Consider the following 72,089-nt stretch of genomic DNA (forward strand, 5'->3'; position numbering starts at 1 on the left):
TGAGTTGTAAATAGTAGTCATGAACTCTAGTCTATATAGTTATGTATAGTCAAGAGCTGCTAACTCTATTAATTACATGAGAGATAGAAATAGAGGTAAAGAATTTATAAAAAGCAGAATTTCTTACATACTTCTTCCTCTCTAAGACTTCATCTGAGAAGTCTTTTACTGAGTGATTTCATAGAATCAGACTCAGTACTGCAGTAATACTCACTAAAAATTCTTTACATCTATAAAAAATCTCAGTGAGGAAAAATTCCTTGTTATTATAAAAAGAAAAGAGTCTGTCACTTAGTTTCTTATTCTGTGAGATTCTTTGTAATCTGCAGATCTTTCTCTGACTATTATACAGATTTATCTCATATCATTCATATAGAAGAGTTTCAGTTGACTCTCAATCATTTTTATAAAATTCTTATATAATCATCACACAGATTCATTCTGTATCTTTTAATTTAAAAAGTTTCAGTTGATCTTCAATCATTTTTCTGTGAGATTCTTATATAGTTATCATACAGATTCATTCTGCAGATGAATCACTTTCTGTAAGATCACTCTTATCAAAGAGAAGTATTTATAAGTTAATCTTTCACTTATTCTTATAAATTATTATTCTTTGACACTGTAGAGTTGCAAGGAATTTTTCATTCTTTCATTAACTCTGTAGAATTATAGAATTAAGATGTCTGCAGTCTGCAATCATTCTTTATAGTTATATAGAAAGATTCAGATCTGTGATTCATAATCACTCTTTATTTACTAGAGTGATCTGACTGTTTCACAGAATCACTTATAGTATAAATAAACTCTTTTAGAGTAGTATAAATATCTCAGATCTGTTCATGAAATCTCATCTTCTTTTCTCTTTTTCTATAACAGCTCTTATTCTTATAAACTGTGAGTATCTTTATTTATTCATGAAGTGTTTTCACTCAGATAACAGACAGAGAGTATTTCTGACAATGTTTATATATTAATTCAAGAACTTCTTAAGAATAAAAATTTTTCAATTTTAATATCTTTATAAATAATGTCTGACTACTACTGAGCTTCTTATAAGTATCTCTGTAATATATCTGATCACTTTCTATCAGCTGATAAAGTAGAAGTATTATTATCTGTAACAGTGTCTTTATCTCTCTTAGCTCTGTTATCATATCTGATTTTCAGATCAGCAGTCAACTCTGTGCTTTTCTCAGATCAGCTTCTAACTCTTAGCAGTGCAGTTCTGCTCTTTACTATAAGTCTCTTTATAAGTAATTTCTTACAGACTCTAGCTAATAGTTTCTACAAAGCTCTCAGTGCTATTAGTACTCTCTACAGTCTTACAGATCTATAATCATCTCTTCTCTACTCATACAATCTCTGATCAGATATATGTAAATATATTTAAATTCTCTATCAACAGTTCTCACACTGCAGTGTATTTTCACAATCTCATTATTAATAAGAGATAAGTTCTCAGATACCTGTAAAATCCAGGTAATTAAGATAATATAAATGTTATGAATTTGTGATAAGAGTTAATCTGAATAGATAAGCTCTCTCTTTATATCTTAATTATTTCTGAGCTGAATACTTCAGCATAACTGAGAAAGTGAACACAGCTTTGTAAGAGATATCTGATTATATATATAGATAATCAGTTCTCAAGACTCTGCTACAACTGTATATACTCTGATATTCAGCTCTCTTGAAGTCTGTGTATTTCTGATAATCTTTATATTAAATGCAACAATTGTCTGTACTGCAGATATAATACTCTCTGCTTCTTTGAAGAGAAGAATTAATAGTTATGAAGAGATTGAGTATCATAGATATTAAGAATATAAGTATGAATTTTCTTTATTTTTTCTTTAGTAATCTCTAAATTGTATTCACAGTTCTGTTTTTATTTTCTTTATTTTTTAGCTTTTAATAAGAATATAATTTTCTCTTTTCTTTGTATACACTGCAGACTGTTCATCTCAGTAGAAACTTATTATCTTTATAGACTAGAATTTATAAATGACAGTGTTAATATCTTTATTACAATCAGATTCTTAGTGAAGATTATATTATTCTAACTTATCAGAATTCACAGTATAAAAGTCATATCTCAGCTTTCACAGATATCTTATCTATCTGAATAATTCTTAAGTGAACTTATTCATCTTATCAGAATACTCTTATCACTGAATCTTGAATCAGAGCTTATAATTTCACTTCTCTGAGTTAATAATTTCTTTAATCTGATATTCTTCTTCACTCTCTAATATTTCTTAAATAGAGTGATGAGTCACAGAATTCTCTTCTGAGAATTTCTTATATTCATAGAGTAAAGAGATATAAAAAACACTATATATTTATAACTCAGATGATAGTTTCAATCTATAGAACTATGAGCTAACTTTCTTTATACTCTTATAAGACTCTGTCTGTAAGAGATTCAGCTTCTTACTAAATCTCTATATAATAATATTTTTCAGACTCAGTCAGACTCTATTATCTTTCTTAAAACTCTTTATAATATGCTTAAAGTCATAGTATCTTTTCTAATACTCTTAAATCTTTCTCAAGAATTCACAGACTTTCTTCTGAATATTCTAAATTCTCTCAGCTTATTCACAGATATTATTACACTCTATAGTATACTTTAACAGATTCATCAAGATTATTTATAGATAAGTCTTAATAAGTATCTCAAAGAGAGTTTTATCTATACTGATATATTTTAAGTTATTATATATAAACTCTATAAGTAATAATCAATACACTCAGTTATTCTAATTATAATTGATAAAGTAATGCAGATACTGTTTTAATATACTTATTAGATATTCTATCTGATTATCTGTCTATTGATGAAAAGTCATACTTAGATCTTATAAGATCTTTAGTATAGTTATCAGATCAGATTAGAACTTCTTTATAAAGATTAATTCTCTATCTGAGATAATATTTATAGATAACTTATACAACTGAATCACATTGCAGATAAAGATATAAGTTAAATTCTTTGACTTTAAGTTCTTATAAGTGAGTATAAAGTGTGCTATCTTGATAAAGCAGTCTACTATTATCAGCATACTGTTAAAACAGGTATTATATATATTCTTACTTTCAGAGAGACTTATAAGAGTGTTTATTTCTACCTGTTCTCAAGATTTCTGCAGAATGAGTAGAGAAGTAAGTTTGTTATATAATCTGAATCACACTACTCATGAACTCTGATAAATAGTATAAGAATTCACTATCTTCTTTATAAGCTCTTATATCTTCAGTCAGAAGTACTTTCTTATAAGTAACTTATAAGTTCTAGTATCTATAAAATAACTTATTAGAGAAGAGTAATGATATCTTTTAATAAGTTCTATATATAGAAACTCATTTATAGATACATAAATTCAGCTCTCTCTTTATAAGAGATTATTTAAGTTTCTTTAATTCTTTATTTCTGCAGAGTTAATCTCTGCTGTGAGCAGTTTCTGAATATACTGAGTATATTCATTCTTTAGTTATAGTTCAGATAATCTGAATAAAAGATCTTATAAAAACTTATACTCTGTTTCTTCTTATATCAGATCTTTCATAATACTTCTCAAAGTCTATAAATTCTTCAGATTATAGATACTCTCTTCAAGAATTCTTACAGAGATTCTCAGAGTGTTAACTCTTAGTATTATAGAGAGTAGTTATATAGACTTCTTTTCTCTCTTCTTCTTCTTCTCTTATAAGAGATTGAGAGACTCTTCAGTCAATCTCTTTATAACACTCAGTTTAAGTATTCTGTAAAGCTTTTCTATCTTCTCTAATCTCTCTATATCTGTCACTCTGATCTTCTTGATATAGTCAGATCTGTGAGAGAATTCATTCACTGAGTTCTTAGTTCTCTTAATATACTCTATCTTGAATTAAAACTTACTCAGTCTCTGAGCTCAGTGAATCTGCTACTGTGAGAGTTTCTTAATTAAAGTAAACTATTATAAGCTATTATAATCAGTTTTAATAGTAATCACTGTTATAAGATTCTTAAAGTAGTAATATTAGTAATAGAAGAATTTCACTATTATAAAAAGCTTCTGATTATGAATATTATAGTTAATCTCTATGAGTTATATCTTTTATAAGAAAAAGATCACTGAAACTCAGTTCTTATTTAACTGTAGTTATAAGACTATTTCTGAAATTATAAAGAAGAAGATATCTATCTTCAATCTGATTAAGAGTAAGAAATCAAAGTGAAACAGTATCACTGTGTCTGTAAATATCTATTTCAATCTTATAAAGACTCTGTAAGCTTCTAAGATAAGAAAGTTCTTACAGTTCTCTCTTCTTAATAATCTTTTCATTCTTTATTTATAGAATGACTTCTTCTTATTTTCACTCTTCAGTATGTCTATAAGAGTCAAGAAGATTCTTATAAATACAAAGATAAACTATCTATAGAAATTCACAAAGCTCAGAAAGATCTGAATTTTATAAATATTAGTTAACTCTGATTATAATATAATAGTCTTAACTTATAAAAATTTCATCTGAATATCATTTATAATAATTACATATTCTAGAAAATTAATCTGATAGATACTGAAGTTATACTTTATAAACTTAATATACAGTTCTATCTTATTTAAGATCTTTAACACAGTTTATATATACTCAGTGTGTTCTTTCTTCTTTACAGAGTATATTATCACATTATTCAGATATATTATTATAAAGATATTCAGATATACATGAAGTATTTTATTAATAAAAGACTGAAATACTATAGAGATATTAGTCAAATTAAAAGATATTACTAGATATTTAAATAATCTCAGTACAGTTCTAAAGACAGTTTTTCATTTATTCTCAGATTATATTCACAGCTGTGTATATATATTAATTACATTCAGTTGTATAAATATAACAGTTTCTGTGAGACAGTTAATTATATTCTCAATCAGAGATAGAAAATAGTAACTCTTTATTATCTTGAAGTTCAGATTACAGTAGTTTATATATAATCTGAAATTTTTATTCTTCTTTTTTATAAATATCACAGAGGCTTCTATAGAGATCTGTAAAGATTAGATAAAGTTATTCTTCAGATTCTTCTTTATATAAGTCTGTAAAATCTCTGTCTTATAGTGAAAGAGCTTATAGATTAGTTCTTAGAAGAGTTTCTACTCTTCTATTAAATCTATTATTAGATTCTTCTTATAATAAGATAAAAGCTCAGCTGTCTTAGCTGAACTAAATATCTCTGTGAGATCTCAGTATTTCTCTGATATCTGAAGCTTAGTTTTCAAAACTGTGAAGTTCTCAGATATTTACAAAGTTATTATATAGATGAGCTTGTCTTCTTTAATTAACTCTATAATATTAACTGATTCTATCTCTGTAAGTAAGTCTATCAACACTGATTGAAAGTATAAACTCAACTTATAGACAGCTATGTATGAATTATATCTTTGAAGTTATATAAGTCTTAAGTATATATTATCTGTGATGTTCATAATAATTATAGTTTTTATAAATTTTCTTCAAGTTTCAGAGAGATCTTATAATTCAAAGATAATTCTTATAAGTCTCTCAGCTCTCAGATCTGAGTTCTCATATTCTGCTTATTATAAGAGCAGATTCTCAGTTTTCATTACTCAGTTTATTTACTTTGTAAGCTTTAGAAACACTACAGTGATCTGAGATTCTGAGTTTATTAATACTTTTCATACTTATAGAGTAATAGTACTGCAGTATAATCTCTCTCTATAAGTATATATTTTCATTAAGAGAGTAACAGATTCAGATATCAGCTTCAAGATTCTTAAGAAGACTGTTACTGACTCTGTTTATAACTTCTTAAATTTCTATTTTAATTTATTCAGACAGTTTATGCAGAGATATTCTGATTTAGAATAGATAAAGTAGAGACTCTTTTTCTTAATCTCTTTATTATACACTCTATTTATAGAAGCTTATAAAGCTCTTTCTCTCTGCTTAGTAGTCAGATATAAATCTCTCTATATCTTATTATCTTTTCTCAGTAAATCTATTCTCTATTATTCTAACTCTTATAGAGTCAGTTAATAATTTACTCTTTACAGATCTGTGACTCTCACAGTGATCTGTAAGTAATGAATAAGAGTTATCAGTTTCTTCAAAGTCAAGAATTTAGAGTTTTACTCAATGAGCTTGTTCTATATATCTTTATTCAGTCTCTTTATAAATATTATTATTCAGATCTTGTTTCAAAGCTCTGTTTTCACAGATTTTAATTCATATTATAATTTTATAAAGTGCTGTGAGTAGTCTTTATCAGATTTCTCATCTCTTTTTCTAATATTGATAATTACAGCTCAGATATTCTCTATTCAGTTTATAGAGTCTTTTAACTTATTCTCTAGATAGATTTTAAGAACAGATCAGTAGAATCTCTTATAATCATTCTTTAAATAATTTAGTCAGTTCTTGACTTCAGTGTAATAGAGATCTGTTATTATATAGATAACAGCTTCTTCATCTTTCATAATATACAGTCAGACTTGTAAGTTAATTTTAAATACAAACTTATAAAAGCTTTTATAGATTGTAGTTTGATAAATAATCTTAAGTAGTTACAGCTTAAGAAAGTTTCTTTTCAGTTTGTAGATGTTTCTGAAGATTATGTTTAAAGACTCAGTTTAAGAGTGTTTACAGATAGTAAGTATTTCTTATAGAAAAATAACTTAATTCTGTGAAAGATACTTAAGAATATTCTTTACTAAGATTGATTTATTCATAAGTTCAGAGAGTTTCTCTGTTACAGATATAGAGAATAATATTCTATAAGTAATTAATAAGTTCTTCAAAACTTCTTTTATAGAGATTATTCATAATTCAGATAACTGCTTCTAAGTGTCTACAGTAGAGTTCATAGAGATTGAAGTATATAAGTTTCTAGTTCTTTCAGTTATAATAGATAATTGCTGACTGATAAAGCTTGAAATGTAAGAATAAGTACTCACAGATAATTATTCAGATATTTGCAGCTTGATATAATATATACTATTAACTACTAGAAGTATTCACAGTAGAAAGATAAAATGTAGAAGTTAAATATATAATAGTATTCAAGCTGAGTTATGAATAGTAGTCGCAAACTCCAGTCTATATAGTTATGTGTAGTCAAGAGCTGCTAACTCTATTAATTATGTGAGAGATAGAAATAGAGGTAAAGAATCTGTGAGAAGCGGGATTTCTTACACAGAGTCACTGTGACACTGTATTTATACTTATATTTAAGAGTTCTTTCATATTATTATTAGACATGATTATATTATTTATCAGATATAATATAATTATATGAATATCTCATATATTTAAAATGTCAGAACTCTCAGATCTTTCACTGATATTCTCTTATAAGATCTTGTTGCAGAGTCAGAGTAACTAATAAGTAAGCTTCTATTTAGAAACTCAGTGTTCACTTAACTGATTATTTATTTCTCTATTTCTTACATGTTATTATACATTCAGATATCTTCTCAATAAGTAATCATTTCTAATGAGAAGATAGTAAATGTGAATAATTATTTCTAATGAGAAGACAATGAACATTTTTCAAGTATAAGAGGTCTACACTGAATAGATCAGTATTATATTTATAGATCTTATATAACAAAGTGAAAAACATTAGAAAAGAAAAAGAAAGAGAAAGTATAGAAATCAGCAATCAGAGTGTATATTTATATGCATACACAGTGATATACACAGTGCAGCTTCGGGGCGGAAGAATAGAAATTTCATAGGTTTTCAGCTGAGAATCAGTGACTGAGAATCGGAGCTTTCAGCAGGAATCTATGAAGTATAATGAAATAGTCTATATAATTAATCAGGCGCAGCCTGTCATAGTTAAATATTATTAGCAGAGAGATATTAATAAACATCTTCTTTATTCATATAAATACAGCTTTGATATCTGTTAATTATTGAAATACTGAGTTCTTCTTAGTAAGTTCTATAAGTGATCTAGTAATATCTGAGAAGTTCTGTATAAATTATTAATAGAAGTTAGTAAATTCAATGAAGCTTTATACATTTTTCACAGTGTATAAAGCTTCTAATTCAAGAATAGCAGAGATCTTCTCAGAATTCATTCAGATTCTCTTATCAGCTTCTATGATAAAATCTAGATATTTCATACTCTTGACTTTGAAATTATACTTGTCTATATCTATCAGTAGTTCTGCTTCTTATAGTTATTATAATACTCTTTATATATGTTCTAAATATTCTTTTCTGAACTCATTAGTAAAGATGAGAATATTATTAAGATAAGCAGATACAAACTTATCAAGAAAATCTCAGAGTACTCAGTTAATATACTTCTGAAATATACTGAGAGTATTGATTAATGAAAAAGATATGACTATTTATTTAAAGAGACTATATTATGTTCAGAATACTGTAAATCACTTATCTTCTTCAGTGATACAGATCTTATAAAAAGCAGTAATGATATCTAACTTTGTAAATTATTAAGCTTATCTAATATATACTAGAATTTTATTGATAAGAGATAAAAAATAACAGTTCTTCTTTATTAATCTGTTCAGTTCTTAATAGTTTACACAGAATCAGAGTTCTCTGTCTGATTTCTTTGCAAAGAGAATAGAAGCTATAGCAGAAGAGTTACTAACATATATAAATTCTTTATTCAATAGATCATTGAGTATCTTTCAAAGAAGAAGTTTGTCTCAGAACATATTATAAAGAAGATCTTATAATAATTCAGAGTCTTTATCATTCTTCTTTTTCAGCTTGATACTGTGATCTACTTCTGAGTCTTGTAAAAGAGATAGATTCATAACATTGTCTTATTGAAAGATATCTAGATATTCATGATATTATTGAGAAAGTTTTGTATAAGAATCTATTACTATAACACAGAATAACTTTTCTAGAGCTTTTTTAATATTGATTAGACTGATAGAGTAGATTACTATATAATTCTGCTATCAGTGATATTATCAGAAGTTCTTTTAAAGTATTTTATAAGTATTAACAGAGATCTGTGTCAGATTCATTGTCTTATAAACATCATTCTCATGAACTCAATCATTATTAGAGAATATTAGACTTCTGTCTCAAGTGTTTAATAAGATATTTTATTCAGATAGTCAGACAAGTTCTAATATAAGATTATAGTCAAGATTATCAACTATATATATATAAGTATCTTCATATTGATGTTCTTCAATATCTATGTTTAGTTTCACTATATAACAGATGCAAATGTCTTTTAAGTTATTAAATTCTATAAGAAGTTGAGATTTTAGTAAGAAAATATGCTGAAGGTTACAGTGTCTTACAACTGAAGATTTAATCATTACATAGTAATATAGACTACTGTCTATCATAGCTTTCATATTATACATGTGGTTCGGAAGAACGTACGACCGCCGGATAATAACGCGGCCGCTTCCGAACTTGCTTATGAATGTAAAGGGGCCATAGCGACCACCAATTAATTTAGTGTACAGTATATAAGAAGCCAGCGTACGCCTGTAATTGTACACTGGCTCAAGCAACCTTTGAATCACATCTGATAGCATGTCTAAAAACTGGTGAGAAGTGCAGGCTTCTTCAGGACATGATAATTTCATCTACAAAGTGATTCATAGTTATCATGCCAGTGTGATCCTAGAACATCTCAAAAGATAGTATATGAAGAGCAGTGAGTGAAAGAGCATTCAATTAATACTGCTTCACTTGTTGAAGGAAAACTCCATGCCCAGGTAAATGCCACATATGATACATAAACAGATGAGATATGAGAAAGAAGATGAGAGCAGTGAATGAGATTCAAAGAAGTCTGCTCTCTATCTAAAAGAAGAATAAAAAGAAAGAGAGATAGTCATCACTGAAGTCATACAATGACAACAGAAATTATATAATGATATAGTGATATAATGATATAGCAATATAATGATATAGCAATATAACAATAGATATTATACAATTAACAAGAAATCACTGAAATGAATATCTCTTCTAGTCAATACAAATAACACCCTTCTCTGCTATCTGAATTGAAAGATATGCAGAACCTTTCAGAGAGTTTACTTAAAGCAGTAAGAAAAGTAACTGAGACTGCTGAATCAGAATCAAAGCTTCATACATGTACAAGAATTCTAAATGAAATCAAGGTCTTGTGTACACAGTGACAGGCTGAGACAGAAGTCAAACAACAATTGATATTCACTGCAGATCAAGTATTCACTATGAAGAGCTTCACTGATGCAATTATCATCATCAATAAGAATAGAGAAAACCAGGTCTTAAATCTGCAGTGAAAGATCAAATATTTACACAGATAGATAACTACACTGAATCTGAAGATCTCATCACAATCATTCACAATCTCTTCAGAAGTGTACATATTGTCAGAGACTGCTGTGCAGAATGAGAATCTGAGTATGAAATATATTAAGTCAGAAGATCTGTCAGAGCTATTAAGCTTTAATAATGACTAAAAAAATGATGCTGCAATCAGCTGGCTAAGTCAGATATAATTATATTATTAGATTGAATATGAACTTACAGATAGACAGTTAACAGAATTTTAACAAGTCTTAAGATCTGCTGTGTTTCTATATGAAAAAGTGAAGTTATTATAAATGACTGATAAAAAGATGAATCTCACAGACTCAGAGTAATATTCATTCTCACAAACATGAAATGAGTTTTTCAAATGAATCTTGCACAACTTTGAGAAAGTGAATGTATAAGACAAGTATTACAAACACTTCACTGAGTGTAAATAAGTAGATAATCTTACATCATACTTCATATACTTCAGTTTACACTATCTCATATTGAATGAAGAGCTTTCAACATCTTTCTGTTTATAGATCTTCATTCATGATCTTACACTTGAGTTGAGAGTGGAATGAAAATGCTTAATCTCACAGTCAGATACAGTGAAGAAAGTATACAATATTCTCATTGTACAGAAACAAGTGAGTCAATTGTAACAGAAAATACTACAATTGAGTATACTTCAGCAGAGAATGAGTAATCAGACTTCTATAACACAAGTCACACACTCAGATATAATAAATCTAGATCTGAATGTCATTACTAAAGCACTGAATTCTCTGAAAAAGAAATTCTCTGAGTGAAAATCTTGATATTATAAGCATTGAGCTTGCTTCAACTGCAGATATCAGAATCATGATGCAAAGAATTACACACAGTGTGCACAGTCAAGAGAAGTAAGAGAGTTAAAAAACTAGCAGAATCAGTGAGCTCAGAGACACTTACTGATATTCTGTGAAAAGTCTTCAAAGTGAAAGAGATGCCTGTGTTAGATGATTCTCTGAATTCTGTGAATATTAAGAGAAAGCAGACTTCTGAATGAGATGTGAATAAGAATGATGAAGTGAACATTTATCTCAATACCTTGAGACCTGAAATGTTAATATATAAGAGACACTTGAGTAAGAATTGAGAGATAGCTGTAAAAGTGTTAGTGAACACAGAAGCTTCTATACAATATATTGATGATTATATGATTCAAAGACTGAAAGAAATCTGTCAAGTGAAGAATCTCTGATATATAAGATTATCTGATAACTGATATTTAATATTATCTGCAAGAGTAAGAGTTCTCTTGCACTTCAGAGAATAATCTTACTATATTTAAGTGTGAGAGCTGCAAAACATGAAATACAACCTTATTCTCAGACTTGATTGATTTCAAAGGTTCAATTCACAGATTCAATGATGTACATGTCATATGTAATTAACTGATAAGAAGAGAATGATTCATACAATTCTATCAACTGATATAAGAAGAACATTTCACATCTCTGATATAGAAGAGTTAAATCTGCTTATACATTAACAAGTAAAGAGAACAATTCACAAGATCTCATCTGAAAGTATTCTGTATATCATACAGGACTCAGAAGTGAAGAAAACCAAGATAAAGAATATACAGAAGGACAAGTATATAAAGAAGCTTCTGAAGAAGTATAAAAAGATCTTTCAAACAGATCTTTCACTGAAATTACTGCTGAAATGAGAATTTGTACATGAGATTGACACAGAGGACATAAAATCAGTCAATCAGAATGCATACTCTCTGTCATAAATGCATCTTGAAGAACAGAAGTATCAGATCACAGACCTTCTAGAATGTGATCTTATATAATTCTCATCAAGCATGTGAGGCTTCTCAGTTCTATTTATGAAAAAGGCAGATGAGAAGTGATGAATGTGTATTAATTATTAAGTGCTCAATAAACTTATGATTAAGAATGAATATTCACTGTCATGAATTCAACAACAGTTGAATATGATTGAAAACACCTGATATCTATCAAAGATTGATCTTCTCTCAGAATACTGACAGATCTGTATGAGCAAACTGTCAGTTTCATGAACCACATTTAATACACAATAAAGAAAGTTCAAATTCCTGATAATGTTATTCAGTCTGATAAATACACTTATCATCTTTCAAATAATGATGAATACAATTCTTTATAAACAGAATGAAATCTCATGTCTCATATATCTCAATAACATTCTAGTCTTTTCAAACTCATACAATGAATATCTGAAGCATCTTGATAAAGTGCTTATAACTCTGACAGAGTATAAGCTCTATATTAAATCAACAAAGTGTGTGTTTAAAACAGAAGAGTTAAAGTTTGTAGAATATGTAATGAGTGATGACTGTATACATCTCATCTCAAAGAAATTAAATGTTATAGTGAATTGACTGCAGCTGAGAAATGTACATCATGTATAACAGTTTCTTAGATTGATCTTATATTATCACAGATTCATCAAGGATTTCACATGAATATCTGCATCACTCTCAGATCTCTTAAAAGAAATGAATACAAATCTGTGAAAGAAGAAGTTTTATTCAATTATCTGAAATATCATGTACAAAGAGGCTTTTCTCACACTGAGAGAATGTATAATAATATTCTCAGTGCTTATTCAATCAGATTGTAATAAATCTTTCTACATTGAAACAGATACATCTGAATGAGCTATTAAAGACACTCTTCTACAGATGAGCAAGAACAGCAAGCTGCACTCAGTGATGTATGATAATAGAAAACTATCTGATACTGAGCTCAATTATTCAGTGTATGAAAAGAAATTGCTAGTAATCAAGCATACACTGATATTATAAGATAGATATATTGACAACAGACATATGATAACAGTGATCACAGATTATGAAAGCCTCATCTATCTATAATTAATAATAAAACCTTCAAAATACTTAGCACATTGAATCTCAGAGTTTCAAGTGTACAATCTTTATATCAAATACTGAAAGAGATCAGACACTGTGATGTCTGATGCAATCAGTCACAGACCTGATTTCATGAGTGAGAGTTCTGTAAACCAGATATAAGAGAAGTTCATATTAAACACACTGAGAGAGTGTAAGAAATCAGAATGAATGAACACAATGATCTCTTGCTTAAAGAATGACAAGATGTCAGATGACAAGTGTCTTGTGAAAGTAGTAGAAGAGATGCTTCTGAACTTCAAGCTGAGAAAATTGAAAAATGATATTATGCTTTACTGTGATCTAGAATATGCAGAAGCTCCCTATCTAGAACATCTATTTAGATACAACTTAATGACTCACATGCACAAGGAATTCAGTCACTTAGAAAGCTCTGAACTTATGAGCATACTTAAATCAAGAGCATACTGGCCAAGCATGGCCAAGAACATTCAGACATACACTCATGAGTGCTCAAATTGCCAGGTTGTGAAAGAATCTAAGAAAGGGTTAGAATATGAGAAAGCACAACATCAGATGAAGTGTACAATATAATCATTTGAACAATGAGAGATGAATCTCATAGACATATTATCATGAACATTAAATGAAAATCAATGAATAATCACTGCTATTGATTATGCTACTGACTGACCAGTCATGAAAGCAGTTTCAGAGATAATAGAGAAGATGATAACAAAGTTTCTACATGATGAGATCTATGTTAACTATGAAATGCTGTGTGAGATTCTAACTGATAATGATGTGAACCTTGTAGAAGAAGCAGTGAAGCATTTTATAAGCCAGTTACAGATAAGACATTATAGAACAATATCATATTATTCACAGATGAACAGAAAGATGAAACACTTGAATAAAATCTTAGGCAACATGCTGATGAAATATCTAGTGAACAAGCCTATGAGATTATAAGATGAATATCTCAGACAGGCACTATTAGTTATGTGAATTCAACAGCATGCAGTCTTCAAGCATTCATCATTCTACCTGTTGTATGAATTGCATCCGCGCATTCTGAAAGATGCTTTGAAAAAGGTGAGGAAGAGAACAGCAGTTGTGAACACACTGGTTGCAGATGCATCAGTTGCAGATGCAGCAGAAACAGCTGTTGCAGATGCAACAGTCACAGACACAGAATCAAGATTGAAAGAGATCAGTCACACACATGCAAAAGCTAACAAGTTACTTCTGAACTGAGCAATTCAATTGAAAAGAATATGAGACTCACTAGTTAAGAAATCAAGTCTCAAGATGAAAATGTAAGTTCTCATACATAATGAGAGTTCTGAGAAGTTTCAATCTAGGTGATTTAAGCTCTATAAAATACTCAAATCACATTCTCTGAAAACTTATGTATTGAAGGAATCAGAGGAACAGATCTTACACAACTTAATAAATAATTCATAACTTATGAAAGTAAAGATGTAAGATCTGAGTGAATTATAATTATCTACAGCACTATTATCAGTGTTGAAAAAGAAGAGACTTATAATTAAAAAGTCTCACAAAGTAAGAGAAATTATAGATGCTTATAAATCAGATGATCTCACTTATTTCAATCTTTTCATAATTATAAGAAAAGAATGAAAATAAATGAAGAAATCAGATGAATATCACACTTTAATAAGTGATAAGACTGTAGCTGATTGTATGATAACATGCTGCAGATAGTGAGCATAATGTAGCAAAGAGCAGTCTCAAAGTGACAGACTTGCATGTGAGTCAGATCACAGAAGAAAAAGAAATTCAGAGTTGAATTTAACTGTTTACACCAGTTCAATTGTGAAGACAATAGAGAATGAATCATCTGAAACATTCATGAATACATGAGACTAAGTCATCTCAATCTCTGAGAATACTCAGAGGTCAGGTGAGATTAGTTTTAATAAGTTATTCACTGTAGTGATCTGAGCAGGTGAAGAGAGACAGTATAATACATGAGACAGAATCACAAAAGATGAAAGCTGCTGAACCTAGTCATTAAACACTGTATTATATAGAGATTGTATAAGAGTAGTGACTAGTAGACAAAGAAAAAGTATAAGAAAAGAGAAATGAATTGATCATTAACTATAAGAGTCAGCTGTAAAAGACAAATATTATCATATACATCTCATTCATTTTTATACATCACACATTTAATCTATTTCCAACATCACATTACTTAAAAAACACTAAAAACAAAGGAAATCTCAAAACTTGAGATCTGTAAGAAATTTAAGAGTTACAAGTCACTCTTGTAATAACACTGTACATGTCTCTGATTTCTCTATCACTCTGTGTATGACATTAATGTCATTTATTGCAAGATTGGCTGGAATGCTAATATAGAAATGTGTACATGTACATGTAGAAAAATTGAAGAAGAGCACAGAACCTGCAGAATCAGAAGTCAGAATAGAGAAGATAGAGACAGAAGAAACAGAAGAAGAAGAAGATACAGAACTGAATGAATGACAGTGAGAGTTATCTGAGACTGAATGCTTATAATCTGATGTGCACATCATCTTTCTCACAGAGAAGGAAGAGAAAGTGATGAAAGAAGCTTGAAGATGAGAGAGAATAGTCTTAGCAGTGTTATCATCTTTGATTAAAATAACCTCTAGCACCAGAGCAACTAAGAACTATTATTAGTATATAAAACTGTAAAAGCAGAGATAATAATTACTGAATAAACATCTGCTAATCTTAGAATTGTATGTACAATTATAACACACATGAGGCTTCTCAGAAAGAGAGAGAGAGACATGAGAAAATACAGAAAGCAGAATACAGTGTGTGAACAGCTCATTTTCACAATGATATCTCAGACAAGATGTACAAGTCTCACACTCATGAGTGTAAAAGAGTATAATATCTGTGTTTCTGTTTCTGAAAACACAGATATTCTTCACCTGCATTACAAAGTCAGACAACAAATGCTAGAGAATAGGCTGATACAGATTGATCATTTCAAAAGTATTTATTAGAGCAGATGTACTCACAATATTAAATTTAACAGTTATAAAAAGTTTCTTGATATCTGTGAATATCATGACTTTGTGTATAATAAAACTCATAATAATTTCTCCTAAGAACAGAAAAATCAGTGTCAGAAAGAGAAGAGAAAAAAAGAAAGACTTACAATCTTAACACTGTTGAGAGAAGAAATGATTCTTCAGTATAAATGAACAATTACTTCATTATAAATATTTAAAATGAATATAATAATCAGTGTCTGTGATCAAGCTTCAGATAGTTATATTATATACAGTCTTCATACAATAAATTGTTCTAGGAATTGATAAGAAGAGTGAGAGTATTCATGCTGAGAAACATAGTTTATTAAGTCTATACAACATCTTCTTGAAACAGGGAGAGCTAGTAATGAAAGCAGAGACAGCAGAATCAGAAGGAGCAGAAGTAGTAGAAGTGAAAGTCACAGAAACAGAGATAGCAGAAGTGAGAGAATCAGACACAGAAGCAGGTGTAGAAGATTAAGAGAAAGTGGCAGAGAAAGAAACAGAGAGAGCAGAGAAGAACACAGAAGACTTAGTCACATATAATATAAGCAATTTCTTCATTATCACATTCTTCAAGTTCTCAATCAATAATTCAACATTGAAATCACAATCATCAGTGAATGCAGATCTGTCAACATGTGAAGATTCTATGTGAATTAAAATAAATATATCAGTATCTGCAGCTATGCAAAACAATTAGAAAATATAATCAGAAAAACATGATCAGATGCCTGCTGAAAAAAAAAAGAGAATCAGAGATATACAGAGAGATGAAGAAGATGTGTCATTCATGATAGTATATTCTGATAATTGTTAGAAGATAAACAAGTCTCAGTCACATTCTACAATATGTTATACTTACTACTAATAAACTGCTCAGTATGAGTACTACAATGACACTTGTTGTGAAAATGAGAAGTCATTGTCAGAAACATGTACAATGTGATAGATAAACAGATAGAAAGTATTGAACAGAAGAAGAGATAGAAATCTTGAATGAGATGATGATATTCAATGATGATGATGATGAAGAAGATAATTGAAGAATGAGAAAAGTTAGTGAATAAGTGATGTAATATAGTGAAAGTTTCTTTGTAAGAGTGTACACAGAATGCTAGCTGAATCAGAAATAGGTCACATGATTATGAACACTAGTGACGCGCTAATCCGCATGAAGCTAGAGTGTATGTCATGATCACATGAGCGTAACTGAATCTGATGAGGGAGGATGTAGTTCAGAAGAATGTATGACTGCCGGATAATAACACAGCTGCTTCCAAACTTGCTTATAAATGTAAAGGGGCCATAGCGACCACCAATTAATTTAGCGTACAGTATATAAGAAGCCGGCGTACGCCTGTAATCGTACGCTGGCTCAAGCAATCTTTGAATCACATACATGTTATCTATCACAGTAGATATAAGAATTGCATTCATTATTATTTTCTCTTTAAATTATTATTATTCAATCTCTTCAAGCTTCTGCTTATGAGTTTGAGCAAAAGCTAATCTTTTCTCTATTTTATTAAGATATTCTTATAGTTATCTTCTGAATTCTTCTCTTATATAATATAATTGACATGAACTATCAGTATTAATCTTTCTTTTGAATAAGAAGATATATAGACTGATCAGCAGTTGAAAGTAATATATTCTGATCAGTTATAATTAATGCATACTTCTTATTAACATTGATTGATAGCTTCTTCAGAATTGATCTCAGAAACTCAGAAGACTATTCAAACAGCAGAGACTCTTGTTTATATATAGATATTCAAGTCTACTCAATTCATAACATCTGCATTATTATTCTTTGATACAGATGTATAAGTGTAATATCTTCTGCTATTATTCTATATACTTTTAAGCTTGATAAGACAGTTATTCAATGTTCAGAGTTGTATACAGAAGTCTTTATAAGTCAGATCTTCATCTACACTTATAAGAACTTATAAGAGTTCAAAAGTTAGCATCTTCTTAAGCATGTTAATCTTCATTTAATTCTCTCAAGATTAACTGTCTGCTTCTAGAATCTTGATGTCAAAGTCAGAGATAAATATTGTGAGAGAAGTATTTCTCTGTCAGATACTCTGTAATCAATTTAATATCTTCTGCTGCATAGCAGTGTCTCTGAACAGAATATCAAGATATCTGATAACATTGTCAGATATATGTAACACTGATTCATATATCTTCATTCATAAATAGAATCTCTGTTGTATATAATTCTTCAATCAATCATTGATATATCAATCTTGATTAGTTAATAAATCAATGACATCTTTATTTACACTTAGTTTCATAAGTATGATCAATCTTCATGATAAGTAAAGAGTGAGATCAGAAGTATTAAAATATACAGAAGTGTCTAGACATTTCTTCAGTGCTTATATATTTATATCTGATTCAGTCAGTGTTGAAATTGTCTATACAGAGATTTCTTATTAAGTTAATTGTTGAATTTCCTTGTATTAATGTTATTAATTTACATGTATATCAGCTATCTATTATTGTTGTAATTTTAACATTGTTTAAAGTCACTGTAACACTGTGTCTATACTCGCGTTTGAGAGTTCTCTTATATTATTAATAGATATAGTTATATTATTCATCTGATATATAATATCTGCATCTGAGAGTTCTTTGAAAGAAGTGTATTTATATAAATATCTTATATAGACTGGCCGCTGAAATTATGAATTTCACATTTGATCTCATTTGATCTGATCTCATACATTTCTTGGCGTGAATCCCACTGGGACTAGTCATCAAAAAAACATGCAAAGTGACTATATATCAGATCTTAAAATGAAATCATGACTTGAAAAAAATGAGAAAGTGATCTCATTTGATTTCATTTAGTTTCATTCTTGGCATAAAGTTACTATTTTTAGACATTTTAAGGTTTTTTTTAGACTATTTTTAATTTTTTAAAAAGTAACACTTTTTGGTAACACTCAAATGAGATTTAAAGTCATTTAAAGCAATAAAAATAATTTAAATTGAGAAGTGAAAATCATGGTCTTATTTGGAAAATGTGACAAGAGTAGACAGTAAGTCTCACTGAGACAGTATGAGACTACTATCTAATGTTAAAACTGTGTAATGGGATCAGTTGAATTGATAATGAGACTATTAAAAAATCTAGTCCTGGTCTCAGACACAGTCACACGGTCAGTCTAATCTCATATATCTAAGATGTCAGAGATTTCAGATCTTTCACTGATATTCTCTTTATAAAATCTTATTACAGAGTCAGAGTAACTGATAAGTAAGCTTCTATCTAGAAACTCAGTATTTACTTAACTAATTGTTTATTTATCTATTTCTTACATATTATTATGTATTGTTTAAATATCTTCTCAATGAATAATCATTTCTAATGAGAAGATAATGAATGTTTTTCAAGTATAAGAGATCTACACTAAATAGATCAGTATTAAAATATAGATCTTATATAATAAAAGTAAAAAATATTAAAGAAGAAAAATAAAAGAGAAAGTATGAGAATCAGTAATTAAAGTAAATATTTATATATGTATAAGATGAAGCTTTAGAGTGAGAGAATAGAAACTCTGTAAGTTTCTCAGCTGAGAATCAGTGACTGAGAATTGAAGCTTTCAGCAGAAATCTATAAAGTGTAATAAAATAGTCTATATAATCAGATGCAGCTCATCACTGAATATAAATATAAAGTTCTTCTTCTATCACTCTGTAATATAAATAAACTACTCATCAGTTAAAGAAGAATTGAAGAGAGAAATTGATAATAAATATATTATACTATAGAGTTCTGCTATTTCAATTACTAACTAAGCAGATACACTTAAAACATGTAAAGTAAATGTAATAAAAGAATTCTTCTATTCAGAATGAATACATTCAATACTTACATAGATGTTTTTAAATAAAAGTAAAAATAAAAATAAAAATAATGTGATTCTTTGTAAAAAAACATGCTATCTGAGCTATAACCTGTGGGATAATTAATCTGTTGTATTCATGTGAGAAGAGCTAGCTATATTTATATTACATATGAGATCACGTGTAGGCGGAGTGATCGCTATGGCAACGTCACTGAGGCGGACGCTGCTACAGATTAATACCTAGGTACGGAGTACACCTACTCTAATCACGTGCGACCTATCTTATATAACGTAATCAACCACCTAACGCTCGTTTCCACCTAACACTCGCCTTTGTAAATCAATTACAATCAACTTCAAATATTCATATCTCAATGAATATTTATTTAAAACTACTCTAAAAAACAGAACAATAATTCATAGATATATATTATATTATATTAAATTTCTATGAGAAAATAACATATAATTATTAATTTATTAAGCTTTTTAAAATACTATTTTAAAATAAAATACACAGTCTATATTTATAAATATATTTATAAATATAAATTATTTTCATATAAAAATTAAATATCTTATAGATTATATATATTTTTAATAAAATATAAAATTTTATCTTAAAATTCTTATTTATTATTGATTTATTTAAATTTTTATATAAAATCTTATATTTTAAAATATTATTTTTGTAATAACTGTGTATTATTTATACTTTAAAATTGTAATTTAAATAAATTATTATATTAAATTATTTAAATATATTTATATTTAATAAATTATTTTTCAAAATTTAAAATTTCAAGAGTTTTCAATATTTTACTTGTAATTTATAAAAAATATTATAATAAAAAATTAAAAAAATTCTTAAAAATTAAAATATAGAATTCTTATATAAAATAATTTAATATTTATTAAATTATAATATATTTATATAAGAATTATTATTTTCAATAATATATAATACATATTTCTTAATTTATAATAAAATATTATATATTTTATTATACTGTATTTTATTTTCTAATTGAATCTATATTTTAATCAATTTTAACTGTATTATAATAATTTTAAATTATATTATACTATAAGTCTTGATATTTATAGATTACAAATTAAAAAATTAAAATAATGAATATTTATTGAGATATTAACATTTAAAGTGGATTGTAATTGATTTACAAAGGCGAGCGTTAGGTGGAAACGAGCGTTAGGTGGTTGATTACGTTACCTAGGTAGTCTCACACCTTAGATTACAGCGTTATCCTCCAAGATATTTTTAAAGAAATTAATAGTTAATAGATTAAACTAATATTGACTAGGTAAATAAAAAAAGTGTTGATAATTATTTCAGTGATTACAATTACATGTTTTATATATTTTATAGAGGATTTTCCTCACTAGATTATAATACATGTGTATTTCAGAGTGATAAAGTTCAATTTGATGTTCAGAAAAGTGAGTCAAAGGTTGGCACTCCAATCAATAACTAGGCTGAGGATGCTGAGATAATCCAGTTCCATCCACAACACAGAACACAAGATAGATAGTTAAGACTAATCCTCACATTGCCATCGGGCCACACAATGTCGACCGCGCCGAAATCAAGATGGGCAGAGGATGATGCCGAAACAGAGGCTCTTCTTGCGCAGAAAAGACGAGAAAAGGAGGAGCGGAAACGGATAAAGGCAGAGAAACAGCGCCAACAAGCGGAGGCTCAGAAACTGCTTGCACAAAAACATGTGAACCAGAGGGCAAATGGCTCTTTGCAAGCTCTAGAGGAAGGCATGAATGGCGATGCAGGGAGGCCAACCAAGCGGCGCAGGTTGTCGAATGAACCAGAATCACAGCCCGGAATTACTGTTGATCAGAAACCTATTCGCCTGCTACGATTTCCTGCCCCAGAATGGGGACCGTGCAGGCATGTGGACAATTTCGAACGGCTAAATCGCATCGAAGAAGGGTCGTATGGTCTGGTATCGAGGGCGAAGGAGCTGGCAACTGGCGAGATTGTCGCGCTGAAGCGACTGAAGATGGAACACTGCAACGACGGTTTTCCAATCACTGGACTGCGAGAGATCCAGACCCTGCTGGAGTCCAGGCATACAAATGTTGTCCATCTACGCGAAGTTGTGATGGGCAATGACATGGATGAGTAAGTCCGCGCGTTTATTTATATGCAAGTTCTTCTGAAAAGCCCGGATACCGGAAATCATTAACCAGCTCGTCTCCTCATGTACTTCCCTTCCCCTTATAGCGTCTACCTCGTCATGGATTTCGTCGAACATGACCTCAAGACGCTCCTCGAGGATATGCGCGAGCCGTTCCTACCATCAGAGACGAAGACGTTACTTCTACAGATCATTTCCGCAACGGAATTCTTACACTCGCATTGGATTATCCACCGCGATTTGAAGACATCAAATTTACTGATGAATAATCGAGGGGAAATCAAACTTGCGGACTTCGGAATGGCGAGATATTACGGTGACCCGCCACCAAAATTGACCCAGCTAGTGGTCACCTTATGGTATCGCTCTCCGGAGCTTCTACTTGGAGCAGATAAATACGGACCGGAGATCGACATGTGGAGTATAGGATGTATATTCGGTGAGCTTTTGACGAAAGAGCCGTTATTCCAAGGGAAGAATGAAGTAGACCAACTATCCAAGGTACGACCGACCTCTCCTACAAAGCTCCATCTCATCTATCACATGTTGAAACCACCGCTGTTAACGCTCAAACCATACAGATCTTCGCCCTCACGGGACCGCCGACAACCCAAACCTGGCCCTCCTTCCGTTCCCTGCCCAACGCCAAATCCCTCCGTCTCCCCACCAGTGGTGCTCCACCCACCACAACCTCAGACGCCAGCATTCCCCTCCTCCCCCGCTCGAAATTCCCCTACCTCACCACTGCCGGGCCTAACCCTCCTCTCTCACCTTCTCGTGCTCAATCCGGCTTCCCGCCCGGACGCTGCAACATGCCTCTCACACCCGTACTTCGGCGAAGATCCCAAGCCCAAAGCGAAAGAGATGTTCCCCACGTTTCCGTCTAAGGGCGGGTATGGAAAAGAGACGGAGGCGGGAGACGCCGGAGGCGCCGAAGAGAGGGGAGGAGGCGCCTCGGTTGGATTTTGCGAATGTCTTTGGAGCAGGCGGTGGTGATGGGAACGGGTCTGAGGCGGGGGCGGGTTTCGCGTTGCGATTGGGATGATTGGGATTGTTTCCCTGGAGTAGGTGCCTGGCTTGGACTTCTGGGCTTCAAAAATTTGAAGGGAGCGATATTTAGAATGGATTGCGGGAGTAACTGTGACATAGTGAGAGTTGGGAATATCATTTTGTTTTTTAGGTGGTTCAGATCTGTGAATGTATGCATGTTTTGTTATACACACTACTACTGTATAGCACATATATTATCTAACAAACAAGTTAGGTATTTGCATCCAATTTATATTTCAGATGTCTGTGTCTGTGCTGGAAAATATGACCTTCCTCACTCATTCATTCACCAATTCACTTTACAGGAAACAACGTCCATTCACTCTGCACATATGTATCAAAAAGAAAATCAAAAATGGGGAAGACATAGAACATCTCTCATTATTTCCAACATCATGCTTCCCCTGCCCTCTTTGCACGATCTCCCGTCATCAATACAGGATGGAAAAGAAAGGCCTGACAGATACATATCGTGCAACTTTGATTCGTCCTATCGATGACTTGGCTCCTGTTCTTCTTCGCTTTCTCTCTCTTCCCCTGATTATCTCCCACGCGCGCACACGAGAAGAATGACCCGGGGATCGAACATAGTCGAACATAGAAGGAATAAAATCCCATCCAGAAGCATCTTGAACATATCCACTCAACCCCTCTAGAGAAAACAATTGACATATGGGGTATTGTTATTCATAAACCTTCTATTTCGACTTGAATTGAAAAGGCATGTCATTACGTCATCTTGAGACCACAGACGGTGTAAGGTTATTCAGAAGCGACGGAAATGGTTTTTTTTTGCTTCCATTCCCCAATTTCAGAACCAGCGTCATGTTTCCGATGCAGCTGTTGGCTGACTGGACTGGATAGGTAGGAGTGCTCCTTTTGCATGGCAATAATATGTTCAAGGTGCTGCGCAGTGTTGAGACTCCGAGGAGAAGACTGCATAAAAATGATTCTCTATCGTTGATACAACAAAATAAATAAATAACAAAATTAGCAATGAAAATTTACAACAATGGGGGATAGAATCCTGATGGATACTCAAGCTCATGGAATTTTTTCTTTATTTTGTTTTTATGGATTATAAAAGCCATCCATCCATCCTTTTTTCAAAACAATCTAATTTGAAGCGATGTTGTGCTCAATTCTGCTCGCGTCCCGAATCTTCCGATCTTCCCGTTTCTGCCAGAACAATGGGAAAGAAAGGAAAATGTGGACGGGATAGCGGAACGACGACTGTCCGGCAACCGATGCCGGATATGACAGTTTTCATACCCTCCGACTGGCTTTCCACTTTCTTATTATTGCCGGGTCAGCAGAATAAGAATAACAATAATTGCGAGACAAGTGTTAAGGTTGCTAATCTCCGGGTTTTTTTTTATATCCGAATCCGAGGTTTTTCGTGCAAAATTTCGAATCACCTGGAAATTATGAGTACCGGATTATTGTCATAATTGTTATTCCCATTTTTATTCCCTCGGAAACATCAGCGTCTGAGGAAGGATTTTCAGAATAGAATGATAGCGAGATGGATGCGAGAAATTCTGCCCCAGGTTTGATTCAGCCGTATTAAATTATTTAGCCTCTGTCCCCTCTTCTCAGGCAGCAGCATAAACACATCTCCTTTTCGCAACACCGATCCCTGCACAACGTAGACAACAATCTTGTACACTCCACATGCTTTTCCTGTGACATGACGGGTGCAAGACTGGTCAACTGATGCAGTTATCATGTTAGCAGTTGATACCTCTGCTGAAACAAGTATCATTGATGCACAAACACCTGTCCTTCTAGCTCCCAAGCGACCCGGAGCAAGAATCCACCCGAGGCCGGTGCCGAGAAGACCAGATCAGATAAGATAATGGTCTCATCACGCCCTCAATCAATCCAGCGAGCTCAAGGATTGCTGGAGCTTCCCGCCGCAGTTGTGTTGTGAACTTGTGGTGAGCTCTTCGCTTTCACGTTTCGCATCCCAAGCTTCTAGCTGGGCTCCAGTAAGTGAGCTGAAAATGCGGGCAGAACGCGAGATCCACAAGGCAATCGCCATCACGCCGTGTGACCAGGGAGAAAAAAAAAAGAAAAAAAAAGAAAAAAAAAACACTTGGCCAGATAGGAATATGCTACCACAGAGAAGCGTAAATATAAAGTATAAATAACATTAAGTCGATCACTCTCACAAAACCAAAGACATCTGCTACTATTCCTAATGTCTTGCCCTGTCTAGATGGTTTTTTCTACCGCTTTCTGACTCAGAAATCGGCGCTAAAGGTGTAACTTATATAGCTAGGAGATCACAGCCCAGTCCTACCCATGTTGAAGCGTTTGTTTTATTAAAAAGAATTTCTTGGAGCTGAAGGGGATGAATGACGATGAATCAGTAATGCGCGATGCAAACGGCCCCTGGATTTTCACGAGAAGGGTTTAACCATTGAACGGAGAGATATTTAGTTATTCAGCATTGCCTCTTCAATAAGTAGTTATGGATCAAGGCAAAAAAGTCGCATGGTATAGTTAGGTGCTTCAGGGGCTCAAGGGCCCAGGGCCCTAACACTAACACGCAGCTGAAAATCCTGCAGAGTCGATGACAAGTTGTTGAGATTATTTTCTGCCAATTTTCTGCCACTCTGCTCTGAAAGTCTAGACTCCAACTCAACCTCTCTTTGGTGAGGTGGGGTCCGCAAGGGGAGGAGGCAAAATGGAACCCACAACACAGGAGTTGGGCGGATTCGGCTTGGGCGTTGTTGTGTTGAATACAATACATGACCAAGCCAGGAACTTGAAAGGAAAAAATCGCGGTGGGTTTGAGTCGGTGCAGTGACTCATGAGCGAGGGTTGGGGGTAATCTGCGGATGATGGATGAAAGAGAAGGTGAGACAAGGAAACAATTACGGGTTGAGATCATGAAAAGATATTTCCTGTTGAAGGAGAAGGGGTGTTCCCCGAGTTTTTCGCCTTTTGATTCAAGAGGAGAGAAAAGAGAAAAAGGGAAAAAATCCAAGATTCTTGATAGAAAATAAAGCTATGCGTCTGACAAAAAGAGAGAAGAGAATGGCAGAGAGACCTTTCATCCCCTCATTAATATTGTTTAACAACAGCATGGAAGCTGCCCAACCATAATAACACCCGCACTTCTGAAACATGGTGGGAAATCCTTCACTCTTCTCAATCATGAAACCTGTTTTGCTTTACCATTTCATTTATGCATGCGGCATTCTGTGAACATTTGCAAGCAATACACTTCACTGGCAGGCATGCCCCTCTTGTTCCTCCCACGATTTTACTTTTGATTTACATCCATACATTAACTTACATTATACAAGAGATGAAAAATTGCTACTGTTCTCTGCTATTGAAAACACAAAAGTTGGTGCCTGGAACCAGAAGGTATGCGGAATACCGGCGCATGATTGGCGGGTTTCGAAAGGATTTCCCGAGGTGTCATTCATGGTCGAGTGGCCGTGGTTGATTGGCTGCCAGTCGGCAACACAATAAATAGGCTAGCGAGCTGGAATAAACACCTTGGATGAAACATACATCGCTAATTATTATTTTGATGTTGAAAATCCATTAATCTTCCCTTGGGGCAATTTTTATTGCTATGAAGTAGCCCATCTCATTTCCCCTGAATTTGTGTGTTTTCAGCCTCAGTGAAGGGGGTGTACGTGTCCAGCAATGCGCTGTACCAATCACAAGTTAGCTTCGGAGGTTCTTGAAGAAGAGGCTGAAAATATTCAAAATCGGAAATCCTTCTTCTATGTATGTACTCCGTAATGATCTTTGATTTGACATAGTCTCTATATTACAGTACTGTTCAGAAGCTAATGGTTTTGTGAAATCCTCTCATAGCTAGTACTTGTATACCACCTGATTCCATTGGTGTGCAACTTCGCCGGAGATGCTGTACGCATTCTTATTCTCGTAGTTGTTTGTTCATAGACCATCTGGGTTGAACACATCTCTTCCTGACTTGAAGGGAGGGAGGTACAGCAGTTTATTTCCATTGATACCACCACATCTCTTGATTCAGATCCAGAAATCCAATATCAAAAAGTTATTAAAGTAAATGAACTAATATTCATCAGAAATGAAAGTATGATAGCATTGATATCTGTTAGAATAAACGGATGATTAACATTTCAAAGTTTAACCACTGCCCATCCTTGAAAGTGAGATTCTTCAAAAGGCAACTTGCCACAGCTGACTGCTAACTTACTCAACACACCACTATTCTTAGGATTTTTCACCGCTTAATCTAGCGAGGGCCCTTTCGAGACCGAAGGAATGATCCATTGCGATGGCGGTGTGACAGATCTCTTTATGAGTACGCAGTAACTAGGTTGGGAGGTTACCCTGCTCGCGAATACGACTCTTCTTCTAAGTTTGAACCAAACCTACGCTATAGGGCTGGATATTTATTTCCTGAGTAGGAAATAGGTGTGGGCTGGGCAGCTTTCAAGGTTCCGAGAAAGGCAATAAATAATGCAAGGGCCACGTTTTTCTTCCTCCTCCTCCTCCCCCCCCAAAAAAAAAGAGAGAGAGAGAGAAGAGGGCAAAGCTTTCTGCCACGTGGAAAAAAGCCCCCATTCTGAAGAAATTTTAGGCAGCGGAATTTTTTCGTGTTTGTAATTTTTGTCCCACTCAAAACAACCCTCGGAGGAAATATACAACATGTTTTGTGTTTTATTGTTGTGTTATTCCACGTTCAAGAACAGAGAAAATCATGGCCTGGAGGCTAGCGATTCCACTCTCTCTCGCTGATGCGCGGAAGCTCAGTTCCGCCCGTTGTGAATATTCCAGTCATTGTTACACAACAAACTAGTTCCTGTTCTCTCAATTGATGCCTCATTTTTTTGCCATGTGCGGAAATGATTCAACGCAATTCATTGCATTTCTGAGTCCTCCTACTCATATACATACTATAGATATGTATACATACTCATTTGATGCTGTAAGGTAATCAAACACCTGGAGAAGCATCAAACCTTTAACCCAACAAGAGCCATTCAGAGAAAGAAAAGTAATGATAATAATAATAATAATAATAATGGTAAAAATAACATAAAATAATTGGCATTGTCTATTCAGGTCAGTCCATCAGTTCATGTTCATTCCGTTCGCTTTGCTGTCCTCGCTTCAACACCTGATCTTCTTGCAAGATACCTAATGATTCCTGTTCCGCGGCCCACGTTCTTCGGTGGCTGAGTAACGTTAACCCCGAACTCACCTCAAATTTTCTCACAGCCGCCCGGGGGTCCGTTTCGAAAACGAAAAAATAAAAGGTTTTAAACAGTTTGAGGAATCGGGTCTGCATTCGCGAAACCCTTTTTTGTATGTTTTTCGTTGCCGTCCCCCGTCTTATAGCTGTGTTTTGAATGCATATATACATATCTGTGTGTGCTATTGATAGAAACAGGAGAATGATCTTGGATTAGACCCTGCACAGCATTTTCTTCCATAACCAGGGTGGGTGTGTTTCGACTCGCCGAATAATTTATCCATCCATCAAATCAATTGAGGAATTGAGTAGTCGATTACTGATGTTTTTAGCGTCTCCTTATAACAACGTTCAAGGTACAATATAGCATCTATATCCTTAACAATTTTTCCCTTTTGGAAGGGAGAAGAAGATTGTTCGGTCGTTGACTGCCGAACGAGGGATAAGTGGATGACGTTAAGCGGCCACCCCAAGTTGAGTTAGGCGGGGAGATTGCGCCTGCATAGATTACTCAATTATGCAGCAAGGTTATTAACTAAGTTATGTCATTTTGCTGTCAATTCATCCGCGAAGTGATCTCCGAGATCCGAGATGAGGGGGGGGGGTTTTGTTTTCATATACGCGCTTGAACAGGGGTTTTAAGAAAATCAATGATTAAGGAATGTAGAGAAGGCGGTCGATGTGCGAAGATGTTGGTAGATTCTTCTAGGTCATAGTATTACTTGTTATTCTTCCCATCCCCTCCTAGGATTTAAGGCGCAAAAAAAAGATAGCATTTTTTACCAGGTGGGGGTGCATAACTCCATAACTCCACTCCGGCGATCACGGGAAGGGAAAGGGTTAGCAATGTGATTCTTGCTACAGATTCTCTTTTTTGATCTCGAGAGATTGAATGAAATATGAAATGAAGCACTGATGTTTAGAGAAGAGCGGGGTCGTTTACTTTTATTTTAGTGATGATAATTAATTGGAAGAAAAATGAGCATGTTTCGCGTGCGTGGGTTGGTTTTTGCGTCCTTGTTGATTATTCATCATGAGAACACACGCTGTATGGTTATCTCCGTCACAGCCTCACAGGGCGAAATGGAATATGTCATCACTTTCGCTGAATAATGGCCATCTTATTCATAAGCGGAGTTATTTGAACAGTCAACAATAACGAGGGGAAATCATTAAGCAGTAATCACGCAATTGAAGTGTGAAGTCGCAGTAATGGGATTACTCAGTCCTTGACAGATCAACTATTCGGGCAACCAAGGGATGGGGAGAGGAGATAGAAGTCCGTGGTTGTTGAATCGAACCGAAGTTCGAACCGCAAAATTTGCATAAGTCGTAGTAGGCGTCGTCCTGGCAGGTTATGGGCGACTTTGACATGCGTTGTGCGGAGTAGTTACATGCGGTGAATAAGAGTCGGAAAAGTAAACAGTGCGAATACGCTTGAAATTAGAATTTAATACAGAGAGTAACGTACACTACACTACACTGGTAGTTATTATTATTCCGCAAGGTGCCCGGTGACAAGTCATATCGCATGCGGGTTCCAGGCCTTGGCAAGTACCGAACATGTTACGGCCGTTCGGCTCGGAGTACATGGAGTACGCGTAACTTAATTCCTGTCCAGGTAACCGGTATTAGTATGGATTGAAACAGGGCCTCGTGGGGTGGCTGATATACGCCGGACAGTCGATGATTCGCATACCATACCTACCCGGAGTCTCTTTTGACAGGCAGACAGATAATAATAATAATAATAATCCATCAGATCAATTACTGCGGACACCGGAGCACCGCCAACGAGGCCTCAGCCCAGGCCACGGCAGCAGCGGATTCCAGTGGCTGACACAGCGAGCTCCCGTGGATGGGATCCATGTCAAGCCAAGCATACTCGGGTTTAGAGTTATTATATTTTATTGCTTGAGTAAAAAACGCTAGAGACAGACACCCAGGCAACATTATTAGTAACAGATGGATTACACAGCCAAATACGGCCGTTAATGAGTAATCCAAGGCATGTGCATGTTTTTCTCCGGCAGCCGGTGTTTACGCAGCATTAATGCCGTACGTACGGACAACTAACTAGCTCTGAAGATGATTGATAAACTGCGGCTTGGGGACCAAGTTCCAAGCGCTCAGACTCTCAGGCAACCATCTGCATAAAGATAGCCGATTCTCCCTGTTTTGTTGATTGTTTGTTTGGTTTTCGCTTCCAAAGAAACCTGCTTCATATCATTACATTTGAATCAATTACCAGAGTTGGGGTTGGTCCATTAATTATTATTTTATTATATCCCCCTGCTTTCCCCTTCTCCACGAGAACAACAACAAAAGATAAAAAACAAGAATAATCATCACAATACCATAGTTACCACTCGCCGCGACGCAGCCACCCACCCACCTACCTACCTCGCACTTTCTCACCGCCTTGGCTCTAATTGGACAATCGGCATTGAGCCTGGCCAGACCCAGACTTCCAAGGTTCGGCAGACTTTTTTTGCACGCAACCACTGAGTCATCGCAGCCAACCCTTCAAAAGTGAAGCAAATCCCAACCAACAGCTGGTGCTGCCGCTGCCATCACCACCACATTCCTATCACACACACAACAAGCCAATTCTCTGCCGCTAGAATTCGCCATGTCAACTCTGTCCTCCCCTTTTCCCTCCTGTCCCGCCGCCTCTCTCTTCTCTCCTTTCTCAATACATCCACCTCCAGCAAAGAAGCAACGAAAAATGAGCCTCACCCAGACATACTTCCTCGCCCACACCGCCAGAGCTAAGCTTTCCAGAGAAGCTTCTCGGCCAGACCACGACCTGCGAATCCTCGTAGGCCATGCCAACATGCTTGATTCTCTCATGCTCGAGCTCGCAGACGCAGAAAGGGAACAAGAGAAATGGTTTAATCGCTCTGTTCAAGGTGCTACGGAAAGGCTATCACAGGAGGAGCTGCAGCAGCAACGCAGACACATCAAATGGGCTGATGCACTAGTGGAGGAGCCTGAGGACGACTGGGACCCAGAAGACCTATCTTCTGATTCTGATTCAGATAGCGACGACTCAGATGGCTACGATGAAGAAGACATTTTCTCTTCCTCCTTACTCTCCCGATCCTATCAACAGCCTCAACAGCAAGAGCTACAAATGGAGTTCCGAATACCCTCAACCCCGTTAATCACAACCCGGGAAATACTACGATACGCAGACGAAGAAGAAGCTATAGAGGAAGACGACGAAGGAGACTCTGACGAACTCGCTCTTACACGAACACACTCCCGCTCCCAACAGCAACCGCCCGAACTCCTCGATGATTCCGACGACTCTTCGTCAGAAGACGAATCGGTGCCCAGCACACCTCCACAGCCCACACTCGACTCCTTTAGCGAGAAGGCAGCCGTGGTCACAACCGAGCTATACGCTACAGAAAAACAATCAGAGCCGCCGAAGTTCGCTACTCTATCGTCGTCACCGGCATCAGAACAAACGGCAGCGCTTTTCGAGGACGGGTTTTTCCTCCCTCACCAGCAAGAGGGTCGGACTATGATTGAAGCTTTCTAAATTAATCTAGAATCTCCTCCATAGCCATGAATACTTGAATATCGGCCTTACGACTTTACGATTCTCCTTCTGACTGATTTCCGATTCTGATTCTGAGCGACGTCTTTTTTGATTTTGCCTTTTTCTTAGAGCATTTGCATCAACCGCCATATCTTTTCTTTTGTAAACACGTCGAGCAAGCCGACGACGATGAAATGAGACTTTGGACGGGTTTTGGGTTTTTTCCTTATATCAAAAAGTTCTTTGTTCTCCCGATATACTATCAGTTACCCCTCTTGGCGGCGTTTCAACATCTCCTTTTTATCTAACACAACACCACATCCCCTTTGTCCTCCCACCCTTCTCGTCGTTTCTCATCAGCCAGTGCTTCAACCATAAAACGCATAACCAAACAACCCACTCTCCTCTTCCGCTTCGCTACACTACACTACAAATTTCCGCAAAGACACATATTACATCTATTTTCCACACCTCCTTTTCAAAGCATTAAAGCCAAAACCAACAGATTCTCCCGTCCATTTCGCATTCTCATTCTACTCCACCACGTCTCCCTTCCCCTTCTTTCCCGCTCTCTCGTTTTTCCCCTGTGTGTTTCCCCGCGCTCTCCATCCCACCGTATAAATCCGGTCGATGGTCGAAAGGAGGCGGAGAGAAACGGGCGGGGTTTCAAGGAGATCGGATTTGAGATTGGCCTCGGACCGTGGTTTGGATATTTGGAATTTAGAATTAGGAATTAGGACTGGTTGAGAGCTGGGTTTTCTGACCTTTTTATATATTTCTTCAACATATACATTGATATCTTATATATTGCTATATATTTGAAAAAAAAAAAAATCTACAATTTTGGATAATTGATTTAGTTTTCTCGATCACACTCTTTATCTAAATAAGTGAAATATTTTACCAGATGAGTACGAAATTATCCAAACGATGTGTTTTTCACCACTTACGTCTAACGATCTTTTCCAACAATTTTTTCTTTCGCAAATTCCAATCTACCCAGACAAGGTCGCCACCAAGCTTCGGCCTCGGTACTCCCGGCTCTAGGCGGGAAGATCCTGCTCTAACAATTCCCGCCCCGCCCCGGGGTCTGTAGGGTGGGATCCACCCTGGTACATGTACAGCGTACAGTAAGAAAGAACAACGAGATAGATCATAAAGGACGGGACGAGAGGAGACTCAGGAGAGGAGGTGAAGAATTTGCCCGAAACCGAACAAATCCCCCTCCCCTCTCCTGGGGCAAAGTTCAAAGCGCCTTCAGCCAAAATCGCTCAATTGTGAAAGTGAAATGGGATGAGATAGCAGGAGAGTCAAGTCAAACCTAGAAAGGAGAAAGAAAAAGAATAAAGAATGGGATGGGGTTGGACAGTGTTATCGATAAGAGGTAGAATATAAGTCTCGTTCAGGTGTAATATCTATGTAGTGCATACAATAATAGCTACTCAGGTGGCCTGCGCCCAATTAATTAATATTAATTATTAGTTAGTTACAAGAAAGTTCTCCCACCGGCTGTCATATCAGGCGGGGCCTTTCTTTTTTCTTTTTCAGTTTGATTTGCTTGGGAACCATTCTAGACCGCCTGTCTGACTGACTGACTGACTGACTGCCTGCCTGCCTGCCTATATTCAAATTGCTACAGATGCAAACTGCCCTTCTTGCCGGAGAATATTTCACTTCTACAGAGCGAGTAACTTAGGTACTTTCTTGTCAACTTTATGATCCGCTGGTCGCCGAGATATCTCCGCTTCACCACATCGGGCGGATACAAGTACATGTACATGTACATATATGGCAGGGAGCTCATAAAGAGAAGAAAAAAGGGAAGAAAAAAAAAGGGAATTATTTTGGAAGTTGCTGCCAGCATTATTTACTACATGTAGGCAACATAGGTGCGGCTCATGTCTGCATTCTTCTTCTCATAACCACGTCCCGCTTATTCTCTCATTTTTACTCGCGGGTTGGTTCTGAGAGGCGGTGTGTGTCTGTGTGTGTCTGTGTGTGTCTGTCTGTGTCTGTGTGATTGTGTCAGGGTGTCTTAAGGGTGTTCAGGAGTGGTCTTTCGGGCAGGGGATCCCTTTATTAATGTTGTTCCAATTACCCATTATTCGTTCCGTCGCGGAGGTTCCGCTTAAGACGACGTGTGGCATCTGCAGGGTTGGCGGCTGACTAAAGACGGGTAAAGGTAGACACACGTAGCTTGGCATCTTGGCAAACCTACGCCCTGTCCTGGCTGCCAGTGAGTGGGTGGGGAAGAAAACCCCAGGTCTTGGCAGGTGTGGCTGGCCGTTTGTTTGTCCCCCCTCCCCGGCTACGCTACTTGTTGCTGCAGGCTTTGGGGGTTGGTTCAGCCTCAACATTCAACTTCCATCCATCTTCTATCGTCTATCGTCTATCTTCGCTTGTTTTTTTTTTATCTTGCCCTCCCCTTCCACCTTCACCTCCATCAAACCCATCCATTTTGCACTAGTGCCAGTTGGACAGCTCACGGTGCTTTCGTGTTGATCCCCTCCTCCAACCTCCCTGAAGAGAGCTGATACGTCTCGGTTTCTGCTTCGCTCTCTATTATTCATTCTTCCTCCTCCTCGCCCTTGCCTATCAGCTTTTTATTTTTTTATGTTTTATTTGTTTTTAAGTTGTCCCTTTAGTACAATCTGCCTGCCACACAGTACATTAAATATATATCCCCACCGGTCATCACTCTGAACAATGACAGCCTGTGCCTCAATCATCCTGCTCCAAGTCTTAAAGGAGCTTCATGGTGCCTGACACACCCAAACTGTCTTGTGCGCCCTAATCTTGATTTTCCCACCCTCTGACCTTTTGTCCAAATCCGAGGTTTGCCGCCAATCCTGTAGTCATACCATACCTGCAAGACTCAGACGCTCAGACGCGGAAACTATTATCCTGAGCGGTGAGTTATCCATATACAATCACCACCCCTTTTCGAGTTTCTTGCCTCTCTCTATGCTCCGGATGTGTTTACGCAGCTAGACTTACTAGCAGTTGACAAGGGGGATTCTGGATTGTGCTTGGGAATAATCCGTTTGGGTCACTTTGCACTCTGGAGGCCCTGTTAAGCTGACATTTTTTTCTCTCAGACTTTTATATCCATACTCGTCTTAACCCCCCAATCAAGTATTGGCCACCGGAATTATTTCTGCGCGAAAGATAAAAAAAAAAAAATCCCCATCTCTTCTGATGGTGCATATCTCTTATCGGAGAAGAAACCAAAAGAAGCATTTCGACTGGGTTAGGCTGTAGGATTTGGGATTTCTTTTGTTCACCCGTTTTCCCGTTTCTATCCATATATATATATATCATTACTAAACGCCCCGATTTACACCTTTCTGTGGCTATATCTATCCCATTGACAGGGCATTGAAAAACCGTTTCTCAGGAGTTTGGTACCTATATTCAAATGTCCGAGTCGACGCCTACAAAAAACATTTGGCCTGACACTAGTTCGTCCGCTTTGGGATCAGATGGTACCGCACCATCCCACATAGATGATGCGAGTGTCTCTACTTTAAGTGGCTCAACTGCCATGCCGACCGACGTTTCACCACGGCGGCCATCGGTCCAGTTCAATGTCGAGACCTCTGCGGCTCAAATATCGAAAAAACGGACCGATGGCACAAGGGGAACTTTGAACAGCCGCAGCATCGGCAGATTTCCATCTCCTCCCCCACCAAGGTTAGTTTTCGTCCATTCGTCACTTCAGCGTCTGTTCGTAGTTCGTCACAAAGGAATCATTCCATTTTCCCCGCGTAAATGACGTTTTGATTTCTCCTCGTGGCTTGGCGGTGTGGCTGGAAGAGAGTTTTTGTGATTATTCATCCCACCAATTCGCATACTTTGCACCTTGCCCCTGCGCACTGCGCCTCGGCGTCTGTGGTTTGCCTCCAAGGAGTCCAGGGTCATCCAGTCATAAACCCCAGAAGCAGCTGCAGAGTACAACCAGTGCGACGGTCCATTCACCATTTACAAGCACCAAATAATATTTGCAATATGAATGCATCCCACTCTGACAGCCATGATGAATATCATCCTGATACTACGCTAACACCTTCTCACGATGCCAGTGCTTATAATCGCGGGGTTTCGTTCGACACATTTGACAACCGTGACGCCACCGATTTCTCATTAACGCTCAACTACAAACACAGAGACTACCACCCCACGCGGCGCAGTCGGACATTCCTCTGTGGCACTGATCAGAATGATTATTCCGATTTCGCACTTGAATGGTTAATTGACGAACTCGTTGACGATGGCGATGAAATCGTCTGTTTAAGAGTTGTTGAGAAAGATTCGAAGGTCGCCAGTGACGCAAGCGTGGAAGAAAGAAGATACAGGCAAGAGGCCCAAAAACTGCTTGATCAAGTCATTGCGAAAAATTCGGATGAGAAAGCGATCAGTTTGGTACTGGAATATGCTGCGGGAAAAGTGCAGGAGATTATACAACGAATGGTATGTGGTCGCTTTGTATTTTCCAACTGGTCCTTTTTCTAACCCGACACTGTATTTAAGATCCAAATCTACGAACCTGCGGTGCTCATTGTCGGAACTCGCGGACGCAGCCTGGGTGGAATGCAAGGCCTTCTTCCGGGCTCAGTGTCTAAATATTGTCTCCAACAATCGCCCATCCCCGTTATTGTCGTCCGCCCCTCAACAAAGCGCGAGAAAAAGAAACAGAAACGTCTTGCAAATCCGACGCGGCAAAGGTACAACCATGTCCTTCGATTGAATGATATGAAGAGCGGCCGATTATTTGACAAGTCACGAAGCACTGATAGCATTGTCACAAAGTTACCAGAAGAGGAAGCCGCCGTTGCTCACGCTATAGGGGTGCAGGATATAGGAGGATGTCCCGCGGGCGCTCATACAGGCCGCGGCCCACGGCTATCCTTTTCCAGAGACACCGCATTTAGGACAATTACAGACGACAATGATTATGACATGGACGGGGATAGACGCAGCTCGAGCATTCCTAACTCAGAGTCAACTGCATCCGGCTTGTCGTCCGCCTTGAGGAATCAACGTATCGAAAGCCCGGCTATGACGGACGACGAAGGTGACGAAGACGAGAGAGATACTGGTGGTGATGATAATGATGACAACGAACCTCGCGAACGGGCACATGTCTCGAGCGCTCCTAATGGTAGGCGCCAGCGCAGTTCAGAGGATGCGACAACGACCTCAACACCTCCCAAAAAACCCCCCCCTCGTACCCCATTACCAATGTAACAGTTACAGAATATACGCCCCAATGTTGATGAGCCTCACTGATGGGAACTAATAAACATGTCTGCGGCCACCACGGATGCACGGGAGGGGCAGATATTTTGCTTCGTTCTTAACCTTTAGTTTCGGTTTTTTATTTTTTTGCCTACGTTGTCGTAACCAACGTCTTATATAGGTATTTTTCTGGCGTATCTAATCTTTTAAATAATGATCCCTGCTCAACAGCCAGGTTTCAACCTACGTGACGCGCGGGGGATGTATACATGTGTGCTTGTTTTGCAGTCTTGATATGATACCTCGATGATAAAAACTCCACGCTTGTGTAGTCTATTTCTCCCACATACCTATCTAGGGGATCGCGATGTTTCGCTAGGTTCTCCAAGTATATGGACATACTATGCTGCATTCATGATTATGTGAACTGTTTTATATAGCTGTTGGAATTGAGGGGACGGGGTTAGTTACAAGCTAGGTTGAACGGGGTTGTATATATATATATATATAACTAACTCGTTCATTAGCATTATATTGTGGTTCTATTTCTTCTACTTGTGAGGGACTTGGGGTAGTTAAAGTGGTTTTTTGACACATGGAGATGGATATCCAGGATGGGGTTAATTTGGCTGCCACCGACACTACTACTACCAGTGGGCGGTTTGGTGGTGTGTGAGTGATTGTCCATACATATATATGTAAGGTACATACATAAAACTGCAGCATATAGCTATCTATGTAGCTGGAAACGTTTGTTTTTTTCCTTCCCTCCCCCTTCGACGATCCCTCTTCCCCGTCACACCCGCCGTACTTATCAGCATGGGGATTCCACGAATATAGTAAATCTATACCATAGCATGGAAAATACCCGCCTGCCCGCGCACGCCACGGCATCATGAGTGAGTAAAAGTTAAAATAAATTATTGGAAGAGAAATAATAATCGAGGATGGGGGGTGAAGGGGGGCACCTAACAGCATCAGTTGCAAACGATTTTGGCCAGTACAACTACTGACTGTGCGCTGTTGAGTCGAATTTTTCCTTTGGTCGGGTAAGTTTGATGGGGATGGGAAATGGGAAATGGAGAAAGGCGACGACGATGAAGACAGGATGGCTTTTTGATTGTTGATTGTTGGAGATTAGGGATAGACTGGTGATGGATGCAGACTTCTTCTGTAAGGCTTGAATCACCCGACCCTAGGAATCTACAAGAGGTATCAATCTATCATTTCTCCTATGAAGGACACTGGACAGGATACCGGAACTATCCTGCCTGCTTTGGTAGTTTCCTTCCCTTCCTTCCCTTTCTCCCCCTTCCAGCCTTGATTTGTCCGCGAATATCATTTTTCTAACATGACCACAGACGTCCATCAATTGGATTCGCAAGTTCCATGAAGGACACCTCAAAGGCCCATATTTACCCTGGCATGGGCTAGATGATCTGAGTGATCCGGGCCAAAATTGGCTTTGTCAGATTCGATTTATACATTACCCTCTTATCCCCTGCGTTTTCAAGGCGTGTTATTCCTCTCCGCGGTTATCCAGGCTTCGCTTTGGCTGCTTGGATGCTACAGAGAGAATGACAAAAAGAATATAACTGCTCCAGATAACAATGAGAAAAATGATATTAGCGATCACGCTAAACATAGGAACGTCGCCAGAGTCCGGGAACCACACATCATCATCCGCACCCAAGACGGCCAGCAGCAGCAAGCACCTAACTATAACCAAATTGTCACCATATAGACGGTCACAGTCTAGATCTCCGTGCCTTCCATCCATTGAGCACGGGGCCATGGTAGACATCGGCGAAATTTGGATTGCTCATTTCATCGCTGGGAGAGCCGAATGGAAGCCCCCCTTCTCCGCGGCTTCTACTCCCTCCTTTTTTTTTTTGAGATTGTCAATGGGAAGAAAAGGCCACAGTAGCCTCGGACATGTCAGCCTCGGATGATGTGTAACTGTTGAATGATCGTTTGGGCTCTCATGCCGTTCGCAGCCGTTGGGCCTATGAGCGTGAGGGCTTTGGATGAGGAGGGTGAAAGGTGAAAGGGTTTCGGGAAGAGCATAAAATATGTGATATAGGCGGAGATTGAAACTGTAGGGCAATCTTTTTTAATAAAAAAAATTGTTTTAGCAGACAAGGGACGGAAAGCTTATGTACTACTACTCATCATTGTTGTGGATTCCTTTTTTGTTTTTATTTTAAAAAATAAAAATAAAAATAAAAATAAAAATAAATTTTACACTCCGTTTGTATGGAGGGATCCACTGTTTGATTTCTTCGGCAGGGCTGTAGAAAGATAGACTGGGATTTTGAATGAGGTCTTGATTTCTCCCTCTCCAGAGGTTTGTCTCCGAAATGGAGCACTCTCTGATATGATACTCTTCTCAAAATAGAAATTGCAGGCATTGCCTGTGCGTGAATGTTTCAATTGAGAGCTTTTAAGTTAGGTTAGAAATCCGCTGCAGAGTTAAAATTATTCCCAGTCATCGATGTTCCAGCACCTATCTCAGCACATGTGAAGTAGGATAGACGTTTCTTACTCATCACGAATCATGCATGCTGAGAAGGTTTAGTAACTACAATGCAAACCTCCTTTGCTAATCCAGAGTTCCCAATTTTTTTTATACTTTTTTCTATCTTTTTTCTAGCTTGGCCGATCTCTCGGTGACAGCGGAAGGCTTGTTGCTCTCTCTTGCTTTAGCGTGTGTTTCGTTTTATTTCCCTTGCTCGTTTCCCCATCCCCGTCGTAAATAATAATATATAAGCCCAAGATACCTAGGTACATACCGTACTCCGAGATACGATAGCCAACAAAGTCCTCGGGCGGCCAGCTAATAGCTAACGCTTTTGCTTGCGTGAAGCATCGCCAACAGCTGCAGAGAACAGTTAACCACCTCCATGACTGGCATTGATTGACTGCGAGTCACAGGCACACGGTAGACTCCCCCCCGGCCCCCGGTTCATGCCAAACAGAAGAGAAACGTCAATGAGAATGAAGCCTGAAGGAAGAAGAGTTCGGGGGCTTCGGCAGATCTCCACACATGTCCAACAACTGACCTTCTCCGGGGTGGATCCATAGGGAGGCCGCTCGGTTACGAAGGGTCCATCAGCCTAGCAAATAATCTCCAAAACGGAGCCAATCTAGCGGGTTAGGAACGAATCCTCTCTTCCTGATCACGAATGCTCTGCACCTCAAGTCATGCTCCATCACTTCGTTTTCTTGTTGGTGGGCTGAGAACAAATACGGCAATCACCAGCAGGGAAACTCTGCCCGGGAACCTGTACTTGAACTCAGCCTGGATACTCCGTACATGAATTTGCGTGTTAATGAGCTTGTTGCGCTAATATCCTGTCTCGTGGATAGAAGGAGTGAAAGGGATGCCATCAAGGTCCGAGGAATCACTATTTCGACTGGATGATATTTTCAAGCGAGCTCCTCTTGCTTTTTGTCCTGATCGCCGGAGAATTAATTCTTGGATTTTATTTATTACGTTGAAAGAAGGTCACAAATACACTTTTTCTCCTTCTCTGTTGCCGTGCTACCTGTGTCACTTTCAGTACTGTCTATCTGACCTCTTGCTCTTCCTCCAATTGCCAATGAAAATGAAGTCTTTAGACTCCTACCCTTCTCATTAAGAGGCCCTCTCCTCTCCTCTCCTCTCACTCCATATATAACCCTCAACCCGTCCAGCCCCATCTAGCGAAGCTCTTGGAGAGCATGCCCTTCGTCCCGGGCACCACAGCCCTTGTCGCTATTGAAAATGCCAATGGCCGCATCCTCACCAATCGCACGGGCGCCATTGATTTCCCCAACCAGTTCATACTCACATGTCCCAGCAGCCCGCAACCGTTGCTCTACCAGCGCTTCCTCACCATGCTCAACGCTGGCGACCAGCTTGAAGTTAACTTCAGCCTCCGTGAACCTACCACGACAGAAGAACACGACCCGGCCGGCGAGCTGATAGGCCACACCTGGGCCATCCTCAAACCCTCTAGGGGTAGCGAAAAGCTCCTGTTCGAGGTCGGCAGGAAGACGGAACCCACCTCAGACGCCGAGGCCGCAAAGGCCTTCAACGGTTACAGAAAGCTGCTTGCCACGTTCCAATATGGTGTGCAAGGAACCTGTTCTAGCATGTTGGTATCGGCGGCAGGAGCGACATGGCCACCCATGGGTATCCCCTTGCCACCACCGCCTCGACAGCCGATGCCAACCGCCGCGCCCATCCGGTCGATCTCTCGCGCTCTATCCCCATCCAATCTCTACTTTGCCACAGGGGTTATGTTTTATTTCGTCGATTTGTCCATGGCGGCGCCGTCGCGGCCGGAGTTTTACGAAACGCCGTTACATCTCTCGGAGCCGATGTAGGCGGTGGATGCGCTAGTTCTGTCAGCGCTTGCGACGTTGGCGATCAGTGCGCCGCCGCTTGTCTTCGCGGTGGTGCAGGCTAATTCCAGCTTGGGGACCATGCCAGAAATGTATGGACGGGCTGCTTATGCATTGGCGCCGGACTGTAGTCCGGGGGCGGGTAAGATTATTATTGTTGGGTGAGAGGATATCTTGAAGCTTTGTTGTTTGCAGTATGTTTGTGAGGGGGAATAAGCGGCTTTAGCATGAGAATGGTGCCAGGGAGTCTTTTGTCTTTTCGTCTTCCTCAGGATCTTCAAATACACACTAGTGTGGATTGTATGGCATATTATTTTCTTTTGTTTATCAGCCTGCATTTTTGGGTTGTTAAAAAGGCCTTTTCAACATTTGTGGTTTTAATAATATGTCCTTTTTCCTCTCCTGACCGAAATTTTAAAGTCTCTGTACAAGATCACTTTCTTTGACGTTTTGTAACCATATCCATGGGTTGCCTTTATGAATCAGTGTTTCGTTGCCGCAGCTCCAGGGGGGGGAGGGGTGTTGGTTCCCCTGTAACTAGGCTGTAGGATTTAAATACATGAACAAGGCTGGCTGACATGGGTAGCTCTGCAGTAAGCACTAGCCAAATGCATAAGTTATATAAATTGTAATATATTCCATGATGCCTGCTTTAGTTGAACCCGATGAAGTTGTTTCTGGATGGAAATATTCCGAAATGGGGAAGCTATCTAGTTCTCCGTAGGCTTTCTCCATACATACATAGTGCTGTTGATTCTTGTCTACAGAGTAACCACAGTTCCACCCCTTCCGGCCAATCGTTAAGCTATGGCCTAACGGGGAGGTTGGTTTGTCAGAGCTAGGAACCTACCCCTGCACTCATTCTTGGTTTGGAAAAAAACCCGAACGCATGAAGTTGAACATGCAGAGAATGAATGACATTCAAGCCGGCCTTCCCGCTGCGAACTTAAAAAAAGTCAATATATGCCAAACTTGCAATTCTATGAAAAAGGCGCGGTTATTTTTAGACACAAACATCTCTAACCCGAATAAGCAGGCTTCTAGACCCATGCATGGACCCGAACTTAAAATGTATCACGTGATATGTGTTTTCTATAGTGACTATTCCTAAATAAGCTAGCATTTTAAATAAGCTTCCCTCACATGATCGATCCACTCTCTTCATCTCGCAGCTCCAACTACACTTCTCATACGTCAACAGCTGCCGAATTATTTTACCACCACTGGGCTCATTGTATTTAATTTGCGAATATTCCCTATAAACCTTTCTTATGCATTACCAGGCCCTCTTTATTCATAGCGTTTTCAACGCAGGATTGACCTCTAGCGGTCAAACTCTAGCGATCATCACATCTATCAGCCGGCGCTCTTGCCCCCTGGGTGTTTGAAGATCTCGCAGACTATCTATAATCGATTGACTATTATAAACACTCTTTCTCTTGGTGGACTTGCTTGCTATATATCCCTGCCTAGCTGGGAGGTCCGCCTCCGCAGGAAGTGACAGCTTTGGATTTTGTGTTCATCTACTCAAAAATTCGGAGATAGGCTGCTTACTATCTATCTATATATACCTCTATACCGTCGCATGAAGTCGTTTTAAGTTTCAATCATAACGACATGGATACGCACATGGGCTTAGGTGGTAATGGCGCACCACCCAGCTCCTTGTCAGCACCTGTTCCCGCCGGGCCTGCTGCTATTGGTGTTGACAACAGTTCCAGTGGCCAGGAGAAGGGCGTTTTACTTTCGTCAAATGAGGATTGGGATTCAGAGAGCAAACTGGTAACAGCCTTGTCAATGTTACAACAGATGGAAGCAAAGGTCTGTGGGCATTTTCAATCGACGTACTATCACACGTCTTTCGGCGCAAATAGCCACGTGTGACTCATCACCCTTCCTGGACGTGGATAGAAAGAAGAATATAGCTAAAAGTTATTCATGCTAACGTTCATGCAGATTCATGGGCTCCGAACTCTCGTCCCAAACCGCTTGCTTTCTCCATTGATTCCCATTGTTAATCCTGATATACGTACGCCAATCCCAAAGTCACCCCAAGAGATGTTTGAACAACTCTCACAAACTGCTCGTGATGGAGTAGCTGAAGTGGAAAATTTCAAATCTGAATGGCGGAGTCCAGACATGATGGCGATCTGGGATCGAATAGACCAGATATTAGCCGAAAGCGGAGGCGAGCATCCGCCCCTGACGGGGATGTGGGAGCGGGACTACGATGATATCTTAAAAACACTCAACAGGGAAGAGCAAGGAGAGAAAGAGCGCAAAAATCGGCTAGAAGAGGAGGAGGAAAAACGCCGAGTGGCGTCCAGTGAAAGTGGATGGAAAGATGTCGTTGAAGAGTACAAGAAGAAAGATATTCCAATAACCATTAATGTCCCACGGCCGGCTGATAATAATGGCCGCTTCTCCGTCGCGATCCAGAAACTTTCGCGACAGTTCTATGTCCTCCAGGGTCCGTCCTATGACAGCAAGAGCCCCAGAGAATGGCAGGTGATGATAGTGCCTCGAGGGAACACGTCCAAAATGGAGACGGAAATATTGGATTGCATCAGGTCTAGAGAGAGGAAATGGGACCTCCGCTATCTTCTGGTGAGTGTTTTCACGTCCCCATGATATGGATCTCAGTGAATAAGCGTTTGCCTGCCTAAATTTCCGTTGTATCCCCAACTGTATTGATCTACGCTAACAAAATTCCCATTCTCATTCAGGACATGCTCTGTTCCTATGCGGACGTTAAAAGGACAAGGTGTTTAAATTGCCACAAGCTAGCGAATATCAACGCCCAACTACCAACCGTCCGAAAACCAACTCAAATAGAGTCAGCCGACAATAAAACGACCTTCGCCTGGAATGCATACCATTCAGGTTGTCTCTGAGACCAAAATTCCGCTGGTATACCTTCACCATTTTCAGTGAATTGAATTCAACCGGTTTGAAGAAAATCATGGCCATGGTCATCCCAACCCAATGGGTACCAAGCCTCGTCCATCTACTCTCTCCCTCTGAACCATCCCACACACCTAGCAGCATCACCGAAGGTTCGCATCCGGCGCAGGCCTAATTCACGATATCCCATCCAACTCCACGTCGCCTGGCTCGGCTCGGTATCAAGGTTATTCCATTTCCTCCCTCATCTTGAAAAGCGTACCTTCTTGGCCGGAAGCCCCCTAAAACAAGATGATGGAAACGATAATTAATTCTCAGAACTTAATACCCCCACCCACATTGCCAATAGTCCTCTCCCTTGTTGCTTGAAACATATTCATCCGACCCGGGCCTATTCTCTTTTCCTCCATGCCATTTTCGTTTTGGTGGTGAAATGAACAACGATTTCCCTTAACTTATTCCACAAAAACAAAAGTATAGAAATGAATTTTTTTTTTTTTATTTTTTTATTTTATTTTTTTTCCGAGGAGGGAGGCTTCCTTTACTCTTCCGGATCCTTCGCTTCCCAATTAAGATTTTTAGGCTTGAACGAATTGGTGCTTGGAATGACCATCATACTCCCCGCCCGCTATCTCCTGACATACATTATTTGCGCGTCTCCAAAAACAAAGATAAGCGGGGCAAATTTATTTCTGCATATTTCCCAATTCTGTGTGTTTAGAAAATTATGACAACTCTGTGCTTTACATTATGAACATTTATATATAGCCTGTCTATGAGATACTAATCATCATTCATCTTCTGTCCTTTTCGCTGCTAGTGTATGTTGCTTGAGAGTTTTTGGAAGTCTTTTGACTCGGATGGGAATGAATGTTATTAAAACAGGGAAGAAGTAAAAGAGGAGAGGGAGAAAATATCCCTGTGATCTATCTGGGAACATTTTCTTTTGCTTTTTTCTTTTCGTTTTCTTTCATGCTTTTACTTATGTGCTATGAAAGGGGAGACAACGGGAAAATATTTGAAATAAAATACTAATAAAAAAGAAATTGAGTGGGTGGCTACTGTGAGTTTGTTTTAACGACCTGGAAATTATGAAAGGATTAGGGACCTTGGACGTAAGATTTCAGTATCATTCCACACATGTTCTCATCACAAAAATTGAAGGAAATATTACGAGGCACAGAAAGAAGACTCCTTGAGGGACACTGTGAACACAAAATATACATTCGAATTAAATTATGTACGATAAGTTTCCCCTGCACCCAAAAAAAATAAAAAAAAACCTAAGCCCCCAACAGACACAAATGAACAAAGCAATAAACCACAACTTTAGTGGGAAAAGTTATTGCTTGTTACAAATCAGATCATAGTAGAACGAGAAAGAAAAAAGAAACGAGAAAGGCAACCCAGGAAACAGGAAAACCAACGAAAATATGAAAAATGACGACGTCACTAGATGAGATACAATGATGGTAGTACCTATATGCTAGATGGGAGAATAAGGTCGAATATCAAAGTGGGGTTAATTTGCGAAAAATTAAATTTGAGACGAGAGAGATCCGGAAATTTGGAAGTAGAAGAATATGGTGAGAGAAGAAGAATAGATTCTCTCTAGAAGGAGGAAACTGGGAATAAGGAAGTAAGGCCTTTTTTTTGCCTCTCTTGCTTTTTTGTATTGCAGCATCTTTAAAGAAGTCCAACAACGCCCGTAACGAACCATGTGAAAGAGAGAACTGTGACTGCGGACATGCCAACAATGAACTTAAGAGCTTGTCGTTCCATATCTGAGACAGCACTGTTGCAACCGGGACAGACGAAATCTGAAGGGAAAACAGTTAGAATTGCCAATGCATACTACTGCTAGAAAACGGGCTTGGTCGAACAGGGCCCGGGGAGCTTAGGGGGCAAAAGCAATAAATAAAAATACCTTGACGTGGAGTATATGGTTGAGGGTAATACATTCCAAAGACAAACTGGTTTTGGGAACCCAATTCACCTGGCCCAGGGATAGTAGAGGGATCTTTAGAATTGTCATACACCATGAGCGTGTAGTCTTCCGTGAGTAACGGCACGTCGCTTGTTCTGTAGGCACCCGTATCCCACTCGATCTCTACGGTTGGTGCAACGGTCATGTTCCCAGAAATGGTGTATGAATGGTCGTTTTTGCTACAGTATGCGACCGCATCGACGGCGGTCGGGGAGACGAGGAGGGATGTGTAGTTCCATTTGAATGTTGCTGTCGTCCCGATTTTAATGTAGGTTGGTCCATCGGTTATGGCTGGTTCGATAAGCTTAATACCGCCTGCGGGGGCATCAAAGGGGACACTTGTGGGCCTCGGATTTGTCGTTCTGGTACCCGTATCTTTTGTTCCAGCAGTTGTATCGGTATTTCCGTCGGTATTTCTTCCGGTTTCTTCTGAGTCCCCGGTCTCCGTCGGGGCTTCAGTGATTGTGGGATCCTCTGTCCTCGAAGGTCCATCCGCCGTAGTGTCTTCTGTGAGGTATTAGAGGAGTGTGAGACATAAAAAAAGACCTCTCCTTTTATTTTCAAGAAAATAGAAATAAAAAGCTCACCTCTATTTTGCCGTCTTGCAAGCGCGATTGGCTGTGCTAAATGAACCTTGCCATCCCCCAACGAGGCTTTCGCAAACGACACCAGCAGGAGTAGCGAACAAAGAATGAAAATGTGGCTGGTGGGCCGCATATTGACTCGCGGTCCCTCTCTAGAACACTGAAGGCCAACAAGTGCAAGACCCAACAAGAAAAGAGAGGGTAAAAAAAGGTTGGCACAGTCGGGCTTTCAACACCCAAGATTTTATATCCCAAGCAATAAACCAAAAAAAAAGGGGGCGGGAATGCAACGTCTTTCTTGTACAGCACAATATTCTCCCAAGTAGATGATGACCGAGTAATTTCACCTTTTTCAAGTCATAGCAAATAGACTTTTGAGTTAGATGGTAGGTTGGTAGCGAATGGGCTGGCTGGCGTCCGGCTTAAAAGCGAACGTCCGTGTGTTGTCGATGGTACGGACAAAGATTCGACTGCCACGGACGAACAGGGCTGATAGGTATGGTAATAATGAATTATTCTAAACGTTCTAATAGAGAGAACTAGAAAGAGCAACAAAAACGAAAGTTTGGCGAAACAATGCTGCGTTATTAACGATATAGCGATGCTGAGCGGGATGTGATGGTTTGATATCCAATAACCAGAGAAAGCAAAGCGCGAACCGCCGCGGTTAGCGAGAGACGATGATATCGAATAGCGAGAGGACAGGAGATAGCGAGGAGGGCAGGGTAAGAGGGGTAAGAGGGGTAAGAGGAGGAGGTAGAAGAGGAAGAGGAGGAGGTGGAAGAGGAAGAGGAGGAGGGGCAAAAAAGATGAAGACGACAACTTGAAGTTTGACGACGATGATGTGAAGTTTGTCGTGGACGATGGCCGAAAAAGGGAAAATGTCTGAGACCCGCCCCATCCACGTGACAGTTCGGCGAAACAGCCCGCTAAATGGGGCTAGACCGAGGCTATTTTTAGCATCAGCCTCTGGCCCGATTGTTGTCAGCCGCAGGTGGAGTAAGGATTAGAAATATGTCAGGTTCTATTATTATTTGTGCCGTACAGTACCCCCTCCGTACACAGCTGTCAACTGCATTTCTTTGTTTTGAGGCTCATTCCATGGTTTACGTGGCAGTCAGTCCCTTGGTTTCTCCATACTCAAAAGGTTGCACAAGAAGACAGATATCTACCAAGGAACCAATTCGATCACACATGGATGGAGCTACCTGTTCCCAAAAACAGATTACATACGATTTTTATTATAGTTATCATTATCATCTTGTCTTATGCCAAAACATGAACAGATCGTTCCAAACAGCCAGAATTAAGGGTGGGTATATAAAAGCCGTCAATGATGATTTTCACCCCGCATACTCCGGCCGAAGTACCCACTTCCCCCTTGCCCTTCCCCCAGTCTTCTCCAACACAGCAATAGTCCGCAACATCTCCTTAAATTCCATCGTGGCGCGCGGCGTGTCACAGAAACGATTAAAATGATCAATGAGGTTCTGCGTGTGCACAGACCCGCCATGCGCCATGATATAATCACGGATCAGCTTCAGAAAATCTTTGCCGCGCGGCTTGTCGCTGCGGCTAATACTGTCGGTAAGCCCTCCTGGGGTACCAGAGCGGGGCGTATTAGTGCCCGATGCATTGCTGCTACTACTACCGCCGACGCCACCTCGGCCGCTCCCACCACTTCCCACTGTACGGTTTGTGAGATTGGCAAGGAGGCTGGTGGAGGATGGGCCGCCTGTGACTCTGCGTATGGTGCTGCCACCACCGGATGAGAGTGGAGACGAAATGGTCCCACGTGGCTGCATGGTGCTTTCAGGCCTACCTGCAACACCGAACTGACCAGTCCAGGTGGGTGTGCCAACCGGGATGGATTTGGCAAGTTCGCCTGCCTTGAGAAGCTCCCTGGCCGCTTCAGCTGCTACCTTCTTAGCCTCGGCCTCGATTATTTTGGGGTCTGCTTTTATAATGCGTTTTCCATTGATGATTTGCTCATGCTCGAGCGCGGAGTGCACGCCAGATCGGGCAAATATGCCTTCCATCAACCGCGCCTCCGAGTTCGGAGCTGTTTTATCCTCCGTTTTAGAAGCACTTGGAGTTTCCGGGGGACCTTGGAAGCGCTCCAGAGAAGACACGCCTGTGACGCGGCTGATCTTTTCTTGTTCTTCACGGTCTGCACCCTTGGCAGCTTCTCCGGCTGTTGGATTTTGCGATATTCTAGCGCTTGCGGTTTGGGCACCCTTGGGTTCTTGAAACGTAACTTCTGCGTCTTTAAATAGCCCACTCGTTTCAGTCGGCCCATCGTTCCCAAGGGTAAACAAATCATGCAAATCGCTCATCTGGAACGTCTGCCGCTGTTTCGGGTCCTTCAGAATCTTATTGGTCAAAAATTGCTTGAAAATTTGGCGATGGTAAATTTTCTCCTCAATGGTCCCTGCTGTCATAAGTCTATATATCGTAACCTCGCGTTTTTGGCCTAACCTCCAAGATCTCTCGCGGGCTTGAACATCTGTCGAAGGATTCCAATCCGGGTCGTAAATGATGACCCGATCTGCACCAGTCAAATTCACTCCGAGACCACCAACTTTGGTGGTTAGTAGGAAAACATGTATATCTGGATTGTTGTTAAACTCATCAACCATGCTTTGTCGAAGTTTAATCGGTGTGTTTCCATCCATCCTCTGGTATTTGAACCCAGACAGCGATTTTATGAACCGTTCAAGGATATCCAACATGATTCGATGCTGAGCGAAAAGGAGAGTTTTGTGACCTGTATCCCTCCACAGTTCCAACAGCGACTTGACGATTTGCATTTTTCCAGACTTGGATGCACTGCCGTAGTTATAACTTGATTTTTTAGACAACGTTTTGTGTTCTGGGAGGTCGGGGTGATTGCAAATCTTGCGGAGCATGTCAATGCCATACAGCGCCTCTCTCCGACCTCTGAGTATCGATGACATCTCATTAGATCCCAAAAAAGCTTCGTACGCTGATCTTTGTATTTTCGTCAATTTACAGAAAAGCACCTGTTCACTTTTCTTAGGAAGGTCGGCAGCCACGTCAATTTTAAACCGCTGAAGTAGGTAAGGGCTGATGGCATCTTTGAGCGTTTCTGCACATTTTGCCGCAGTTTGCACCTGCAGATTTGATGCATTTGCATATCCACCTTGACGAATTGGGAATTCGAACTGGTTTCGGAAATTGACCAGCGTCCCCAATCTCATAGGAAAGACGAAGTCAAACAGGGACCAAAGCTCAGTTAGGCTATTCTGCATAGGCGTTCCGGACAGAATGAGACGATGCGCAGTGCGCAATTCCTTGCAGTGGATCGTAATCGCGGTATCCGGATTCCGAATCTTGTGCCCTTCGTCAAGAATAGCGCAGCCCCAGTCAACTGGGATTAGCAAGGAACAGTACGTCTGGAGGCCGGAGTAAGTAGTCACGAGTACATGGCCCTCCTCCAAGACACGTTTTAAAATCCGTTTCGCAGCCTTCTGTTCTTTGGTGAGTCCGCGTGGCTGGTCTGGCTCCCATAGTTGGGATTCTAGTCGTGGATCCGCATAGCTCTCCCTTCGTAGATTTACCATACCACTCCCTGAAGTGTGTAAAATTGATACCCGAAACGGGGCCCACCACCGATGGAATTCGTTTACCCACTGCTTCATCACGGTTGGGGGACAAACCACAATGACAGGCTTGGTCAGGATCCTGCTATGGTGAAGCCCAGCCAGGAAAGCAATGACTTGGATTGTTTTACCAAGTCCCATTTCATCACCGATTATTCCCCCTACTTTCTGTTGGTAGAGCTCCCAAAGCCATTGGACTCCTGTTTTCTGGTAATCAAAAAGGTATGGATATATGTCTCCAGGGACGCAATAACCACCATCCAATATTTTGTCAGGAACTTTTGGATGCGGTAAAACCCATTCCTCCTCGTCTTCCGCGAAAGGACTATGTCTTTCACCAGCTCCACGTATAGCATCAGCCGCATCTGCCGTTTGAGGATCACCCTCATTCTGGGCTCGTTTCCGCGCTGCTGACCTCCTATGTACCCAATCTTCCAGTCTAGCTCGATATACCCTCTCATCACCGTCGTCCACCCCTTCGAAACTTTCCACAACCTTCTCGACGCTCTTCTTTCCCACTATTTTTGGCCGCCTCTTTCGTGATTTCCCCTCAGATGAAATAGAAGCCAAATCCAACTCGTCCGACGAGCCTTCTTCTCCAGACGCGACGAATATTGCAGAGTCCACATACTCCGCATCAGACGTCGGGGTTGATAATCTAGATGAAAATGGATGAGATGCGCCTGCACCCTTGTCTCCTTTCTCGGGCCCTGGCACTGGATGGGGCCCTGTCTTCCGACGCTTTTGTGGCCGCGAAAGCAAGAGATCAGCGGATTCTCTCTCTGCGCTCGACTCATCGTAATCAAATCCTGGACGTAGAAGGTGGCGATGGGACTGTTCAAGATGTGACGAAGATTCCCGCAATGCTAATTCCTGCTCTCGCTCATCCTCCGCGTCGATCAACGCTTCCCTTAGTGTTGCAGTACTGGACCCATCAGCCCCTCCTCCAATCTTCGAGAAGGGTGTAATTTTTCCAGTCCGTATCAGATAATCTCTTCGAGACTCATTTGGCAGTCTTCCGGACTCAGACACCTGGTCTGCCTCCTCAAGTCCTTGGTGCCTCTCATCGATGCGTTGCTGGATCTGCTCAACATCAACGTCGAGGGATGATATCCGCGATTCTAGGTTCTCTATTTCTGTAGTTATGCAAACACGTGCAGCGGTGCCTACAGGTTGGGAGAGTCGCTGGTGTAATCTTAAGATCTGCGATTCTAGTTTCCTATAGCAAGGATCCCTATAGTTAGTCGCAATTTTTCAAGTTGCGAAAGGTGGGTTTACGTACGATTTCTCTACCCTTGTACGTTCCAGTCGTTTGTGGTCTCTTTCATCTGCTTGCTCTACAAGAACCCTGTCCGCCTGGTTGTGGTTGTCCAAAAGTAAGAATAATTCTCCCATTTGATATGCCCATCACCAAGAAACAGAGCAAGTTAAATTATAGAACGCACCTGGCGGCCAATATCCCTTTCCAGATCATCTTGATCTCGAACGTCCGCATGTAGCTCCCGTAACCGCCCTAATTCCGCATCTGACACCGAAGTTGATGGTGAGCTTTCGGGCATGGGTTGTTTTACATGGTGCACATCTTTCTCGCCAGTCGGAGCTTCTTCCGCCACTTGTGCCGTGCCCGGCGTGGCTGCATTCTGGCTTTCGTCCATCTTATAATCCAAGGGTATTGATGCTTCCAGAGGCGGAGCTTTAAGTGAGCGGATTAAAAGCTGAACAAGCCTCGTTGGAAAAAGCGAGGGCACCTATGTAAAAACCACTTCTAGTTCATCCATGTGTTCTAGCCAACCATTTGCTCAGCAACGTCGGTGATAGCTCATGGGAGCGGGCAAGGCGTTTACGATAATTGTTTCCTTGAAAAGGAATGAAAAGCGAACGGATCAGAGACCGCAGACTTGTTCTCAGTTCTTGATCTCGCTGCCTGGGTTGAAGGTGTATAGCTTCAAGTGTTTGTCAATGGTATGTACCTACCATAATCACGTGCCACCTAACCTATTTAGTGTAACATAATCAACCACTTAACGCTCGTTTCCACCTAATGCCAGGAAACAGAAACTTGACCTCGCTAAGTGCGCCACTTGACCTCATTACATAATCATGACCCTGACCTTGCACAATCTCTCTATATATTAAAGAAAAACCAACTTTTCCGTGCAAAAAACACTGTAATGTGATCTCACATGTCATCATGTGCATCTCATCAAATTTATAATTGAGATTAACAGCTGGCTCTGCAGCCTGTACAACTCTGATAGATAATCTTCATTCTTTTCTTTACAGATATTCTCTGCTATATTTACATTCTTTATACTCTTATCTACATTCATTACAATCTGTATATTCATTAATATACTCTTTCATACACTGCTGCTTAACATGTGAGAATTCTCATTCTCTCAGCATATTTAAACATTCTCAATTCAATGCATTATTTCATATATACTCTATATACTGTCAAGCTCAGTATCATGCATGTTAGATATATTCAGTTCAAATCTTCTATCTATCATTGAGAAATGTAGCTGCTTCTGTACTTAACTCACAGTGAGTTAAGCTATCACACTGTGATATATACTGTAAAGACTGTCTGTCTTATCTGTTTTATACTATCAATTACATATTTAAGAACTGTAATAACTGCTAAGCTCTCAATTATAAATATATCTGTAATATTAAATGCTGTCATCTGACAGCTGCTGCAGCAGTTTATACAGACTATATATATATAAATTCATCAGAGATACTGTCTCTTGATGTTTTTAATAATTGAATCAGCTTAACTATCTCTGAATTAGCTGTTAATTCTTTAATTACTTATAGTTACTAATCTATTCTCTATAGCTTTGAGTTCTATACTTATCACTATTAATTACTTAATTTTAACTGAATAAATGTCTACTACTCTATCTACAGAGCTAAGTATTAAATTAACAAACATATATACAGATTATTACAGACTCTATCAGTATTTTTCATATACTATATAAGAGATACTGTAAGACTGTTATCTATTAAAGAACTCTCACAAGAGCTATATAAGCTGTTTAATGATAATACAGCTGATGTAAAAGTATTTCTATAAGTATTTCTATAAGTATATTCAGAACTACAACTCTGTTCTGATATTTATATCTATTAAATATAAGTAGAATTCATGTCTGAGTTATCTGACTACTAGCAGTCTGATATTATTTTAAATATAGAGAAAATTCTATTATCTGTAAGAATTATTAGAGTGTGAGTTAGATAAGAATATCTATTTTATATAAATATAAATTTATAACTTATAGTTTGATATAAGTATTTTAAATAATACAGACTCTATTGTATATTCTAGTATATTTAATTGTATCTATATTATATTGTTTACTGTTTATTTATTTACTTTTTCATATTCTTCTATTATATTATTATAACTGCTAACATTCTTAAGATTAATTCTTTTATTCAGTTTTATCAGTCTGTATAAGAGATACTACAGAACAGCTCTATTATATATATCAGTTTAAACTCTGTTCTACAGCTGAAAGTAGGCAATGATTATCACTGTGAGAATCTATTTACTGTCTCTGAGATTGCAGGTATTATACAGAATACTTTCAGTAGTATCTATTATCTTCATATTATTCTTCTAATGCTATAACAGCTCAGTGCTGACTTAAGTCTTATATATATTAATTCTCATAGTCTGTTATATCTTTCACTGTATTATATTCTACTTTTTTCTTTCAGAGATCATAGCTGATATATTAATATAAATATGCTTACAGATCTCTCACTCACCTGTAACAGCTCTGATAATGATGTTAATAATACTGTTAAGAATGAAGATGAGTGTAGTAACTATAGCCTGACTCTGTGTATATAACATATATATAATCTTTTTTAATAAGATGATGTTAATACTTCTCTTTTTCAGACTAAATGTCTATTTCAACAATATTTAATTGATATCTATATGAATATTAATCAAGCACTTCATCACAAACTCGCTCAATGTTTTGAATAAGAACCCGTCAATAGATTCATTGAAAAGCTCTCAATTATACAAGTATTTTGACCTCATTGCCAATCACATACCCTGTGTGATGGTGAAGTTATTCAGTCAAATGTGAACCAGACATTGTTTAAAACTCCTGTGTGGGATTATCTCTCATTCATCTCTATCACATCACAACTCCAGCCCAAATTGCCATATAAATTGTAAGATGAGAAGACCTAGTCATATACATCAATCTTCTTAATTTTGAAAGATTCTCAATCTGTAATTGTGAAGATATCTGAGAAGTAACTTTCATGAAAACTCTGTCTATCTTTGATGTTTTAAAACATCAATATTAAGTCTTACTGACACACTGTTCTTCTCAATCTGACTCATCTCTGATAGAAAAATGCAAAAAGATACCTCAGTAATAGTATCAAGCATATAATTAATAAACATATCTGAAGTGTATTCTTTGTGAAAACTCTCTCTGTCTTTGATGTATTAAGACATTAATACTAAGTCTCACTCTTATATCACCTCTTTCAATCTGACTCATTCTCAGCAGAAAACTATAAAAAAATATCTCAGCAACTGTATTCAATACATAATCAGCAGATATAACAACTATAAAATCAGTATATCTTAAGATCTGACTGAGTCTTTGATCCCTGCACAGTGAGATATATTAAATCTAGTTTTAATATCTCAATATTTAATAGATTCTGCAAGAGATTGAGAACAGCAACACTAGATTTCTATTGAATTTGAGAATTAACTCTATATTAATATAATCATTGACAAAGTCTTTTATTTTAAGATATAAATAACCAGTTTCTCTATATTCTGCTGACAATATTTATATTATTATATAGAAACAGACTTATATTCTCTATAATATCAAGACTCTGAAGAGAGAAAGTCTTGATAGAGAATATACAGTAGTATATATCTTAGCAGTTTCTATCTCATTCTTCTGCAGCAGTTAATGCAAAAAAAAAAAAGATCTTAGAAATAGTTTTTTACTTCTCTTGAAAAAGTAAGATATTTTTCTCTGAGTTTTATATAATATTCTTATAAAGAATTAAAAACAGAGCTGTTTTCTATTATAATTTTATATTCTTTTAAGTAAGAATTACTTTTTTAGTGATTGAAGAGCTTTTATTAATACTTAATTCTTTTTTACACTCTCTATTAACTGATTTGACTTGCACACTTGTTATGTGAGAAGAATTGAATGATTTAGAATAAAATTAAATAGTTTTAATCAATTTCTCTGCAAAAAATTGATTTATTTTTTATCAGTTTTTCTCTTAAAAACTGTCATATTATCTGATTTATTATCAATTGATATCATACTTTTTCTCACTGTATCTCAAGAAAGAGATTATAAAGATTTTATTAATTTATCTTAAAAATCAATTCTAGTTTATTAGATTCTCTTTAAAAATCTAATCTAGTTACTGAACTAGTGTGAAAAAAATCAGATATTTTATATATAAAAGTCTTTTATTCTTCTTTTGAAACAGTCTGATTAACTTTTTAATTGAAAACAGACTTAGAAATCTCTTAATTGAAACAGTCTGATCAACTTTTCAAAAGAGTTCAATATATATCTCAATTGAAACAGTCTGACTAACTTTTCATTAAGTAAGAACAATGAGTTCAAAAATACACTCAGTTGATATGAAAAAAGATGCTTTCTCAAATACTATTTCTGAGATTGAAATTCTGAAAAGAAGAAAGAAAGAAGAAATAGAGAAACAATAAGTTCTTGAAATACAAAAACTTGAAAAAGTAAGTAAGATTCTTATAAAGCAGTGTCTGAGTGAGATGAATGAAGAAGTTCTGTTAATTTTTCATGCTCAGACTAAATAACTACAGAAGATGATCAAGTTCAAACTTGAAATTTCAAACACAGTTTAAAAAACATTGAAAATTTCTAGTATAATCACTGACTTCTTATCTTACTCTTCTTTCTCTTTTTCTACTTCTTCTTCTTCTTTGAATCAGAAGAAAACATATACTCAAGCAGCTGAATCCACTGTCTTTAAATCTGCTATCTCAAAATCTGCTTAAAATTCTGAGAAAACTGAGAAGAATAATACTCATACTTCTATTCATAGAAAAGTGAAGAAAAAAATATAAAAGAAGAAAAACTTTCAAATCTTCAGAAATAGAAGACTTATTCTCAAAGTCTTAAATCAGAATATCTTACAAAGAAACAAGCTAAACTCAAATCTCATTTTCAGAATCAGAAATGAAATTAATCAGCAGTTCTTTTCTCAGTTAATGACTGATATTAAAGTTTAAAAATCAGTTATAGCTTCAATTGAGTCATTCTTCTTTAAAAACTTCATTATTCTGACTACAATGTCTGAATTCAGTGTGAAATTTCTTATTCAGAATGAGAATCTCTGAAAATCAGCAGTAGAATCTTTGTTAAACATAATAATTCTATCTGAGAGAGATGAAAAGTGAGACAAATTCATTCTTTATAATATTTCAGTTGAAATTTTTGACTGTAAAGAAGAAATACTACTTCTCAAAAATGAATTAGAAGAATATAACTCTATTCAACTGAGAAAAGAGTCTGTATGACTAAATTCAATTAAGTTCAGATAAAGTAGAAGAAATATCTCTGTTCTAGTATATATAAAAACACTTGAACAGTCAAAGATCTCTGAAGTAAGAGTAGCAGATTTAAAAATGAGAGTTCATGAATACAAAGACTCAAGAATGAATCTCAAAGCTCAAACACAGTGTTCAAACTATCAAAGATATGAACACTTTGTAATCTTCTATTTTAGAGACTCAAAATGTGCATTCTGTGCCAGAGATTATAAAACTAGTGAGTATAAATGTGAAACATGCTTAAAAAGAGATGAAATATATCAACACACTATGCTTAAATACTCTAATTGTAAAGAAAAACATGCATCTAACTCAAAAGAATGTATGTTTACTTCAAGAACTCAAAAGAACTGAAGAAAAGATGAAGCTCAAAATAAATCTAGAACTGAAGAGAATAGTCAAGTCAGTAAACTTACAACTGCAAGCTCAAAAAGAAGAAACTCTTAACTATTTAAATCTTCAAACTTCAATTCTCTAGCTAAATGTAAATAGAATTTGAATTCTCAAACTTCTATTAAGATTAGAGAATTGAGAAATGACTCTGATGATAAACTAGATATAATGCAAGCAGTTGAGATTTCTACTTTTCAGAATAGTTATAATCTACTATCTGATGATAGTGATTAGATTCTACTCTACTCTCTTTTAGTATGAATATACAACAAAAATAATAAAAAAAGTTTAAAAACTCTTCAAAAATCACATTTATTTAAAATAATGTGAATAGAAACTTAAATTGCATTTATTCTTGTCTTCAAATTATATTTGAATAAAAAGTTGATTTTATACTGCTTCAGAAGCTGAATTTTGATACTGAGTAAAAATATATCATTTCTCATTCAAGCTACTACTGCTTTCTATCTCAAAAGTCTGAGATAAAGTCAAGAGTAGTGATCTATGAAAGAAAGAGATCAAGATATCAATTTAATCTAAGATTTGATATTATATCTGACCCTGATATTCTAGTGAGTGATATTATAGATAAAGAGAATGAGTTTGATACTATACAGCTTATAAATATCTATAATACAAAGTTATTGAAGAAAAATAATAACATCTGAATAATTAATAGAGAATTTCTGAATATAACTTTATCAAGAAACTCTATAATTGCAGGAGATTTCAATGCACATTATCTCTGATGAAATTCAGAATGTAAAAGAGCAGTAAGAGCTGATAATCTAATTAAATGAATCTTTGAGCATTTAATAGATTTAGTTAACAAGTCTGATCAATAAACATTCTTTAGAAAAGTCATGAAACAGAAATCTATTATAGATCTAATCTTCATGTTATAAAATCTAATGAAAAAAAGACTTGTAAACTGATTTATTGATTCAAATAAGACATTAGAATCAGATTATGAGATTATTCAATTTAATATTGAACTGAGTGAGAAATAAATGAGTGAAAATCCTCTTCTCTCTAATCAGTTTAACTTTGAAAAAGCTGACTGAAAGACAGTTGAAGAAAGTATTAAACTGTTAAAATCTGAAAGACAGAGTAAGCTATATTAAAATTCTGGTCAAGATATCTCAAATGAAATGCTTGAGAATAGAGTGAAGCTTATTACATCTATTATTCTAGTAAGTGTTAAAGATAATATTTCAAAGAGAAAGTCTTCTGAGTATTCAAAATCTTGATGAAATGAGAATATCATATCTAAAAGAAAACAATTGACTACTGTTAGAAGAGATTAAAAGAATGATATAATTTCTGATAAAGAGTTCAAAACTATCAGAAATGAATATTTTTCAGATATTAAAAGAGCTAAAATAGACTGCTGAAATAAATTTCTTAAAGAAGTATAAGAAAAGAAAGTTTTTAAAGCTTTTAACTATACTAAAGTAAGAAGTGTAGCAAAACTTTCAATCTTAGAATATGAGTTTCAGAATGAATCATATACAGTAAACTCTTTTGAGAAAAAATATCAAGCTTTTATAAGAACTCTCTTTCAAAACTCATCAGATTCAGATTCAGAGAAAGAAAATATATCACTTCTCAACTATATTGATGAAAATGACTGAGAATGACCTGATCTTACACAATATGAATTAGAGTCAGCTATCTTCTCAAGTTCAGTTAAAACTGCTACAGAGCCTGATTCAATTAATCACTTGATTATTCAAAATACATACTTCTACTTAAAGAATGAATATTTTGAGCTCTTTTTTAATCTCTTAAAAAATGAATATCATTCTGAATACTGAAGAGAAGTCACTGAAGTAATTCTTATAAAATCTAATAGAAAAACTTCAATTTCTAAGTCATATAGAGTAATATCTCTATTGAACTGTCTAGAAAAGATTTTAGAAAAGTTAATAGCTACTCAACTATCTTTTATAAGCTCTATCAGTAATTCTCTTTTATTCAGTGAATAAATAAGAGATAGAAAACAATGTTCTGCAATTGACACTGTTCTCTCAGTTATTCATAATATTTAAATAGCAAAGTATGAAGATCTGGTCTCAACTGCAGTTTTTATTGATATAAAAGAAGCATTTGATCATGTTTCAAAGTCAAAGTTAATTCAGACTTTGAGAATGTTAAAACTGTTACTTTCTCTAATAAAATGAGTTAACTGTTTTATATCTAAAAGAATCATACAACTTTTCTTTGATAGAATGAAATAAGACAAGACTGAGATAAAAATAGAAGTACTGTAAGAATCTTCAATCTCACTCATTTTATTTGCAATATACACTGTATATCTATTCAAAGATAGAAATATGAGAATAGTGCAATCTCTGAGTTATATGAATGATATTGATCTAGTCTACAGCTTAAAAACTATCAAAGAGAATTTGAAAGTGATTGAAGAAGCTGTAAAGAAAATCTTTGTTAGAGTAGATATCAATCAAATTCAATTTAATATAAATAAAACTGAGTTAATTCATTTCTTTTCTAAATTCAATGAGAAAGAACTATCTCTAACTCTTTTAAATAGAGAGATTAAACCCAGTGTAAATATCAAATGATTAGAAGTATGATTAAACTCCAAGTTAAATTTTAAGTATTACATTTAACAAAGAACTGTCAAGACAGAAAGACTATTGAACAACATAATCAGACTATCAAATACAGAGAGAGGTCTATTCTTTCAGGCTATGAGACAGTTATATGTAGCCTGTATTATCTCAGTAGCTGATTATGAAGTTCAAGTTTGATGAAATAATCAAGAGAATTTCACTGAACTCTTTCAAAGTCTGTAAAACAGAGCTTTGAGAAGAATTCTGAAAGCATTCAAATCATCTTCTATTAAAGCAATAGAAATTGAAGCTTCAATTTCTTCTTCTGCTATTAGATTTGAAAAGGCCTGTATAAACTATACTTTGAGAGTTATAAAGATAAGCTTAAATTATATAATCAGAGAAAGAGTCTCTTCTTCATTTCTATCAATTAACTCTGAAAATGAACTGAATTGAAATAGATTTCTTGATTGAAATGAAAATAATTCTTCAAAGAAAATATCTTCTCAAATATACAGACTATACTCTCTGATTAAAGATCAATTTTCTTCTTTAAATATTGAAAAAGTTAATCATGAGAAGATATCTCTCTGAAGAGAAAAGCTTGAAGCTCTTATAGACTTGTAAAGAAGTGAACTATCTAAGAAGAAAGAATATGAACAGCATTTGAAGAGAATTTTCACAATTAATATAGAAGACTGTATTCTGATTTATTCAGATAACTTTAAAAATGAGAATTTGAATAAATTACATGCAGGCATTGCTTATACTGAAGATAATATCAATTTTATCTCAGATTTCTGAAATTTAGACTGTGAATCTGAAGTCTTTGATGCTGAACTATTTGTAATAGTGAAAGCTTTCAAACTCATTGAAATAAAATCTTATAAAAGAGAAAATAGTTTGAAAGAGATATGAATATTCTCTGATAGTCAAGCTGCTTTGAAAAGACTTAGAAATAGTCAGATTTATAATGATCAAATGAATCTTGAACTGATCTTAAACTCTGTTTTAAAAACTCAAAAAAGAAGAATATCAAAGCTGATAATTCATCTGCACTAAGTTCCTGCTTATATGAATATTCATGACAATGAATTGACTGATTCAGCTGTAAAAAAGAGTGCAGAATTAAGCAGATCTATTTAAAAAATTATGTCCTGATCTTTTATAAAGAGAAAAATAAAAGAATCTTATTTAGACAAGTGAAATGAAAGCTGACAGAAATAAAAGAAGAGTATACATTATTCAAGACTTGAAACAAAACCCAAGTGGAAATCTTGTTCAATTAAATATAAGAAGAAAATATTCTCATCTATAATACAGCTGAAACTAGGATATGGCTATTTCAAATCTTATATACAAAGATTTGATGATAGATTTGATTCAATAGAATGCTCATTCTGCAATACAAATGAGAATCCTGAGTATATTATAATGCACTGTGTATTATACAATAGTCTCAGAGTCAGATTGAAAGAGAAGTATGATCTAAATCAATTAAATATGAGATTCTTATTCTCAACTGAGACAGGAATTAAATACTTAATAGACTTTCTATCAGAAACTCAAGCAGCTATAAGAAAATGACTAAATTCAGAAATATCTGAATATGAAGAGGAGGAAATCAATCAGATATAGTCTGTTAAAACAGCTATATACTATCTTTTAATAATTTGTTTTGTTACAGTCTCTCTTTACTTTATCTTTTCCTTTCAATTCCTTTCTATCTATCTATTTAATGTGTCTATCTTTAAGACTGTGTTCTCTTTTCCTTTGTCATGATATTGTCAAATGATTTCAAAGTATCAGAAGATGTTAAGACACTGTAATTTGTAAACAGTTTTTATATTTTGAGCTGGAATTTTCTGATTTTGTATATCTGAAATTGATGAATGTATAATAGTTAACTTTACAGATATAGGAAAAACCCTGAGAACTAAAAGTTCTCAGGTAGATGTCATAGTCTCTGACTGCATACATCTATAATTAAAGAATAATAATAATAATAATAATTCATGACAATGAATTAGCTGATTCAGCTGTAAAAAAAAGTTCAGAATTAAGCAGATCTATTCAAAAAATTATGTTCTGATCTTTTATAAAGAGAAAGATAAAAGAATCTTATTTAGATAAGTGAAATAAAAGCTGACAGAAATAAAAGAAGAGTATACATTATTCAAGATTTGAAATAAAATCTAAGTGAAAATCTTGTTTAATTAAATGTAAAAAGAAAATATTCTCATCTATAATACAGCTGAAACTAGGACATGACTATTTCAAATCTTATATACAAAGATTTAATGATAGATTTGATTCAATAGAATGCTTATTCTGCAATGTAAATAAGAATTCTGAGTATATTGTAATGCACTGTACATTATACAATAGTCTCAGAGTCAGATTGAAAGAGAAGTATAATCTAAATCAATTAAATATGAGATTCTTATTCTCAACTGAGACAGAAATTAAATACTTAATAGACTTTCTATCAGAAACTTAAGCAGCTATAAGAAAATGACTAAATTCAGAAATATCTGAATATGAAGAGAAGGAAATTGATCAGATATAGTTTGTTAAAACAGCTATATACTATCTTTTAATAATTTGTTTTATTATAGTCTCTCTTTACTTTACTTTTTTCTTTCTATTCTTTTCTATCTATCTATTTAATATGACTATCTTTAAGACTGTGTTCTCTTTTCTTTTGCCATGATATTGTTAAATGATTTCAAAGTATCAGAAGATGTTAAAATACTGTAATTTATAAACAGTTTTTATATTCTGAGCTGGAATTTTCTGATTTTACATATCCGAAATTGATGAATATATAATAGTTAACTTTATAGATATAGGAAAAATTCTGAGAACTAAAAGTTCTTAGATAGATGTCATAGTCTCTGACTGCATACATCTATAATTGAAGAATAATAATAATAATAATATACATATTGATAAATAGTAGCTGAACTGAGTCTGTGCTCATTAATCAGAAATCTGTGCAGATTAATATAGTAGTCTACATGATACTATACAGACAGATAATATGAATTATAAGCAGCTTAATCACTGTGTAATATTATCTGCTTCTTATATAGATAGTGAATATTTTATATATAAACTGTTTCAGAATTCTATGATAATTGTCTTTAACTACACATATTCAATTCTTTTCATTATATTCACAGTTAACTCTGAGTGAGAGAAGATTATCTGTGAGTTACTCTTTGATCAGACTGCAGCAGACTGCTCAGATTTGATTGTATATGTTTTTATAATGAAGATTTTTCATTTTCTTAATATTCTCAAATTCAGACAGCTGTTTGAGCTGATGTTGACCAGAGTATGAATAATTAAATATTAAAAATATGAACTGTCTTATATGCATTTGTTAATCTGACTAGAGAACTCTGAGTGATTTTTACAGTCTGATACAATTGATGATATTATATCTGCAGAGCTGTTAAGCCCTGTTTAGAATATAGATAAGTTGAGTGAATTGATCTGTAAATTCATGATTCATGATTTATATAATACTGATGAGATGAGCTTCTGTCATGAGAATGATAGATGTATAAAATATTTTCTCAAAGCTTTTCAGAGTGCTACAGCTGTTGAAGAGAATGACTATTCTCTGTACAGATAGAAGCATAATTCATCTATCTTCTTTAAATATACTATTAATAACAGTAAGATTGTAATTAACAATCAATGAATTATTTTATACAATCTCTATTCTATTTATATATATAAAGCATATATAAATGTAGAGATCTGCATCTCTGTTGAAGTTATTAAATATATTAATAAATACATCTATAAGAGCCTGAACTGCACTGCTCTCTGTATCATTGACTTCAATGATAAGATTGATATTTGACTGCACAGGTATTATATCAGCTCACTGAGACTGTATAACATATATTTATATTCTGTATGCATCAGAAGTTTTTATCTGTTAAGATATTATCTATTCATCTACTGAATCATCAGATGATTTATTTCTCTGAATCCGAATATAAAGATTATAAATGTATTACTGAATGTTTGATAAATAATATATCTAAGTTCATAATATTCTTTATCTATAACAATTCATATCTGAATGTTCAGTATCTCTATCAAGAATTTCTTTATCATTTTGTTTGAGATAAATGTAACTGAAGGTGAAAGAGTCATGTAAAGAGAAGATCAGTTGACTGTTTATCTCATCTCAGTTTATATAATAATGAGATGTTCTTTTTACAGCTGCTTTTTATTAATATATATAGTTCACTGAGCTTTAAGACTCTGTGAATAGTAAATGATGTTTGTCACTCTATATTTTATATAGTATATCAGACACTTGATCTTCTGTATGATAATAATAAATGAATTATTATATTTAAATCTACTGTTGTATTTATAACTGCTCACTGTATGTGATCAGTATTTATCACTATATTAATTCATGAAAATATTGCAGATCTGTCTGCTCTCTGAGTATATTTCTATTATACTCTCTGTGATAATCTATTATATTAACTGTGTCAGATGAATTTAAACTGTATTATCAATACTTCTGCAGAATATTTATATTATAACTATAGTCTGTTTCTTATTTAGCAGCTTCTGCATGAGTTTGACAAGATTCTTACAGACTTTGATCTGCCTGTATATAGCTCTGTATGAGATAATCTTATTGAAAATCAGCTACTTTTTGAGAAGCAGAACTATAATCTTATAGAGAAAATTATCACTATGAATACTCTGCAGATGCAGTTGAATGATGATTAATATTATATATATAATTCAATTCTGACTGTAATAGAATTACAGTCATCTCACTATTTTATACAAGATCTCAGTGACACTGATAAAACATTTCTTTACAGAGCTCTCTATAGCTGTTCATATATAGATGAAAACACAGTTCTTTGTATAACTTTCTCTGATATTGCAGCTATTCTTTTACTGCATGACAGAACTACTCACTTACATTTTATCATTTCAATTGAATTGAATGCAGATTCTGTGTCAAAGATAATTATTTACAGTGAACTGAGCTGTCTGCTACAGACTGTAGATTTGATTATTTAAGATAAGATCTCTATACAGCATCACTATTGTATAAAGATTGTTAACTATCTTCTTCAAGATTTATATTCATTGAATGAGCTTTTTAATGATGTGTCTGTTATATTTGATAGTGATTTTGTACAGACTCTGTCTGTTATACTGTATAACAGCTGTGCTGCAGTTGTTGCAGCTTATCTGCAGTATTTATATATATAGCAGTAATTAACTGTACTGCACTTGAGAAGAAATATGAGACTGACTATAAATAATAATAATATGATGTTTATGAATTAACTTAATCAAATGTTATATAATTCAGACTGTATTGATTATATTGATCTTTCACTCTATATTCATTAAGCTGCTGATATCAGTGTGTTATGTGAGAGAGTATTTTCTACAGCTGAACTTAGAACTGCAGCAGTTTACTCTAATTACTTTTAAAGCTGTATCATTCTCACTGTATTAAATCAGAATATATTTCATATTAATGAATGAGTTATAACAGTTATTTCAAATGATATTCATATATTTTATACCGCAGATATGACTTATACAGATGATCTGACTCTGAGCTGTGAAAAGTTCTTCTGTTAATATCTAACTATTATTAACTATTCAGCTCTATTATTATCTGTATTGAGATTAAAAGTAGATACTTTTGTTATACTTCTGTGTAATCTCTAACTATGTGAAGAGCTCTGCAATGACACAAGAATGATTATTCAGTAGATGATAACTCATTTACTTAAGATGAAGATTATATTCAGTATGTATAAGAGTTCAGTTCATATACTGTCACAGATCAATCTACATACTCAATCTGTTAAGATTTTATTTAATATGACTCACTGTCAGTTTTCAGTCTGTTCATACTTTATAATGATAATTAATAAGTCTCAGAGACAGTCTCTTTCTACAGTTGATATTGATCTCAGAAACTCTGTATTCTCACATAATCAGCTATACATTGTACTCTTTTAAACTACAGATATCAATCAGTTGACTGTCTTACTAGATGAGAATGATGAGAGATATATATTAAATAAGATATATTCAGAAATTCTACAGTTTCTTGACTAATTCTTCTACTACTGCTGTTTTTTCTTTATTATCTATATAATATTATTATCAGATGTTAAAATAGAGATCTTTGAATATATAAAAAACTATCATTTCAATTTGACACTAACTATTAAAGAAAAGAAAAAAGTAATAATATCTTATTAGACTTATTTTCACATCTCACACAGTCTATACAGTCTGTTCACATCACTTTCTATTTTTTGAATTTTTTAATCAGAACTGTAATATCTGTGAAGACACTCTGTTAACTGAGCTAACTCATCTGTAATAGACTCACAGTCTTATCTCACTCTCTATACAAATATTTCATCTCTTTCTTCATCTTACAGAGCTGATGCACCTTCATTCACAGTTATAATAACTTCAAATTCATAGTCTTACTATCACTTACTTTTTCATTCTTCTCTTCATTCTTCAGAGTCATAAATATCATCTATTTCTTTTTAGCTGAACTGAACAGTTGAGCTGTCTGACTCAGCTTTATACTGATAGTCTGCTTCTTTCTCTTTCTCTTCTTCTTCTCATTCTTCTCTGTATTAGTGAGGGCAGAGAACTGCTGATTCTCTGTTATTTTCATATCAGTATATATGTTTTATATATACATTTTGCTAATGAATTTATATACTATAGAGATGATTCATTACTTATCAGGCTATAAGCTGCAGTGTTTACTCAGTGAATTATAGTGATAATTTATACAGACTCTTTTCAATATATCAGAGATTATAATATACTTAATAAATGAATTATAACTCTTCTCACATGAGCTGTATAATGAACTGACTTTGATATCACAGCTGTGAGTAAGTACTGATTCTATATTTATTATTCTTTTTAACTGAGGCTTGAATTTCTTCTTATACAGTATTATATTTCTCTTAAGCTTCATCTCATACAGCTGTGTAATGATCTCACTGTCTTTCTTAACTATTTATTCTATCAGTAGCTGTAGCCTATGTTCAGATATTCATGCATTGATGAGCTGCTAATGTAACTGCTGAGAGATGAGCACAGGAATATTAATGAGCTGCTGAGTCTCTAGAGCTTTCTGAACTTGCTCTGTACTATTATTAGCTATAATTTCATAATTTCTGAGCTGTTTCTCTTTTAGTTCTCTACTTATATTCAGTCATTTTAACTGCTTCAATTGTATTTCAGATGATTTAATAATTAATTGAAGTAAATTGTAACATGTTTCAATTACTGACTATATATATTATAGTTCTAAGATCTTTATATGAGCTGTCTGACATTTAATTACATCTTACTTAAAGCTTCTACATTAACTCTACAACACTGTTACAGTGTTATTCATCTTTTTTCTATGTAGTTATTCTCTATTAACAGTTGTGAATTACATGAAATTCATCTATACAAGTCATGTACAGCTATTCATATTCATGAATATCTTATTACATTCAATCTGAGAAATTAAATGACACATTTTTCAAGCTGAATAAGTGAGTGTAAGTGAGCGATTGAGATTTGTACAGTAATAATCAGTTAATAATTGACTTTCAATCTTTTATTCACTTAGCTTATCAATTAATCAAAGCATGTATAGCTGATTCATAATCAATTAAATGAACAGATAAATTCATATAGAATATAAAGAGATATTTTACAGAATTTTAAAATATATCAAGATAAAAATATTTAATAATTAATTTTAAATTGATTCTGAATTGATTATTAATTGATTATAGTAATAAAAATATATTAAATCTATATATTTAAGTAATTAATAATTGATTGAAAATCAGTTGATAATCAATTCAGTGTAAATTATATAAATACTTACATTATTATTAAATTCAAGACAAGCAGTCAATCACTTTATCATGAACTTGCTTGATTTTTTGAATAAGAACCCGCTAATAGATTTATTGAAAAGCCCTCAATTATATGAGCATTTTGACCCCATCGCTGACCACATACCCTGTGTGGTGGTGGAGTTATCCAGCCAAATGTGAACCAGACATTGTTTGAAACTTCTGTGTGGGATTATCCCCCGTTCTCCTCTACCACACCACAACCCCAGGCCAAATTGTCATACAAATTGTAAGATGAAAAGACCTAGTCATATGCATCAATCTTCTCGATTTTGAAAGATCTCTGATCTGCAATTGTTAAGATATCTGAGAAGTAATGTCTGTGAAAACCCTGTTCATCTTTGATATTTCAAAACATCAACATCAAGTCTCACTCTTATACCGCCCTTCTCAATCTGGCTCATCCCTGGCAGAAAAATACAAAAAGATATCTCAGTAATAATATCAAGCATATAATCAATAAACACTTCTGAAGTACAATTTCTATAAATACTCTGTCTGTCTTCAGTGTATCTAGAATATCAACATTAAGTCTCACTCTTGTATCACCCCTCTCAATCTGACTCATTCTCAGCAGAATAATATAAAAAGATACATTGACAACAGTACTTGATATATAATCAGTGAATAACAAGTCAACAGAACAAGTCAACAGCATATTAACAACTATAAATTCAGTATATCTTAAGATCTGACTGAGCCTTTGATCTCTGCACAGTGAGATATATTAAATCTAGTTTTAATATCTCAATATTTAATAGATTCTGTAAGAGATTAAGAATAGCAACATTAGATTTCTATTAAATTTGAGAATTAACTCTATATTAATATAATCATTGACAAAGTCTTCTATTTTAAGATATAAATAACCAGTTTCTCTACATTCTGCTGATAATATTTATATTATTATATAAAAACAGACTTATATTCTCTATAATATCAAGACTCTGAAGAGAGAAAGTCTTGATAGAGAGTATAGAGTAGTGTATATCTTAGCAGTTTCTATCTCATTCTTCTACAGTAGTTAATACAAAAAAAAAGATCTTAGAAATAGTTTTTTACTTCTCTTGAAAAAGTAAGATGTTTTTCTCTGAATTTTATACAATATTCTTACAAAGAATTAAAAACAGAGTTGTTTTTTATCATAATTTTATATTCTTTTAAGTAAGAATTACTTTTTCAGTGGCTGAAGAGCTTTCATTAATACTTAATTCTCTTTTACACTCTTTATTAACTGATTTAAGTTATACACTTGTTGTGTGAGAAGAATTAAATGATTTAGAATAAAATTGAACAGTTTTAATCAATTTCACTGCAAAAAATTGACTTATTTTTTGTCAGTTTTTCTCTCAAAAACTGTCATATTATTTGATTTATTATTAATTGATATCATATTTTTCCTCACTGTATCTTAAGAAAGAGTTTATAAAGATTTTATTGATTTATCTTAAAAATCAATTTTAGTTTATTAGATTCTCTTTAAAAATCTAATCTAGTTACTGAACTAGTGTGAAAAAAATCAGGTGTTTTATATATAAAAGTCTTTCATTCTTCTTTTGAAACAGTCTGATCAACTTTTCAATTGAAAATAGACTAATAAACCTCTCAACTGAAACAGTCTGATCAACTTTTCATTTATAAATAGATTAATAAATCTCTCAATTGAAATAGTCTGATCAACTTTTTATTTGAAAATAGACTGATAAATCTCTCAATTGAAACAGTCTGATTAACTTTTCATTCAGTGAGTAAAATGAGTTCAAGAGTACACTCAGTTAATATGAAAAAAGATGTTTTCTCAGATACTGTTTCTGAGATTGAAATTCTAAAGTGAAGAAAGAAGGAAGAAATAGAGAAACAACAAGTTCTTGAAATACAGAAACTGGAAAAAGTAAGTACAATTCTTGAAAAACAGTGTCTGAGTGAGAAGAATGAAGAAGTTCTGTTAATTCTTCATACTCAGACTAGACAACTACAAGAAGTGATCAAGTTCAAACTTAGAATTTCAAACATAATTCAAAAAACATTGAAATTTTCTAGTACAGTCACTGACTCTTTCTCATGTTCTACTTCTTCATCTTCTTCTTCAAATTAGAAGAAAATATATAGTCAAGTAGCAGAATCTGCTATCTCTAAACCTGCTATTTCAAAACCAGCTCAAAATTCTGAGAAAATTGAGAAGAATATTACTCAGATCTCTGTTCATAGAAAAGAAAAAAAAGAAATGTAAAAAGAGAATAACTTTCAAATCTTCAGAAATAGAAGACTTATTCTCAAAGTCTTAAATCAGAAGATCTTGTAAAAAAACAAGTTAAACTCAAATCTTATTTTCAGAATTAGAAATGAAATTAATCAGCAGTTCTTTTCTCAGTTAATAACTGATATTAAAGTTCAAAAATCAGTTATAGCTTCAATTGAGTCATCTTTCTTTGAAAATTCTATTATTTTGACTACAATGTCTGAATTCAGTGCAGAATTTCTCATTCAGAATGAGAATCTCTGAAAATCAGCAATAGAATCTCTACTGAATATAATAATTCTATCTGAGAGAGATGAAAAGTAAGACAAATTCATTCTTTATAATATTTCAGTTGAAATTTTTGACTGTGAGAAAGAAATGCTACTTCTCAAAAATGAATTGCAAGAATATAATTCTATTCAACTGAGAAAAGAGTCTGTATAACTTAATTCAATTGAGTTCAGACAGAGTAGAAGAAATGCCTCTATTCTAGTTTATATAAAGACACTTGAATAATCAAGAATCTCTGAAGTAAGAGTAGCAGGTTTGAAAATGAGAGTTCATGAATACAAAGACTCAAGAATGAATTTCAAAGCTTAAACACAGTGTTCAAATCATCAAAGATATGAATACTTTGCAATCTCTTATTTCAGAGACTCAAAATACACATTCTATGCTAGAGATCACAAAACTAGTGAGTATAAATGTGAAATATGCTTAAAAAGAGATGAAACATGTTAACATCCTCTGCTTAAGTGCTTCAATTGCAAAGAAAAATATGTATCTAGCTCAAAAGAATGTATATTTGCTTCAAGAACTCAGAAGAACTGAAGAAAAGATAAAGCTTAAAGTGAATTTAAAACTGAAGAGAAAAGTTAAGCTAGTAAATCTACAACTGTAAGCTTAAAATGAAGAAACTCTTAACTATCTAGATCTTCAAACTTCAATTCTTCAGTTAAATATAAACAGAATTTGAGTTCTCAAATATCTGTTAAGATTAGAGAATTGAGAAATGAGTCTGATGATAAACTAGATAGAATGCAAGCAGTTGAGATTCCTGCTTTTTAAAATAGTTATAATTTACTATCTAGTGATAGTGATTAAATTCTACTCTATCTTCACTCTCTTTTAGTATGAATGTATAACAAAAACAACAAAAAAAGTTTAAAAACTCTTCAAAAATCACATTTATTCAAAACAATATGAATAGAAACTCAAATTGTATTTATTCTTATCTTCAGATTATATTTGAATAAAAGGTTAACTTTGTACTTCTTCAAGAACTAAACTTTGATACTGAGTCAAAGTACATCATTTCTTATTCAAGCTATTACTGTTTTCTTTCTGAAAAATCTGAGATAAAATCAAGAGTAGTAATCTATAAGAGAAAAAGATCAAGATATCAATTTAATCTGAGATTTAATA

The 72,089-nt window shown here is 35.7% G+C and overlaps 7 protein-coding genes across 8 annotated transcripts; 5 read left to right on the forward strand and 2 right to left on the reverse strand.

Moving 5' to 3' along the window:
- Window positions 1–21,632: 21,632 nt before the first annotated feature.
- BDBG_09249 (CMGC/CDK protein kinase) lies at window positions 21,633–24,509 on the forward strand. The gene is made up of 3 exons (XM_031723925.1): window positions 21,633–22,311; window positions 22,414–22,828; window positions 22,909–24,509. Exons 1-3 carry the CDS (start codon window positions 21,743–21,745, stop codon window positions 23,212–23,214), a joined length of 1,290 nt encoding a protein of 429 aa, XP_031581303.1. The 5' UTR covers window positions 21,633–21,742; the 3' UTR covers window positions 23,215–24,509.
- Window positions 24,510–30,324: 5,815 nt separating this feature from the next.
- BDBG_09251 (uncharacterized protein) lies at window positions 30,325–33,628 on the forward strand. Its single transcript, XM_002620383.2, has one exon. The coding sequence runs from the start codon at window positions 31,222–31,224 to the stop codon at window positions 32,137–32,139; it is 918 nt and encodes a 305-aa protein (XP_002620429.1). The 5' UTR covers window positions 30,325–31,221; the 3' UTR covers window positions 32,140–33,628.
- A 777-nt stretch (window positions 33,629–34,405) lies between these two features.
- BDBG_09252 lies at window positions 34,406–39,623 on the forward strand. 2 transcript variants are annotated; one of them, XM_031723926.1, is made up of 5 exons: window positions 34,406–35,050; window positions 35,238–35,832; window positions 36,222–36,609; window positions 36,670–38,373; window positions 39,231–39,623. In XM_031723926.1, exons 2-4 carry the CDS (start codon window positions 35,558–35,560, stop codon window positions 37,384–37,386), a joined length of 1,380 nt encoding a protein of 459 aa, XP_031581304.1. In that variant the 5' UTR covers window positions 34,406–35,050; window positions 35,238–35,557; the 3' UTR covers window positions 37,387–38,373; window positions 39,231–39,623. The 2 variants fall into 2 exon arrangements, with proteins under 2 accessions (XP_031581304.1, XP_031581305.1); XM_031723927.1 differs by having other exon boundaries at window positions 34,421–35,050; window positions 35,238–36,609; window positions 39,231–39,534.
- A 343-nt stretch (window positions 39,624–39,966) lies between these two features.
- On the forward strand, window positions 39,967–42,428 carry BDBG_09253 (uncharacterized protein). The gene is made up of 2 exons (XM_002620385.2): window positions 39,967–40,318; window positions 40,462–42,428. Exon 2 carries the CDS (start codon window positions 41,101–41,103, stop codon window positions 41,746–41,748), a length of 648 nt encoding a protein of 215 aa, XP_002620431.1. The 5' UTR covers window positions 39,967–40,318; window positions 40,462–41,100; the 3' UTR covers window positions 41,749–42,428.
- A 493-nt stretch (window positions 42,429–42,921) lies between these two features.
- Window positions 42,922–45,776, forward strand: BDBG_09254 (uncharacterized protein). Its single transcript, XM_002620386.2, has 3 exons — window positions 42,922–43,587; window positions 43,723–44,373; window positions 44,493–45,776. The coding sequence occupies exons 1-3, from the start codon at window positions 43,384–43,386 to the stop codon at window positions 44,658–44,660; spliced, it is 1,023 nt and encodes a 340-aa protein (XP_002620432.1). The 5' UTR covers window positions 42,922–43,383; the 3' UTR covers window positions 44,661–45,776.
- Window positions 45,777–46,356: 580 nt separating this feature from the next.
- Window positions 46,357–47,374, reverse strand: BDBG_09255 (uncharacterized protein; the record flags this gene model as incomplete). Its single annotated transcript, XM_002620387.2, has 3 exons — window positions 46,357–46,490; window positions 46,598–47,164; window positions 47,245–47,374. 3 exons carry the CDS (start codon window positions 47,372–47,374, stop codon window positions 46,357–46,359), a joined length of 831 nt encoding a protein of 276 aa, XP_002620433.1.
- Window positions 47,375–48,108: 734 nt separating this feature from the next.
- BDBG_09256 (DNA excision repair protein ERCC-6) lies at window positions 48,109–52,786 on the reverse strand. The gene is made up of 3 exons (XM_002620388.2): window positions 52,310–52,786; window positions 52,147–52,220; window positions 48,109–52,083 (listed from the first exon to the last, which is right to left on the reverse strand). The coding sequence occupies exons 1-3, from the start codon at window positions 52,517–52,519 to the stop codon at window positions 48,585–48,587; spliced, it is 3,783 nt and encodes a 1,260-aa protein (XP_002620434.1). The 5' UTR covers window positions 52,520–52,786; the 3' UTR covers window positions 48,109–48,584.
- Window positions 52,787–72,089: the final 19,303 nt, after the last annotated feature.

This window comes from Blastomyces gilchristii, assembly GCF_000003855.2.
Source record: "Blastomyces gilchristii SLH14081 genomic scaffold supercont1.37, whole genome shotgun sequence".
NCBI lineage: Eukaryota > Fungi > Ascomycota > Eurotiomycetes > Onygenales > Ajellomycetaceae > Blastomyces > Blastomyces gilchristii.

Coding starts and splice junctions, on each gene's coding strand:
- BDBG_09253 (XM_002620385.2), top strand. CDS start 41,101: ATGCCCTTCGTCCCGGGCACCACAGCCCTTGTCGCTATTGAAAATGCC.
- BDBG_09256 (XM_002620388.2), bottom strand. CDS start 52,519: ATGGACGAAAGCCAGAATGCAGCCACGCCGGGCACGGCACAAGTGGCG. Junction 52,221..52,309: donor AAAGGGATATTGGCCGCCAG/GTGCGTTCTATA, acceptor AACCACAACCAG/GCGGACAGGGTTCTTGTAGA. Junction 52,084..52,146: donor CGTACAAGGGTAGAGAAATC/GTACGTAAACCC, acceptor TCCTTGCTATAG/GAAACTAGAATCGCAGATCT.
- BDBG_09252 (XM_031723926.1), top strand. CDS start 35,558: ATGTCCGAGTCGACGCCTACAAAAAACATTTGGCCTGACACTAGTTCG. Junction 35,833..36,221: donor CCATCTCCTCCCCCACCAAG/GTTAGTTTTCGT, acceptor TCACGATGCCAG/TGCTTATAATCGCGGGGTTT. Junction 36,610..36,669: donor AGGAGATTATACAACGAATG/GTATGTGGTCGC, acceptor ACTGTATTTAAG/ATCCAAATCTACGAACCTGC.
- BDBG_09249 (XM_031723925.1), top strand. CDS start 21,743: ATGTCGACCGCGCCGAAATCAAGATGGGCAGAGGATGATGCCGAAACA. Junction 22,312..22,413: donor ATGGGCAATGACATGGATGA/GTAAGTCCGCGC, acceptor TTCCCCTTATAG/CGTCTACCTCGTCATGGATT. Junction 22,829..22,908: donor AAGTAGACCAACTATCCAAG/GTACGACCGACC, acceptor CAAACCATACAG/ATCTTCGCCCTCACGGGACC.
- BDBG_09251 (XM_002620383.2), top strand. CDS start 31,222: ATGTCAACTCTGTCCTCCCCTTTTCCCTCCTGTCCCGCCGCCTCTCTC.
- BDBG_09254 (XM_002620386.2), top strand. CDS start 43,384: ATGGATACGCACATGGGCTTAGGTGGTAATGGCGCACCACCCAGCTCC. Junction 43,588..43,722: donor TACAACAGATGGAAGCAAAG/GTCTGTGGGCAT, acceptor ACGTTCATGCAG/ATTCATGGGCTCCGAACTCT. Junction 44,374..44,492: donor GGGACCTCCGCTATCTTCTG/GTGAGTGTTTTC, acceptor ATTCTCATTCAG/GACATGCTCTGTTCCTATGC.